At 49.6% G+C, this 72,089-nt stretch overlaps 1 protein-coding gene across 1 annotated transcript; it reads right to left on the bottom strand.

The window, feature by feature from the left end:
- Positions 1-31,073: 31,073 nt before the first annotated feature.
- On the bottom strand, positions 31,074-34,734 carry LOC125510708 (RNA-binding protein 1-like). The gene is made up of 3 exons (XM_048675960.1): positions 34,355-34,734; positions 33,116-33,921; positions 31,074-31,384 (listed from the first exon to the last, which is right to left on the bottom strand). The coding sequence occupies exons 1-3, from the start codon at positions 34,586-34,588 to the stop codon at positions 31,357-31,359; spliced, it is 1,068 nt and encodes a 355-aa protein (XP_048531917.1). The 5' UTR covers positions 34,589-34,734; the 3' UTR covers positions 31,074-31,356.
- Positions 34,735-72,089: the final 37,355 nt, after the last annotated feature.

The raw sequence follows: 72,089 nt of genomic DNA, 5'->3' as shown, positions 1-72,089 counted from the left end.
CCAAGTTTGCTAGCCAGTCTGGATGTTTTATATCTCTGATGAATCCGGCCTCCAATAGTTTGGCTAGCTCCTCTCCCATTGCATGTCTCTTGGGCTCAGAGAAACGCCGAAGGGCTTGTTTGACAGGTTTGAATCCTTTTAGGATATTTAAGCTGTGTTCGGCCAGCCTGCGTGGGATTCCTGGCATGTCTGAAGGGTGCCAGGAAAAAATGTCCCAGTTCTCCCATAGGAATTCTCGTAGTGCGGCGTCTACATCGGGGTTTAATCGTGCCCCGATGGAAGCTGTTTTATTGGGGTCCGTTGGATGGACCTGGAATTTGACTATTTCATCTGCTGGTTTAAAAGAGGTGGACTTGGATCTTCTGTCGAGTATCACATCGTCCTTGTTTACCATGGAGCGCAGCGTAGTCAGTTCCTCAGCCGCTAGGGCTTCGGACAGTGCCTCAAGGGCCAATGCGGCTGTCTTGTTTTCGACGCGGAGTGCTATGTCCGGATCACTAGCGAGAGTGATGGTTCCGTTCGGCCCGGGCCTCTTGAGCTTCATGTACCCGTAATGGGGTATTGCTTGGAAGATTGTAAACGCTTCCCGCCCCAGCAGAGCGTGGTATCCGCTACTGAACGGGGCCACTTGGAATGTGACCTCTTCGGACCTATAATTATCCGGTGTGCCGAACACCACATCTAGTGTGATTTTTCCTGCACAGCGCGCTTCCCGACTGGGGATTATTCCTCTAAAGGTTGTGCTGCTTCGCTCAATGTGGTTCCAGTCTATTTCCATTTTTTGAAGGGTTTCCTCATAAATGAGGTTCAATCTGCTGCCTCCGTCCATGAGTACCTTGGTGAGGCGAAAGCCGTCCACTATAGGACTAAGTACCAATGCAGCTGGTGCTCGAGCTGTTCGGAATTTAGGTTCATCACTGGCATTAAAAGTAATAGCCGTGTCACTCCATGGGTTTATTGTTGCTACTTGATAGACTTCGGCGAGGCTGTGGAGTGTTCTTTTTCGCATATTATTTGATGAGAAAGTCTCACTGTTAAGACTGTACTGGAGTCCCTGAGGTGGCTTTCTGCGGCCTCCGGAATTAGGAGATCTTCGCCCCTTTTGGCCACATGCCGGAGTATCCAACATGCTCTGAGGCTATGAGTTGGTGTGGCATCCTCTGTACTATGAATTTTACAGGGTCCATTAAGCCATCCCTCCAGTACGGTTCCATGCCCTGTAGAGGGTTTTGGTTTTTTGGTTTTTAACCCGGGTGTCTGATGATGATGCAAACTTTTATTTCGGACGAGGTTTCTATTCAGGGCCGGATTGTCCCAAAATTTAGTTTCGGTTTTCCGAGCACTTTCCATCGCACAGTACTTTTGTACTATGGATGCCAAGTCAGCGAAGCATGTAAGATCACGACGACCTGTGGCGTTGAGGATTCCCTTGTCCGTGCAATTATTGCAGAAGATTGAGATTGCGTCTTCCTCGCGGCAGTCCTTTATCCTGTTCATAACCAGGAGGAACCTTGCCCAGTAATGATGTACTGTTTCTTCGGGCTTTTGCCTGATTTGGGATAGATCGCTTATGTTCGGGTGGGTGGGTGGAATTAAGTCCGGAACTTCACCCAATCTAAGACTCAGAGGCCAAGGAGTTTCCGAACTCTGAAGTTTGGATTCTTGGATGTTGTCCAGTGAATCTAGCCCGTTGCCTGATTCTAAGTTCAGGTCTTGAGTTACATCCTCCCCTCCGCGGGTATCCGGCTTGGAGGGATCGGGAATCCGGACGTAGCTAGTCCTTAAGATAGATGAAGAGTCACCGCACTGTGCCTCTACCACGGCAACGTGATGGGTGATTTGGGGTGAATTAATTTCTCTTAGATCGGGTTTAAGCCCAATCTGGTCATAATCCATAGTGACCCCCAAGGCGGCGATGCGATCCAAGAGCTCATTTACGGAAGAGAGCTCCATTGGATCTAACTGCTCGACGAGTTCCGAGCTGACGTGAAGACTGCTTTTGATGACCCGAGAGGTCACCGTCGGTGCAACGGCCGAACAGGCGGTCATGAGAAAACCGCCTAGCCGGAGAGTTTGGCCGACAGCCAAGGCTCCCTTAGTAACGGCGCCATCTTTAAAGACGGGAAGAGGCATCCTTCCTGATTGCGACAGCACAGAGGAACTCTCAATGAAAGCACCAATGTCGGTGTCAAAACCGGCGGATCTCGGGTAGGGGGTCCCGAACTGTGTGTCTAGGCCGGATGGTAACAGGAGGCAAGGAACACGATGTTTTACCCAGGTTCGGGCCCTCTTGATGGAGGTAAAACCCTACGCCCTGCTTGATTAATATTGATGATATGGGTAGTACAAGAGTAGATCTACCATGAGATCAAGGAGGCTAAACCCTAGAAGCTAGCCTATGGTATGATTGTTGTATGATGAAGTTGGCCTACGGACTAAAACCCTCCGGTTTATATAGACACCGGAGAGGGTTAGGGTTACACAAAGTCGATTACAATGGTAGGAGATCTAAATATCCGCATCGCCAAGCTTGCCTTCCACGCCAAGGAAAGTCCCATCCGGACACGGGACGAAGTCTTCAATCCTGTATCTTCATAGTCCTGGAGTCCGGCTGAAGGTATAGTCCGGCTACCCGGACACCCCCTAATCTAGGACTCCCTCATCCTTGCTCTAACTTGGCCCTTGATATGGGTACAACATGCATATAATGTCCTGGATTGCATCTACTCTATTGCAATGCCTTGTGCTTAGCCTGCTGATCATGCATGTAAATATGGCATGCCTTCCTGTTTTTCAGTACCTATTCCATTCATGATAACATGTTTTCAAATTCAAGTACTATCATTCTACTCTATCGCAATGCCATCTGCTTAGTTTGGACATCATGCTTCTCAATATCTTATGCATTGTTATTCATCAGTATGTACTTCATCTGTCTACCATACCATTTTTTTACATTGAAGTGACGTTCTAGTGGTCTCTTGCAATGCCATCTTAGTTTCCCAATCATACACGCATATGTTTCCTTAGTGTTTTTCTATATGTATTCTGCTAGGATATAGTTTTATATTCAAGTAGTGTTTTTTTACACTGTTGTCCTGTCGTATCCCTAGCTCTTACATCATACTCCCTCCAGCCGGATTACATGTCGCAGAAATGGATAAAACTGGATGTATCTATAACTAAAATACGCCTAGACCCATCCATTTATTTCCGGATGGAGGGAATGCAAGTCAATATGTCGTGCCTTTCTATTCTTCAGTACCTATTCCGTCTCTGTTGTAGCATGTTTTATAATTGAAGCACCGTTCTTCTATATAAGGCATGCAAGGGGAAGACGTCTATGTTAGAATCTAAAGGGTTACAAACCAGGTCTTTGCAAAAGATCCAAACGCCAGGAGATAATAAACCAACTCTAGTTTCATAGATACTACTCCGGCACACAGAAACCCAACTCCCACTGATAATAAGCAGATTCCAGTGGCCAAAGAACTAGTCCGCTCCAGTCCAGCAAAAATATGTCAACTCCATTATAAAAAGCGTGTGTGTATCCTTGCATCATGAAATTTTATAGCATTCTGATCATATTTTGTACATGTTTCTTATACATCTCTCTTTTAGAAAATAAGGTTAAACGATAGAAGACTTCCTCCATTGGGATCGTATTCGAGGAAAATATCTTGCGGGAATTCTCTGTGCTCCAATGCTGATGTAAGTACCTGTTGTATATCACTATATTTTGACATCAGCATGTATTTTGTTAATCTGCGTGAATCCAACCTTTATCTAATCTAAAATTAGTTGTAGCAAAATGTTAAAGGCGCCAATGTTGATTTTTGTAAGGAAAACTGCCTGGTAGTTTTGCATACTGAGCTGCATGAGTGTACTATCTCATATCATGCACATTATTGAATTGTAGTGCTGCTCTGGTTGCCCATTCATTCATTTTGTCAATGTTGCTTTCGTATTACCTTACCTGGCTGATGATAGCTGAGCCATATTGTGTTAATTTGGTGTAGACTAGTTGCCCAAACATTCGTTGTGTCAATGTTGCTTTCCTATTATCTGACCTGGCCAATGATAGCAATGCTAGTGTGTTAATTTCGTGCAGGCTGCTGAAGATAAGAAGACAAACTCTGAAAACAGCAAGGCAACCCCATTGTTTCTTTCCAATAAATCTAGGCCAAGTAATATGGCAATAACTCATGATTAATCTGTTTGGTTCCCCTCCTAATTTATGTTATGATGCAGTGGTCGAGACACTCTCCACTATCAATAATACAAGCCTGCCAAAATCGCCATTTGAATCTGTTCAGTTTCCTCTGTCTCGAATGCAATGGAAAAATGTATGTTTGTGAACCAATTAATGGTTGAAGCAATGATGGAAATGGTAGAGGAATCAAAGGTCCACATTCGTGCGCAACAACAACTGATAAATGTTTTCAGAGACAGTGTAGCAAAGTAGCAAGAACTTGCCCACATGCTTATGGGCGTCATCCGCGCTGAGTTGCAGATTGTGACCTTGTAGATCGTTAGGTTCTGTTCATTTATTTGCATTGGCATCAATCTTTGATTGCTAAGTGGATGTAATTTCTTGTAATATATGCTGGATGTGCAACGTTTTTCCCTGTATGTCGTACCTTTGCTTGATCGGTTTTGGTCCTGTGCATAATTGCTTGTCGTAATGGGCTCAAATTATCTAATTGGGCCTAAAGACATGTACGAACTTTAGTGGGCCCATTAAGTTAATGGGTCGTTACCAGGCCAAAAGTTAATGGTCGGCCCTCTTACCTTCCGGGTCGTTAACAGGCTGAAATTGAAGCGGGCGATAGGTGGGCCCATTTGATTTCACGGGTCGTTAACAGGACGTTACTAAGGTCGGGCTACATATGGCCCAACTATACTGTGGAACTTTAGCAGGCCAAAAGAGACAGCGGGCTTGTACTGGACCATGAAGAGCATGGGCCGCTAAGAGGCCGAAAGTCGGGTCGTACAGTAAATGGCCCAACTGTGTTGTGGGCCTTTAGCAGGCCGAAAGAGAAACCGGGCTGGTATTGGACCATGAAGAGCATGGGCCGTTAACAGGCCAAAACTCAGGTCCGACTACAAATGGCCCAACTCATTTATGGGCCGTCAACAGGATGAAAGACACGCCAGGCCGGGAATTGGCCCAACACTTAAATGGGTCGCTAAAAAGCCGAAACTAAGGTCCGACTACAAATGGCCCAACTCATTTATGGGCCGTCAACAGGCTGAAAGACACACCGGGCCGGAAATTGGCCCAACACTTAAATGGGTCGCTAAAAGGCTGAAAGATGTACATCCTGGAAATTGGCCCATCCCTTAACGGGCTGAAAGATGTACACTTAACGGGCCGAATTGGCACATATCGTATGGGCCCTGGGCTTAAATGGAGCTGACACAAGTAGGCCTTATATGGCCCGTCCTGCTAATTTTTACCGGGGCGGCCTTTTTCACCGGAATGGGCCACTGTTGGGTTGTGCCACATGTCCACCTATCATAGGCGTCTCCTGTCCAATGAGTGGATGACATCTGTCCCAGTGGTGAGCCAACACGTGTTTCCTCCATCCAATGAGAATTTTACACGTGGAAAATCCCCATTGGTCCAGGCTGTTAACAGGTTATCGGATCCGAAACTGGGCCCGATAGCTTAACGGCGACCCATTACGGTGGATGCCATGTGTCGGTCACCCTTGACGAACGCACTTTCATGACGCGCCATTTATCGTCATGGAAGTGGGCACTTACGTGATGATAATTTTGGTAATGTCATGGAACACTTCTACGACAGCACAGGTATGACTATCTTGATTCTGTCATAAATTTTGCATGGATGTACATGCATGACAGAAAACGTGACCTACTGTGACAAACACGTATCATCACGGAAGTGTATTTTTTTGTAGTGACTCAACCTCCCCGGCCTGCCAACTCATTGATCTCACGGCCTAGCTCGATGAACTAAGGAAGAAAGGGGGCAAGGCAGTTTACCCAGGTTCGGGCCACCTTGCGGTGTAATACCCTACTCCTACTTTGTGGTGGATTAGCCTCGAGGTGGGCTGAGGATGAACTAGTACAGAGGAAGAACAACCTCTGGAGGTGCGTACTTGTGCTTCTATGAGCTGATGAGGATGGACTCGACCCTCCCCCTATGGTGGTGGCTAGGCTATACTTATAGTGGCCTTGGTCCTCTTCCCAAAATGAAGGCGGGAAGGGATCCCACAACGGCCAAATTCGAAGAGAGACAACTAGTACATCTTATCCTAACGAAAGGTGGTCTGCGCTTGCAAAGCTTCTGGTCATGACGTCGTAGTGGGCTCGGCGATGACCTCCGTCCTGCCATCCTGGCGGTCTTGGTCTTGTAGCACAGAAATGGAAACCTTTGGTTTATTCCTCGGGACTCCACACCTACGCTTGCCTCTTTAGCACCAAAGAGGAAACCTACCACACTGCGCCCGCTGGCGCCCGCCTGGCCTTGGTCGTCATGGCTTGCATCATCTGACCCTCACGAGGTGAGGGCTCGCATGGAAATCTCTGCTCCTCCGGAGCCAGCCTAAAGAGGCCACTCCTTCTGGAGGTCTTGGCATCGTCCGCCTCGCGAGGGTTCTTGTGCCACTGGTGCTGAAGATGGGCCATACCAGGCCGGAGATGGAGCCACGCCGTGGGCCGCAGGCGAGCAACTCTAGGTACCTCGATTCCCAGGACGCCGACAGCAGCCCCGGGCCCAAGGCGGGCTCGGAATTGGCTTTGAGGCGAAGCCAAAGGGGCAAGGGCGAAGCGCAGCGGGCCCCAACCGCCTGCGGACCCGGTCGACGTGTGGCGCTTGAAGGGAGGCCTCCGCTTCCCCATACTGCCTTGGCAACTATTCGACTTGACGAGTGCCTGCTGCATGCAAAAAGATCATTATTACTCGGGATCATGAAGGCCGGAGGTTGGCCTCTCTCTGGCTATAAATGGGGGGAGGGGCAGAGCCCCTGCTCATCTCCATCTTCTCGCCGCTTGCTCCCTCCGCCTTCTTCCTTTCTCGCCATCTCGTCGCATCACCCATGCCGCCGACAAGGAGGTTTTCAGCGGAGGAGAAAGGGAAGGCCCCCAAGGAAGGGCCAGGCTCGCCGCCGCCCAAGAGAGGCCGTGCGCGGCTCCGGAAGCACGTGGCGACTCCTGCAGCGGCACCTCGGGGGCGCCGGTGTGCTTCTTCGATGGCCGACGCTGCTTCTGGCAGCCGTGGCGGGGCTTCTTCCCGCGGAAGGGGCTACCGCAGACGGGGCGACCTCGGCGATGGGGAAGGGCATACCGCGATCGTCCGTCTGCCGCGGTCACGCTCTCACTCAGCCGATGCGCCCCCGGAGTTTGTTGTGTGGACGGAGAGGCCAGCGGGCATCTGGCTCCAGCTTCCACGTTCCTTTGTGAGCGCGCTACTGGCTGGAGGGCCTGGTGGCCTCTGGCTGCAGGCCTATGGCTGTTGCGGCAAGGTCTCATGGGTGGATGTCAAGGTCACCACTACTGGCGTGTTCCTAAACCGCGGGTGGCAACCGTTTGCCCCCACGCGTGCTCTGCATGGGAGGTGCGTGCTTCACTTTAGGTACGACAGCATCGCGACCCTCTACGTCAGGGTCTTAGGGGAAGGCGGCCGGCGCCTGGGGAGCTGCCCGGAGAGCGATAGCAACGACGACGACGACGGTGTCGCTGTTGGTGAGCTTGGCCTTGGCGACGGCCGTGCCGGCTCCTCCTTGGGGAGAGCACGAGCGATGGCGACAATGACGAGCCGCCGTGCCGCCGGACTCGGACCAGGGAGGGCGACGAGCCGCATCGCTGGGCATCCCGGTGAAGCAGGTGGAAGACTCCAACTAAGCTCGGGTGTCGCCAGGGCCGAGCCTCAGGAGCTGTCGTGGTCGCGCGATTGCTTTTGTTTCCTCTTTTCTCCTATATCAAAAAAACGTAGTGGGCCCTGCTGGGGCGTGTAATGAACCATGGCGCTCGCGTCATTATGCTATGCTTGTAATCTTGATACTATACCCCGATATCCGTGTTATCTGCGTTGCTACTGAGCGTGGTTAGGACGACTTAGCTGGATGTGCTCGCAGTAGGCTCCTGTCCCGCGAAGGCGTGCTCCTTGCTTCGAAGATGTCTTTCGAGGCTTCCTTCTTGAAGGTACGGGAGCCTTTGAGCCTTAGGAGACATCACACAGCTGTGGGGTCAGAAGACCTCCCGACGTGCCTCGTCTCACCTCATGCGAGCCCTCGAACGTAGGTTGGCCATGGCGAGTACGTCATGTCACGATGCCTGGAGGCATGGACTTGAAAGCACGTGCATGCCCGCGAGCTCATCCGAGGGCGCCTCGCGAGGATAAGGGCGTCGAAGGCTGAGGTAGCAGGGCTTCGGCGAGGTGTGGTGAGCCCAGGCGCACACACACCGTACCCAGCCCCCGCGCGCGAGGCTCATGAGGAAGAGCGACGGGCAACTACCGCTCCTCCTGAGACAAGGTTGGAAAGGCGAATCTGAAACGAAAAGAGAGAAAATTTCCAACCCTGACGAACGAAAGACACAAAAGCTCCAAATTTCATCCTAGAAGTTGCAAACTAGCTACAGAAAGCAAGCAAAAGAACAGCCGCGTCCGGCACCTAGCCTAGTCTTCTTGTCTTCCCACCAGTGCGGGGCATGGGGCCTCCACTAGGACATGGGTGGGATCCCCCATGAGGCCTAGGGACGGCACTCGATCAGGAGATTCTGAGGCATGTATAGCCCCAACTCATTATTACGTGAGAGTGTCAGGAGCGGAGACCTTCACAGGCGCGGGGCCTTACTTCATGGGTAGAACTTCCGGAGGTGCTGGATGTTCCAGGCGTTCTGGATGGGTATCCCGTCCTGCGTCTCCAGGCGTGCGGCGCCAGGCCTGGAAATACGGGCGATCCTGAACGGGCCCTCCCACATGGGCGAGAGCTTATGCAGCCCTTCCCTAGAGAGCACCCGCCTCAGGACGAGATCACCCACCTCGAGCATCCTGGAGCAGACGTTGCGGCAGTGATACCGCCGCAGCGCCTGCTAGTACCTTGCTGCTCGGAGTGAGGCTTGGCGGCGGCGTTCCTCCCCTAGCACAAGGTCCATCCCCCATGAGGCGTCCTGGCGTGCCTCGTCAAACGCCAAGACCCATGTGGAATGATGCCTGACCTCGTGAGGGAGAACTGCTTCAGCTCCGTAGACGAGGAAGAATGGAGTCTCACCCGTCGGCTTGGTCGCGGTGGTGCGAATGGACCACAGCACGGACTGAAGCTCGTCGAGCCAGCCCCTGTCGCAGGCCTCGAGCTTCTTCTTGAAGGTCCTTGCCTTGAGGCCTCTCAAGACCTCTGCGTTGGCACGCTCAGCCTGGCCATTGCTCCAAGGGTGTGCCACTGAGGCATAGCATATCTGTGTTCCAAGGTTAGCACAATATGTTTTGAAAAGGTTACTGGTGAACTGTGAGCCATTGTCGGTGATGATGCGATTAGGGAACCCGAAACGGCTCACGAGGCCCTTAATGAACTTGACGGACGAGCCGGCCAGGATGACGCGGACGGCCTCTACCTCGGCCCACTTGATGAACTTGTCGATGGCGACATAGAAGTAGCGGTAGCCCCCGGGCGCTCGGGGGAATGAGCCCAGGATGTCCAGCCCCCAGACCGCGAATGGCCATGAGAGCGAGATGCTCTGGAGGCCCTGAGCAGGATGGTGGATCTGCTTGGCATGGAACTGATAGGCTTCACAGGATCTTACCAGCTCGGTGGCATCGATAAGCGCTATGGGCCAGTAGAATCCACTGCACAACGCCTTGACCACGAGGGTGCGCGATGAAGAGTGATGCCCGCAGTCCCCGCTGTGTATGTCAGCCAACAGTTCTCATCCCTACTCCCTGGAGATGCATCATAGAGAAACATCGTTTGACCGTTTTCGGTAGAGCTCACCATCCTGAATGCAGTATGCAGTGGCCTGGCGGGCCACACACTCTACGTCTTCCTCCTTCTCCGGCAAGGTGCCTTGGAGTAGGTACGCCTTGAACTCCTTGGTCCAGCACCCCTCCTGAGGCTCAAGCACGAGGAGCAAGCGGTCCGCCGAGGTTAGACCGCAAACTGGGGCGCCCGAGGAGGGTGCTGGAGGAAGCTCCTCTGGAGGCGATGCTGGTCCTACAGCGGGGGAGCTGCCGATAGCTTGAAAAGCCGCTCCTCAAAGACGCCAGGCTCTTGAGGTAGACACCAAGAGACCCTCTTGGCGATGTCGTCTGCTTCCTTGTTTGTGTCGCGTGACACGTGCTGCAATTCCAGGCCCAAGAACTGTTTCTCGATTTTACGTACCTCCTCGAGGTATGCCTCCATATGCTCGTCCTTTGGTTTGTATGCTTTGTTGGAGAAGTTGACGAGTAGCTGGGAGTCGCCCCTGATAGTGAGGCGCCTTACCCCCAAAGCTGTTGCAGCCTTGAGGCCGGTGATTAGGCCTTCGTACTTTGTGATGTTGTTGGAGACCTTCTCGCCTTGCTAGAAGCAGAGCTGCATGGCGTGGTAGAGCTTGTCCTGGGTGGGCGAGATGAGCACGGCTCTAGCCCCCGCGCCCTGACGCGCGAATGCGCCATCGAAGTACATGACCCAACCATCAGGTGCTTTATTTCCGGGCGAGAGGGAACGGTCCTCGCCCACTTCTCGGTCGGGGACGTCAGTCCATTCTGCCACGAAGTCGGCGAGGGCCGCACCCTTCATGATCCTGGTGGTGCTGAATTCCAACTAGAACGTTGTAGTTCAATGTTCCATTCGGCAACCCTCCCCGCGGTGTTAGGGCTCCGGTTGTTCCAGGGGGTAAGCTGAGACAACCTTGATGGGGTGGCCTTGGAAGTAGTGGCGTAGCTTTCAGGAGGCGATGAGGAGCGTGAGCAACGGCTTCTGCGGCATGGGGTAGCGCGTCCGTGCATTGGGCAGCACCGTGTTGACGAAGTATATTGGGTGTTCGGCGAGGGTGGCGGCACTGGCGGGGTCCCGCTCCTCCCAAGGCTAGGGTCCTTGGGAGCCTTGTCATCTGTTGGGGCTACCATGGCCTTGGGGCGCCATCCTCAGGAGCCCCATCGGCCGGTGGGGCGGCCGGCCTCAGGGGTGTCGCCCTGAGGCCACGGTGCCCCGACTGGTGCGAGGTGCTGCTTCGCGAGCCCTTGGTCGAGCGCTCCTCGCGGACCGCCACCAGTGTTACGCTGGCAGAATGAGGCGTGGCGGCCAGGTAGAGCACCAAAGGTTCAAGGGGGCGCGGCGCTACCAACACTGAAGAGCTTGTGAGGTACTTCTTGAGGTCTTGGAAGGCCGCGTCAGCCTCCGGAGTCCACTGGGGCCCTTCTTTTTCATCAGCTTGATGAAGGGGAGGGCGCGCTCCCCTAGCTTGGAGATGAAGCGCTCGAGCAAGGTTACGCGGCCCGCCAGCTTCTGCATCTCCTTGAGGGTTTGCAGCGGACTCATCCTTTCTATGGCCTTGACTTTCTCTGGGTTGGCCTCGATCCCTTCGTGCGACACCAGGAAGCCCAGCAGCTTGCTTGACGGTACACCGAATACACACTTATCTGGGTTGAGCCACATGTTTACCTAGTGCAGGCTGGTGAAAGTCTCCTCTAGATCCTTGATAAGCGTTCCCGCCTCCTGAGATTTCACCACTATGTCATCGATGTATGCCTCGGCATTCCACCCAAGCTGCTGGCCCAAGGTGATGTGCATTAGCCACTGGAAGGTCGCACCGGCATTGCGCAGGCCGAACGGCATGCACGTGTAGCAGTACACCGCACACGGAGTCAGAAAAGCCGTCGTATCAACGTCCTGCACCCCCATCTTGATTTGGTGATAGCCTGCAGAGGCGTCCAGGAAGCATAATAACTCACACTCGGCAGTGGAGTCGACGATTTGGTCAATGCGCGGGAGAGGGAAGGGGTCTTGAGGACAGGCCTTGTTGAGGTTGGTGAAGTCAACACACATGCGCTCCTTCCCGCCCTTCTTGGGGACGATGACCGGGTTCGCGAGCCAATCCGGGTGCCGCACTTCTCAAATGACGTCGGCCTCCTGCAGCTTGCGGGTCTCCTGGACGATGAATAACTGCTTCTCCGAGGCTTACCTCCGCGCCTTATTCTTCACATGGCGTGCATTGGGGCACACCATCAGGTGGTGCTCGATTACCCCCCGTGGGACCCCGACCAGGTCCGCCGCTTCCCACGCAAACATGTCCTTGTTCGCGTGGGGGAAGCTGACCAACGCCACTTCTTTGTCCGAAGGGAGGCCGGCGCCTATGGTGAAGGTAGAGCCCGATCCCTCGTCTTCATCGACCGGTACCTGCTTTGTTTCGGCCTGATCTTGATAGAACAACTGCTTCTTCTTTGTTGGTGCAACCCCTGGGCCCTCCAGGGGCCCTCCTAGGTCGTCATGGCTTGCGTCAGCTGACCCTCACGAGGTGAGGGCTCGCATGGAAATCTCCGCTCCTCCGGAGCCAGCCTAAAGAGGCCACTCCTTCTGGAGGTCTTGGCGTCATCTGCCTCACGAGGCTTGGCCCCTCGCGAGGGTCTTGTGCCGCTGGTGCTGAAGATGGGCCATACCAGACTGAAGATGGAGCCACGCCGTGGGCCGCAGCCAGGCAAGTCTGGGTGCCCTGGTTCCCAGGACGCCGACATCTTCATCCTACACCTCCCATGGATTAACAAATCTTAGGTCATCCACTTGACGGAAATTTGCCACTGTCCTACAAAACTCTGCACTTGAAGGCCCAACACGAGTCTACAAGAACAAGTTGTGTAGTAGACATCAGAGATCGACATCCAACGCTAGCCGCATATATTTCAAACTCTTTTTCAACAACCGGATGAAATTCATGCAAACATGACCGGTTTTATACAAACTGGACAAATACGGTTACATTTTGGACATATTTTTTATTAAAAAGCTAAAATTATGTGCACGTACGGTCATGCGGAGCTCCACTTCCACGACACGGATACACTACACTAGTCTACGGCCGTCTGCAGCGGATCCCTTTGTCTTCCTCATGTTCGGCAGCCCGCTAATCGGACTACCAGGAGCCCCAGAGGCATACTCTCCCCCCGCATCTTACCTATGTCCGGCTACACCGCTCATCGGAGCGGCATAGAGGATGCTTCAGCCAGAGGGAAAGGGTGCTTCTGTGGAGCTCGGGCGGGTGCGCAAGATGGTATGAGATAAAGAAGAACCGGTCAGGGCACTGGCGGCGACCTCCCGTGTTCTACATGTCCTCGATGATGGCGACGACCTCCCATGTTCTACTTCTCCTCGATGATGACGACGGGCCGCCACCTAGTCGACATCCGCGCAGCCGTCTTCTTTCTCTGCGTGCATCGACAGCGGATGGCACAGTCGTAGGCAATGGATGCGCGACGCATGTGCCTTCGTGATCCTCGTTGTGCCGCCGTGGAGCAACTCGCCACTACTCATCGAGCTGGCCTGGAGCGGCGAGTTGCTGAACCACGCGTCAACTTGGGCGGCAAATGGCTCCGTTGGGCTAGGCGAGGGAGGTGGAATAGTGAGCCACCTTGCTCGTATCCGGCATGCTCGGCCATATCGGAAGAGTGGAGAAAATGGTGAAGGAGGAGATGGGGAGTGGTGCGATTCTTGCCCGGCATCTGGCCTCATTTAAATAGAGGGCGGACGGAAGGAGCTCGGCCGACATTGTCGGATTTCGGGCTCCGCAAAGCCCTTAAGATTCGAACACAGGGGCGTGACGAAGATCTCTCCCACTACACATCTACCTAGCGCCTCACTCTTCTCCTGGTGGGGGGGAATTTAATGCAAGCAAGCAAACAAGTAGAGCACACAAGAGTTTACCCAGGTTCAGGCTACCTTGCGGTGTAAAACCCTACGTCCTGCTTTAGTGGATTGGCCTCGCGAGGGCTCGAGTATGAACAAGTACAGTGGTTTCCTGAGCTCAGGAGGCAAGCTCAAGAAGGGTGAGGAGGCGGATGTTCTTGCTCCTTTGCTAGTCTAAGTCCCAATGGGTCGATCCCTCTCTGTGATGGAACCCTAGCTACTCATATAGGCGGCCAGGGTCCTCTTCCCCCGAAATGTTTAGGCGAGAAGGGAATCCCACAACGGCCATTTGAGCGGGAACACAAGGACGCTCCTATCCTGACAAAAGGTGGTCTTTGCCTGCAAAGAGGGCAGGAAGTGACGCGGTGGTGGGCTCGGCGATGACATCCTTCCTGCCGTCCTTGCGGTCTTCGGTCTTGTTGCACCAAAGGGGAAACCTTTGTCTCGCCCCTCGGGAACCTGCGCCTGTGCGGTCTCCTTTGCACCGATATGGAAACTGCGCCCGCTGGCGCGCGCTGGCGCCCGCTGGCATGGTTCGTCATGGCTTGCATCATTGCCTCCTCCTGAGGCAGCCCTTGCCTTGAGATCTCCGCCCTCCCGAAGCAGCCTAGCCGAGGCCACTCTAGGGAGAGGTCTTGGTCGCCCCTCCGGAGCAGCCTAGGTGAGGCCGCTCCCTGAGGGGGTCTTGGTCGTTCTCCTCGCGAGGGCTGGCCCCTTGCGAGGGTCTTGAGCAGATGGTCAATCAGCTGGGCCCTACCGGGACATACCAGGAACGTGACGTGGGCCGCAGACAGGCAAGTCTGGGTACCCTGGTTCCCAGTACGCCGACAGTAGCCCCCGTGCCCAAGGCGCGCGCGGAGTTGGCTTCTGGGCGAAGCCTAGGTGAGGACGAAGCGTCGCGGGCCCCAAAGACTGCGGGCCAGGCTGGCGCGTGACGGTTGGATGGGACGTGTCAACTCCACTCCCCACGCAGCCTTGGTAACCGTGTGACTTGACAACTCCTTGGCGCGGGCGACATAACCGGCGTGCCTGCGCACGAGTGGCTGGCGATTTGCCTTCTCAGTCTATAAATGGGAGACAAAACGCCACCCCCGCTCGTTTGACTGTTCCAGGCCAAAACCCCAGTTCCTCTTCCTCCGGCAAGGGTTTTTCGATGGCACCGATTCGCAGGTTTTCCGCCGCAGAGAAGGGGAAGGACCCGGTGGTGGAGCTCGAGCAGCTCCCGCCGAAGAAGAGGTGTCGCGATTCACCGAGGGCGCCTCGGAGGCCGGCGGATGCTCGCACGTGGTGTATGCGGGCGCCACCAGGGCTTCCACCTCGTACGGCTGCCCCGGCGATGGTCGTGCGCGGCGCGGGCGACGGCAACGGGGGCGGCGCAGGTGACCGCCCGGCGGGGCGAGTGGCGCCATGCCTCTAGCCGCTGCCCCATGCTGAGGATGACGTCCGTGAGTTCGACGTGTGGGTGGGAGCTCCCCCGCACACTTGGATCCTCCTCCCCCCGTGTCTGAGGGAGGTGCTTCCGGCCCGCGGATGAGTGACGGTGCAGCTTCGGCATGATGGATGCCATCTCCCCCATTCGTACGCCGACGTGTAGGTGACTTCCTCCGGCCAGGTCTACATGACCTGGGGCTGGGGCATGGTGCGCCGCGCATGCGCCCCTGCCGGGAGGCACGTTCTTCACTTCAGGCTGGATGGGCTGGCTTCACTGACCTTCAAAGTCTTCGGGGAGGATGGCCGGCGACGAGCGTGCAGCGAAGAGGAGGGGCTTGCCGACGACCATTTCTGGTGCTGTCTAGGCGCCGAGGCCAGGGAAGGAGTGTTCGTCGTTGGCTCTGCCCCCGACTCCCCTAGTAGCAGCTCCGCTTCTCCTGCGACAACCTCGAGCTCTGACGAGAGCTACGAGTCGCCGCCCTCGCCGCCGGAGGGATGCAGCGTCCTCCGACCGTCGTCGCCGCTGAAGGAGCTCGGGCGTCACTCCTCCGGGGGCGGTTTTCTTTTGCTTGGTCCCTGCGAGGCAACCATGAACGGCCCCCCGAGGGTGTGTAAATGTTTGCGATCCTTTGTTTGCTGTCGAACAAGCGTCATAAACCCGGGTTCCTCATGAGATCTTTTGTTAAAGCAAGACCTTCCTTCTCTTCCGTCCCTGCGGTAGCTTAGTTCCCCACGCCTGCGAGACCCAGTTTCTAGGCAGGCTTCGGCCGTCGCTGGTATGCCAGGTCATGATGCCGTGGTCAAGGCTAGGAGGTGAGCGGCCCAGAATCCGGTAAGAGCCCCCGAGCCCTCAGCCGAGCGGGCGATCGTGGTGGCGCCCCCTCGTCAGAAGGTGAGGTCTGGTCCCGAGGCCTTGGAGGCGGCATTCGCTGCGCTGAACCAACTCCGCTTGTCTTTCGGGATGGTGATGACCGTGCGGTGGACGCCCACTTGGGCCTGCTCTCGGGGTGGCTGCAAGCGGAGGAGTCTGTGCAGGCCACCTGGAGTCAGGCATCGGCAGCCGTCGCCGAGGGTCGGGAGGAGGCTGCCTCGGCTGCACGGGCGTGGGAGACCGCGGAAGCCCAGGCAGCGTCCTCCGAGAAGTGTCGTCAGGAGGCGGAGGGCGAGCTTAAGACCCTTCGTGAGGAGGGCGCGAAGCATGCCCTGGAGCTTGAGAGGTTGGAGAAGGAGCTCCAGGGTGAGAAGGCCGAGACATCGCGGTTGCAGGAGGAGCAACTCGCCGACCGCGCGAGCCTGGAGAAGTTGAAGACAGAGGCCGAGGAAGCCAAGGCATCCCAAGCCAAGCGCGAGGACGATCTGAAGGCCAGGGAGGACGCCCTCGCAGCCTCGGAGAAGACGGCGACGGTGGGTTGTGAGGCCCTCGCCGCCTTCGAGCTCGAGGCCCGCAGGCTGCTGCGGATCGCCTACGGGGAGGGGTTCGAAGAGCCGCTGGCCACCCCAGAGGATGGCGCCACCGGGCTCCAAGCTGCACTCATAAAGGCCCTGGGCGACATGGCATCTGCAATCGGTCAGTTAGCTGACACTGAGGGCCGGTCGCTTCTTACCTCTGCCTTGGCGCAGGTGTGCGGCCATTTCTTCCTTTGTGACCCCAGCTTCGACCTGGCCACGCTATCCCAGCCGCTGGCTATGAGCCTGGGGGCGCGGCTGCTGAGTGTGTGGCGGAGAAGGTCAAAGAGCTGGTGGAGGCATTCCTTCCGGCTGCTGCTGATGCGTCTGAAGAGGCGGAAGCTGATGCCGGCGCGTCCGGCGATGCCTGACCTGTTCCTGCTGAGGAGAATGCGAGTGCCTCGAGGAAGTGTGAGACTTATTTGAATTTGATGAACTTGAGCTTTATGGTAATAGCTAGGCTTTGAATTCTGTGATTTCCGTGCTTGCTTCCATTCATGTTTGCTTAAGTGCTCTGCGTCGGCAGGGCCCAGCCCCGCGCATACCTTGATCGCCATTGAGCCCTCCGGGTCATCGGGGCAGGCTCAAGGAATGAGGGGCTATGTGACTAGTGAGGCCCCTGGGTCGCGATGCCCAGGGGTCCCCCTTAACGCTCAAGCGACCCGTTTGTGTTCTGCGTCGGCAGGGCCCAGCCCCGCGCATACCTCGACCGTCGTTGAGCACCGGGCCCAAGGAGTGAGGGGCTACGTGACTAGTGAGGCCCCTGGGTCGCGATGCCCAGGGGTCCCCCTTGACGTACGAACGGCTCTCATGAGGGAGAACGAGCAACATACCTTTCTCACGAGCCTTCGCCTAGGATGGGGGTGCGAGAAAGTCAGGTGTTTGGGCACCTGGTAGGGTGGCGTCTGCCAGGCGTGACCTGAGCATAGCCCCCGTGCCTAGCCCCCCTCGCGATACCCTTCCAAGGAGAAGTTGTGAGCGTCGTGAGCTGAAAAGCTCCCTGAGGTTGGTGCGACCGCTGGGGGCCGCCCTCAGTTGTTTATAACTAGCGCGGAGCATAGAGCTACCACACTTGCGCGGAGTGTGGGCATAACCGCTCCTCGGTCGTATCGGCCAGTGCGGAGCTTGGTGCTTCCACTGGTTCGTGGGCACAACCGCTCCTCGGTCTTGCCAGCGCGGAGCTAAGCACTTCCACTGGATCATGGGAGGGGAGCCTCCCACCGGGAGAGACTCCCGGGCGTGTACAGCCCGTCCGGACACGTGGCTTGCACGGCGGGACAGCCAGGGTGTATATGGGCCCTCCTCAGGCCGAGCTGAACGACTCTGAGGAAGTTCTCGCGAGCTTACGCATCACTCACGAGACCCTACCCTGAGGCGGGTTGCGCCTGAGGTGGGTTGCGCCTAAGTCTTCTTCTGCAAAACGTGAAAAGAGATGGGTTGTCTAGACCTATGCCGAATGCATCTCCAGAGGGCATTGCATGAGAAGGCCGCAGCACCAATGACCCTAGGAGGTGATGTTAGCGGGACTGGCCCGTAAGATAGAGCTCGGCCGCTGGATTTATCGACGTTGCAGGGACGGACCCGAGCACAGACGCCGTGCCCAGTCTTCTCATGCTATAGTTGAAAAGATAAACAACCGGCGCGCGGTTCCGGCGGGAGCGAGGCACCTACCACGGGCCCCTACTTACCCACCAACGATTAGCCCATGCGAGAACAAGGCACCAAGGACCACGGGAGGTGACGTCACGGGAATGGCTCGCGAGACAGAGCTCATCCCTTGGGTTTAGCTACACTGCAGGGACGGACCCGAGCACAGACGTCGTGCCAGTCCTTAATCATGGGGCGGTCGCGGAGGGCTCACAAGGGCTCATGACCTTAGTGGCGGTGAGGGTGCCAACCATATAGATGATGCAAAAGGAAGCAACCAGTTCTGATTCATGCGCAAAAAGAGACAGTTGTGGGGGATAAGCCCCCAGCAGCTCGAGGATGATGCAGCCCGAGGGGCGCCCTCGACAGAATAACTGAGACATCACCTGGTACTTGCCACTGAAGAGGAGTTGGGGTAGCTAGAGACGCGAGCCATGCAGGTTGCTCCTGAGGAGAGCCGAGCTCCCAAGGCCCAGGGGCTCTGGAGGCTCTCAGCGGTCGCGGGGGTCCTGGTCCTGCTCCATCAGGACCGCTTGCCGCTGAGCCTCCTGGGCCCCCATGGCCTATTGTACGAAGTGCTGTTACGTGGCGGCCGCGTTGCGGAGGCCAGAGGGGAAGGCCCTCCTCCAGTCGACCGCCATCGGCTGGAAGAGGCCCTGGGCGGCAGCCCTGTTGAGGCTCGGGATGTCGATGCAGAGGCGAAACTGGTTGCTTGGGTCTTGAGTAGGTGGGTAAGGTTCCTTGGTAGCTTGGTCGATAGGGTCCCGAGCCCCCAGCGTTATGAGGCTCACGCTGGGCTCATGACGACGCGCGGCAGGGCGCGCCCGCAAGTGGTGCCCGGGCACCTCCCTCACGACCAGGTCAAGGGTCCCCCTAAGGGGAGCCCCCGGGCCCGTCCTGAGAGGGGCACCGGGCGCGCCTCCCTATGCAGGGGCGGAGGGCGCCTCGTCAGCAAGCGCGGAACTTGAAGTGGTGCCGTCGGGATCCCCCGAGGCCTGAGACTCGGGTAATTGCTTCTTCTTCTTAGTGGTGGTCATCACGGCGAAGACGGCTCCGTCTCCGTCTGGTAGGCGCGCTCCAGAGAACGCACTGCCTCCTTCTCGTCGCAGGCGATCGTGATGACTCCACCGCTTCCAGGCATCTTGAGGACGTTGTAGCCATGATGGGTCGCCGCCATAAACTTGGAGAGGGTCGGGTACCCTAGGATGGCGTTGTACGGGAGGTTGATGTTGGCGACGTCGAAGTCGATGAGCTCGGTGTGGTAGTTGTCGCGGTCGCTGAAGGTGACGGGGAGGCGGACCTGCCCCATCGGGAGGGTGGAGCCATCTGTGACTCCTTAAAATGGCTTGGTCGGGTGCAGCTGATCGTAGGGTACTTGAAGAGTCTCGAAGATCTGGACGGAGAGGACGTTGAGCCCTGCCCCACCGTCGATGAGGGTCTTGGTCACGCGGACGTTACTGATGGTCGGGGTGCAGAGCATCGAGAGAGTGCCCGGCGCGGCGGTGCACCTGAGCTGATCCTTGGGGTCGAAGGCGATGATCTGCTTGGCCCACCTGAGGTTGCGCGCGGCGTCGGGCCTGGGGAGCGCCGCGTTCACCTCACGAGCGAACTGCTTGAAGATGCGGTGAGAAGCCGGAGCGTGGGCTCCTCCCAGGATGCACGCGACCCCGCGTGGCTCCTGGAAGCCCTCCGCTTTGTCTCCCTGGCGGTCGTCGTCGTTCCTTCTTGGCGGTGGCGGCAGCGGAGACAGGCCCGCGTTGCCCTGAGGGCGACCCTCACGAGGCTGGTCACGCCAGGGGGCGTCATGAGGCTGCTCCTGCCAACGGTCTTCACGAGGCTGATCACGCCATCCTTGGTGCGAGTTCCTGTCGTCCCAGCGTCCTCGGCCACAGCCTCCTCCACGGCCGTAGCCACGGTTGTCGTGCTCAGGGAGATGCCCGACACGCCCGCCGCGCATCGCCCTGAGCTCTTGGCAGTCGTTGGTGTTATGGCTACGGACATCATGGAAGACGCAGTACGAACGGTTATCTCTTGGAGGGTCGTTGTAGCCGCAGCCGCGCTTCACTTCTGGTTCCACGGCCAGCACGGCTGGTCCCTTGCGCTTTGCTTCCTTGGCCTTTCTCTTCTTGTCGTCGGCCTCTGCCTCAGGCAGTTCCATGAGGGAGAGACGGCCTTCCTCTGCCCTGGCGCACTTCGCCGCGAGATTGAACATCTCGAGGGCCGTGCACAGGTCCTCATGGATGGCAAGCTCCTCCTTCATCCTGACGTCACAGACACCATCGGAGAACGCCGAGATGATGGCCTCGTCGGAGACCCTGGGGATCTTGAGGCGCACGGTGTTGAAGCGTTGCATGTACTTCTGCAGGGTCTCCCCAGGCTGCTGCCTCACGCGGCGCAGGTCTGCGATTGCTGGAACTCGGTCGCGAGTACCTTGGAAGTTGGCGATGAAGCGCTCGCGAAGCTCCTCCCAGGAGGAGATGGATCCTGGAGGAAGGTTCAGGAGCCAGGAGCGCGCGCCGTCCTTGAGGGCCATGGGGAACCAATTCGCCCTGACCTGCTCGGTGTCGTTCGCCGCCTCGATGCTGAGCTCGTAGAGCTGGAGGAACTCTGCCGGGTCGGCGGTGTTGTCGTAACACGAAGACAGATCCGACCTGAACTTGCCGGGCCAGACGAGGCGCCGTAGCTCAGGAGCTAGGGCGCGACATCCAGCCACGCTCATGATTGCTGGCGCCCCCTGCGCCTGTGGTGCTGGATCTTGGGGTGCGGGCGCCACCACCTCCTGTGGGGCGCGGTTCTGGTGCTGCTGAGCGGGGAGCACGCGCGCTTCTGCCTGGGGGCGCAGGACCACCTGGCAGCTCTCCTCGTCACGCGCTGGGGCCCTGCGGGGCTGTTCGCACCGTGGGGCCTCATGCCTGAGCCCCTGGCCGGCGCCGCGCGGTGGAGGTGGGGGCGGAGCGCCATGGTCCTCGTTCCCTGCCGTGGGCGACGGAGGGCGAGAGGAATGGGTCGGTGCAGGTGCCTCTCCGGCGGCGTTGACGAGCTCGGTGATGCGGTGGAGCCACTCGTCGTAGAGGTCGTCCGCCAGACGGTAGCGTAGGAGCTCCCGCGCCATCAGTAGCGCAGGCTGCTGGTAGACCGGCCCATGGCGGACCAGCGAGGACGACGCCGCGGCCGGCGAAGGTGACGGGGTCACCGTGCGGCCCTCGCGCCGCACGGACAACGACAGCGATGAGTCCTGCTGCTCGTGAACGGCTGGGTCCGTGGCCGAGTTGGCGACCGACGAGTTGGGGCGGAGTGGTGCACTGTTACCCACGGGCGCTGTCTGAGCGACGTTGGCGGCGCGGCGGGCGGCGCGTGCTCGGCGAGTGTCCACCATGGCGGTGAAACGAGGTCGACGGGAGAAGAGCGGAGCGACGTCGTCGGAGAAGCGAGATTTCGACACGCCCCCTACCTGGCGCGCCAAATGTCGGATTTCGGGTTCCGCAAAACCCTTAAGATTCGAACACAGGGGCGTGACGAAGATCTCTCCCACTACATGTCTACCTAGCGCCTCACTCTTCTCCTGGTGGGGTGAACGGAATGCAAGCAAGCAAACAAGTAGAGCACACAAGAGTTTACCCAGGTTCAGGCCACCTTGCGGTGTAAAACCCTGCGTCCTGCTTTACTGGATTGGCCTCGTGAGGGCTCGAGTATGAACAAGTACAGTGGTTTTCTGAGCTCAGGAGGCGAGCTCAAGAAGGGTGAGGAGGCGGATGTTCTTGCTCCTTTGCTAGTCTAAGTCCCAATGGGTCGATCCCTCTCTGTGATGGAACCCTAGCTACTTATATAGGCGGCCAGGGTCCTCTTCCCCCGAAATGTTTAGGCGGGAAGGGAATCCCACAATGGCCATTTGAGCGGGAACACAAGGACGCTCCTATCCTGATAAAAGGTGGTCTTCGCCTGCAAAGGGGGCAGGCGGTGACGCGGTGGTGGGCTCGGCGATGACATCCTTCCTGTCGTCCTTGCGGTCTTCGGTCTTGTTGCACCAAAGGGAAAACCTTTGTCTCGCCCCTCGGGAACCTGCGCCTGTGCGGTCTCCTTTGCACCGATATGGAAACTGCGCCCGCTGGCGCGCGCTGGCGCCCGCTGGCATGGTTCGTCATGGCTTGCGTCACTGGCTCCTCCTGAGGCAGCCCTTGCCTTGAGATCTCCGCCCTCCCGAAGCAGCCTAGACGAGGCCACTCTACGGAGAGGTCTTGGTCACCCCTCCGGAGCAGCCTAGGTGAGGCCGCTCCCTGAGGGGGTCTTGGTCGTTCTCCTCGCGAGGGCTGGCCCCCTCGCGAGGGTCTTGAGCAGACGGTCGATCAGCTGGGCCCTACCGGGCCGTACCAGGAACACAACATGGGCCGCAGACAGGCAAGTCTGGGTACCCTGGTTCCCAGTGCGCCGACAGACATTGCGTTTAATGTCGGCCCGCTCATGAACAGACATGTGGCCGGAGTAGGTTTCTCGGCTTCCACGCAGGTTAATGGAGGCGTATGAATGCGGCGATGAGACGTGTTCAGCCGGGTGTGCAGTGGACGGGGCCCTTGGCCAGCGCGCCGCTTCAATGGCGGAGGCAATGATAGGTACGCCCTGAGCCGCCTTCAATGCGGAGCGGAGCGCTCTACATGACATGAATGTGGGCAGCTGACATTGGGCGGGATGCGTGCGCGGAAGGGTGGAGGGGATTTTGGCGGGTCGGGGCGGTCAGAAGCGGGCTTAGGATCGGTCCGGACTTCCGCAAACCTTCCCCACTTTTGTCTTTGATTTGCGGGAGAAATCGCGTTCGAACCGCCCTGCGGACCTACATAGGTCGACATTGCATGGCTTCTACGGTCTGGACGGTTGTGGAAGGTTTGAGGTTCGTGTTGGAAATGCCCTTAGAGCACTGACCCAGACGGACGGCAATTTTGTTCGCTTTTGTCCGTTTGGGTCAGCCAGGCAGACACGGACGTCTGCTTCCGCGTTTGGGACGGCACATGCGCCCAACGCTAGCCCGGCCCATTTGGACGGCGCGAGAAAAAAAGAATGCATGCATATTTAAAATAAAAATAACATTAATTAAATATTAAAGCTGGCCATGAAGGTCGGCAAGAGTCCACACGTCCACATTTGCATTTAAGAAAATTAAAAACAAACTAAACTACGAGGCAGCGCGCTGCCCTAAGGCGTCGTCGTCCTCGGGGTCCGTGAGGTCGATGAGCGTCGGTGCTGGGCTGGCCCAGGGGAATGTCGTGTTCCAGTGGGCGTTCATGCCGACCGTAGGCTGTGCCACCGCAGCCTGGCACGCCTCCTCCTCGGCCTCGCACTCCTCCTCCTCGGCCTCACGATCGAGCATCTCAAGGTACTCACCGTGGCAGCGCTGCTCGGCCAGCCGTCGCTAGCGCCAATGTTTGAGGTACGTCGCCTTCTGCGTCGGCGTCGCCCCAACCAAGACCGGTGGCGCGCTGACCCACTCGCTCCCTACTCCCGTCCAGGAGTAGCGCTCGATGGGGGACAGCTCTGACTCCGGCTCCGGCTCGGCTTTGACAGGGGACGGCAGGGTCACTGGCGGCAGGACGCAGTCGCCCACGTGCAGAGAGGGCCATGGCGTACGCCGCCTCCTCTTCCTCGGCCGCCGCCGCCCTGTGCCGCTCGTCCTCCTCGCTCTCCCGGTAGACCGTCGCAAGGGCCGCCTGGTCCTCCTCGCGGACGACAAGCGGGGGCGGTGGCACGGTGTGGTCGACTTCGCGAACGCCACGTCGCCTCGCCTCCTCGTACTCGAAGGCGAACCAGCGAGCCCAGTTGGGCGAGTCGGTTGCGTAGGCGGGGTCGCGGCGCTGCTCCGGCGTCAGGAGCGCCCGCCGGCGCTGCACCTCCTCCGCGTGCTCCCTAACCAACCGCGACGCCGCCGGCACTGGGATCCTCTCCGGATCTAGGTGCCAGTTGTGCGGCGGGGTGACGTTGGGGTACGGGAGAGGCTCGCGGTGCTGCCAGCGCCACTCCACCTGGTGCACTGGCACGTTGACGCGCTGCCTCGGCCAACGAGCTGGCGCCAGCGGAGGCGGGAGGAACTCCGAGGGAAAAGGGATGGCGGGGGACTTGCCCTTGGCCTGGCTGCTGCCGGCGCCGGAGAAGAGCCCCATCTGGCACGGCTGGGTGGCTAGGGTTTTCCGGCGACGAAGGAGTGAGTGTGGCTAGATGGGGACGGGGGCTGGTTGGAAGCAGATGAGGACGGCCCTGCCGCACGGTCGGATTAAAGAAGGACAACCGTTGTCGCTGATGCGTGGGCCCGAGGTGATAAATTAACTTGACCAGGCAGGCCGCGGCAATTGGACGACCGTCAGATGGGGACGCGGCGGACACCAAGAAGGCGCGTGTGCCGTCTGTTTCATGTCCGCGCCGCCGCATTTGAGCGCAAATGCGTTGGCACAGACGCAAAGCGGACTTGATTTGGATTTGGGTTGACGCGTTGGGCCTCCTTTTTTATCTGTGCCGATTCAAACGGACGGAGATAGACGAAATGGGTCGCTTCATTGGAGTTGGCCTTAGAGTACATCGAGACCTTCTCGTCTGTTCAACCTGGCTACGGGACACACAGGAGAATTCAAAGGAAGCAACAAACAAAAACATAAACTTGCCTAGAATTCAGGTCATGTCGCCGCTCCGGCAAAGGAAGCTTTTGCAGGCACCGCATTACACGGCAGGAGAAGAAGAAGATAGGGATGCCGCTTTCGCTTTTACACGGAACATATCAAGAACCGGCAAGCTGATAGACAAAGAGCAGCGCCTCAAATCAATCAGGAAACGAACAGCGGTGGCACCCTCCGGCGCCCAAAATATTACGGCGTCGCGTCGCTGCCCCCTCACAACCCCAAATTTCCACTTCCATCACGCATCCATCAACGTACTCGCCTGCCTATCTTTTCTATCCATCTCATCTCATCCACATCAATTACATGCAAAGGGAAGTTGGAGGAGAGAGAGAGAGAGAGAGAGAGAGAGAGAGAGAGAGAGAGAGAAACTTTCTTTTGTTCTTTCGCCAGTCGTCTGCTCCCCTCGCCTCTTGCATGTCCATGCATGCACGCATCTATCATCAATCTATCTATCCATCCATCAGGGTGAGGCCTGGAGCGACATGGAATGACAGGAGGGGTTAGCTCACCCAGTCACACCGCTAGCTTCCGTGGGCCTTCACATGCCTACAAAGCCCTAGCTATGTTCACAGCTGCAGAGGCACTGGCTTCTACTTCTAGCAGTAGTATCTTGTCACACACACAGCTTTGCACATCAGGTAAAGTGAAGGGTGTCTTCAAAAACAGACTGAAGTAGTTGGGGAAAGGAAACTTGGTTGAAGGCCACATACTCCTATGTTTTAAGTCCAAACAAATTAGTTGGTTCAAAAGATCATACATTTTTCCAATGTGGTTCCCTTGGACTAATCATACTTTTTTCATTCTTGAACTTTTTAGTCCTGTAAATAATAAATTGTTTTGTTTTTCTTCTTTTTGTTGGATTGGGCCATCAGAACTTTCCCAACACCTCCTTTGCACTCTGTATGTCGCAGAGAATTTGACCCGAATATCTGGTGACGGGTCACGCGGACCATATCTTGCATTAAGCGAGTCGGTAGAAAGTTCCATTGAAGGTTTCTAGAGTAATTGGGCCGGCCCATTCGCGTGCGCATACTTAAAGTAAAAAACAAGCACAAGAAAGGGGAAACTTCGTCTCCGGCGAGCCACTCCGCCCAAGTACCATTCATGGTAACTAGTAGGGGCGCATCCTACTTAAGGCGATTCGACCCGGTTTTCTCTGATTATTTTTCTTTTTCTGTTTTCTTTTCTCTTCTCCGTTTTTTCATTCTGTGTTGCATTTTGTTTCTTCGGTTTTATTGTTCATTTTCTTTCTTCTTTGGTTTATTTTCTTTATTTTTCGGTTTTCTTTGTTGTTTTGGTTTTCATTCTACATTTTTTTGTATATATCAACAACATTTTTGTAATACACATCTAACATTCTTTCGATAGAAATTAACATTTATGTAATACATGGTAAACATTTTTTTCATGCACATTTTTAACATTTTCAAAATGCTTGATTAACATTTTCAATTTTTTAATACATGTTCAACATTCTTCCTGTGCACACTTTTTGTACTTTTTAAAAAAATTTATTAACATTTTTAAGTTACAATATAAACATTTTTTAATACATGATCAACATTCTCTCTCTCTCTCTCTCTCTCTATATATATATATATATATATATATATTTATATATATAAAATTTTTTAACAAATGCTTAATTAACCGTTTTCAAATAAAAAGATTAAAAAAGTTAATGCATGGTCAAGATTGTTTCTATACACATTTAACATTTTCCAAACACTTGATAGATATTTTTCAAATCATTGTTTAATTTTTTCAAATGCTGGATTAATATTTTTAAGTACATGACCAAATTCTTTCAACATTTTTTAATACATACTCAACATTTTATCTATACACATTTAACATTTCCCAAATAGTTGTTCAAGTTTTTTTTCAAATAGTCGATTAACATTTTTATATATATAACCAAAAAATTCATCATTTTTTGATACATGATCAATAATTTTTCTATACATGTTCAACATTTTACGGATGATAACATAAAATGTAAAAAAAGAGAAAAAAGTGGTTGTGGCTTCCCGCTTGCATGGGCCGGCCATCTCGCATGCCACTTCAGCGAGTCAGAAGCTAGACTCGCTGAAGGCGAATATAGGGACGCTCGTGACGGGTCGCCGGGGAGGAGCCCTGTGCGAACAATTACGTTAGAGTGCAGGGCCTCATTCATTTTGAAGGGGGTTTTACATGAAAAGCATAGAACCAAGATTCCAGAGGAAAATTTCCTGCATATGCATTTGGTTCATAGGAAACATGTACGGGGATTTTGTAGGAATACTATTTATTTCCTATGTGATTAGAGGAATCTACACATCCACCCAAAACTTATTTTGTGCGTAGCAACGAGGCAAGACAATTCCTTAGAATGGCAAGTGTCATCATATCAACTTCATGTACTATTCCTAAATCCTACGTTTTGGTTTCCTCCAAACCGAATGAAGCCTTCATCTCTCCCTTATCGTTCGCCAGCAATGGCCTGTCACCATGATTCTGTTTGGCAGGATAAACCCTCCCTTGGCCTAGAGGCCTAGTTAAAAAATATATATATTCTTAACGAAAATGTCATGAAAAATGCATTTCTTATAAAAATAATAAAATGCGAGGGTCCTTTGCAAAAACTGCCATGTACCATATACAAAATGCCATAACGTACTTTTGTGTTGCTTTAGTTAGCTTTTCTTATATAGAAAATGCCATGATCCCCCAAAAAAATTCTTATAAAAACACATAGAAAATCGAAAAAAAATGAAAAATGCCATGCTATAAGTTTATGAAAAATGCCATCCTCTAATATCAGAAATTAACCATGTATGTTATAAACTTGTCGTTGTCCTACAATTTGAGTTGCCACGTGATCACAAAAGAAAGAAAGAAAATGCCATCTCTTAATAAATGAAAATTGCATCTTAAAAAAGCAAATGCAATCTCTTAATAAGAATAAATGCCATCTCTTAATAATAAAAATGCCATCCCTTAATAAAAACGCCATCTCTTATTAATAAAAATACCATATCTTAATATATAAATGTCATCTCATAATAATAATAATAATAATAATAATAATAATAATAATAAATGTCATCTTTTAAAATAAAAATGGCATCTATTAATACTGCAAATTTAATATTTTAATATAAAAATGGCATCTCTAAATAGTAAAAATCGCATCTCTTAATATAAAAATGTCATCTCTGAACAATAAAAATTGTCGACTCTTAATTAAAAAATGCCATCTCTTAATAATAATAAATGCCATCTATTAAAAAAGCCATCTCTTAAGTAAATAAAAATGACATCTCTTAATAATAAAAAAATACCATCTCTTAAGTAAATAAGAATGCCATATATTAATCAGAAAATTACATCTCTTATAATAAATAAATAAAACCATGTGACATAGTTTGAAAATTTATAAACTGCCATTTAGAATTTTTCTAATGTAAATGCCATCAGGTGAAAAAGAGGACATAACCGAACAAATACAAAATGCCATTATGTTTTTTTTTCTTGAGTCGGTCTAATGTGCAAAAATTCATATAAAACCGCCATGTCAATGTAAAAAAATTGCCGTACCAATGAAGAAACCGCCATGTTATTACTTATTAAAATGTCAATCTCTTAATAAAAAAAACTGCCATGTGACCTATAATAAAATTGACATGGTACATACAATTAGAAAAAGAATGCAATGCTATCTATAAATGGAAAAATGCATATGGCAAGTTAAAAAATCTCCTCTAAAATAATAGGGATTTTTGTTCTTTCAAAAATATAAAAATTCAGGAGTTTCAGAATTATTTAAATGAAAATGGAATTTAGAACAGATTTAGCTTTAAAAACAGATGGCATTTTCGGTCCCAAGTGTTCACAACCCACCCACTGGACAACTGGTAAGCTCTCGGCTCCCCCACGCGGGAGGTGGCGGGTTTGAACCCCACGAGCACACAACCTTGGCCGTGTAATTATTGGAAAAAACCAGAGAAGGTTCACCAGGAGATCAACTGACAGCAAACGACTTCAGCTATCCTGTGTGTCCAGGAGCCTGTGCCAAGATCCGTGCAATGGTGAAGAGAGCGTTCGCCAGTGTTGGCCCCCCAGTGAACATTCACTGCATAGTATTTTTGATATTTTATTAAGTGATATACTTTGGTTAAATCCCGTATGATTTCCCTATGGTTCAACTAATCTTCTATGATCTTGTGAAGGCATAAAATTTTAGTCCCACGCCTTTCCTTTTCTCTTTCCGATGTTTTAGAATTCCACAAATGAAAAAGTCTCTAAATTTGAGTACTTCCTCCGGTCTTTTTTACTCTGTGTATTGGATTTTTGTCGAGTCAAACTTAATAAGTTTGACCAAATTTATACTATGAAACTACATTTCACGGTGAACCTAACAATAATTATTTGACATTGTGAATGTTAATACTTTTTTTCTATAAATTTGGTCAACGTAAAGATACTTTGACTTTAGAAAAAAATTATATGTAGACTAAATAGGACCGGAGGGAGTAACATGTTGCTAAACATGCATCACATAATTCTACACATCGAACAGGGAAGCTCGGTCTAATAGACTAGACATGACGCGTTTTCTTCTCCTTCCCGCTTCTATGACCTAGGCGACCAGGGGCGGATCCTCTTCCTTGGCGATTCTGGCGAGGGGAAGGAGCGAGGATCTCGTAGGTTCAACCCGGTGTCGGTAGGGTTAGAAATAAAGTTAGGTGTTGTCGTTGATGGATGGTGGCGAGACGATAGTGAGACAGTTGGCATGGAACAAGGTCTTCTAGCCTCGCGTCTGTTCCTGTGGTGCTTCTTTGTATCTTTGTGATGCCTGTGAGGAGTGTCCTTAGATCTGGTTCTTCGGGTCCGGTTTCGTCTAGAGGTTTGTCTAGGACTCTCGGTGATGTCCTGCAAAGTGGACAATGTGGTCGTGTATCTTTGTCCATCCACTTTAGTTCCGACCGACGAAGATGGTAGGCCATTTTACAAAACATCCCCAACATTTTTCTTCTCTAGGGTGGCGATTTCATACGCAGATCGTAGTTGCCAACATTTTCTGGACTACATCCTATAGAACTTCCCTACTGCTGCTTCTACAAGCCCCTATGTTTCAATAAATTTGCTACATTGAGACGCAGGTCCAAAGGCAGCAGCAAGGAGCTTGGCTCACGGATGCTGGAGTAAGAAAGACTTCGGCATCCTCTTTCTCTAAGAATATTTTTCTAAACAATACCTTCAGCCTTTCCGAAAGAAAAAAAACAGGGAAGCTTGAGAGAGAACGGCTGGGAAGCTTTGTAGCTCAAAGCCCAAATATTTGGTAACAAGTTTAGACATGACACTGTACTTCTTTTTTTTGAGACAATGACACTGTACTTCTTACGAGGAGGCAGGAGCGGATGCTTAGGAGGGCTTGTAGCCTGTGCCTTAAAGCCCAAATGTTTGGCAACAAGTTACAAAGCCTTTTTCTTTTTGCGGATGAAGTTGTCAAACCCTTAAACATACAAGTTTCCACGTTTCCCCTAAAAAAGTTGCTCAAAAAAAAGTTTCCACGTTTCCCCTAATAAGAAAAAACTAAGTTTCCATATGGCACTGTAGTTTTCAATTACTTCAGCTTGGATTTGCATCATGTAACTAAGTAGGCCCTAAATAAAAAACTAAGTAGGTATATATATGGATAAGAGATCTAACTACAAATTTCCTATTTAGACACAGTTCTTTGGTTTCTTTTATAAGCCACCCCCTCCCTAGCTTCTCTCATAAGCCGTTCCCTTAATTGTTTCGGGCTTCTAAGCTAGTTATTGCTAACTAGTTCAGAAGCCAGAAAAAAAGTAGGAAAAGGATTATAGGAGAAGGTAGAGGTGGGGCGACTTATTAGTGAGAAGCCGCCGAAAGAACTGCACCTTACATCCACTCCAAGAGTCCTAGTATACTGAAACATTACTTTCCCAATCCAACCTAAACTGATAGCACTCAAATATTGCCTATGCATCTGACTAAAATGTCAGATGTCACCACTCAGCGCACGAAGCTCATAAACAACTGCTAAAAAAACTGTAACAAAATAACCATGCATGAAACTTCAGCAGATAACCACGCACAGGTAACATGTGTAACCCAGACAAATTCCAAAACAGGTTCATCACCACGAAAAATGTAACGGCAGTAACATAGAGTTTAAACATGGTACAGGAGGGTCTATTGCCGGTTGCAATGTACACAAGGTCCAAAGTAGGCGCAGGATTTCCACACATGTATTGTCGCCAAAGAATTTCATCTCAAGTTCTTCACAGTTGCCGAGTTCCCAGATAACAAGTTGCTGTCCATCATTACAATGTTGTAACAGTAGCCTGGTCACTGCACATGTACATTAGATAAATATATTATTACCAACGCAAACTGATAAGATACGTAGAAGAATTAATTAAAGATTACTATTGGAGTGAAACACGGCAAACTGAATACAAATAAGGAGAGTAGATACAGCTAATTTCTGACTTCCTGGGGACAAAGACTTGGAATTTCAAAATACTCCCTCCGTTTCTGAATATAGGGTGTATAGTTTTTGGCACGGAAATTAAAGAACGCACGTGGAGGGTAAATTTCACAAGTTTTGGGCGAGATTACACTTGACTAATTGACATGAGAAAATAGAGGAGTTTGCCTAATATAAGGAAATGTAATCAAATCCCTAAAAAAATTATCCAAACAAGTTGTTCAACGCAATACACCTTATATTTTGGATGTTTTCTCAAAAATCTATACACCTTATATCAAGGAACGGAGGGAGTACTAGATATCATTGATTAAGCCAATGTATTTGCACATAAAACAGAAAATAATCAAAGCAACAAGGACTATGACAACTGATAAGTGTGTTCTGCTTTTGTCCATAATTCAGATACATGAACACAAAGGAAAATTGGTTGATAAAATAACAATCAGATTCATTGTTATGGCATCCATCCTAACAGGGCCCAACTGGCATCATCCGAAATCTACATCTACAATTGATGGTATTCATGAATGATGTTTTACTAGTCAGTGTGCATGTATAACATATGTAGCTGCAAAATAACATGCATTTCAGTAAACAGCAGCCACGATCTCATTATCAGTATATTAGTTCACCAAATGATACCTTCATTAATGGAGCACATATTCTCATTCCTTAGATGGATTTCTGTTACTGAATTAGCGTATATTTATCTCAGCCTTTGAATAAATACAAACTTATAAACAAGTAGCAATTTGGGTTTTTATTTCTAAACAAATGGCTAGCTAATATAAAAACACTTGTTGATGTTTTTTAGTGTGTTGTGCCATGAGCTCTGCTCCTACAAATTGTGTTGCAGCTAGTATGTCTCTGCATGCATTAGGAGATTAGCCGAGTCAGTATGCATTGAGTTATTATGGTCTGGAGCGTATTATGGAGAATCATTATCATAATTGCCTCAATCAAACCAAATCAAGACTATCTATACATAGAGACTAACTATTGGATCAAGCGGTTAGAGGGACAAAAGAAGACTAAACAATGCAGAAAGTATGGCAACAGGCTGTTAGATAAGATTGATGAACTAGTAAGAAAGTATTTTGGGTGAATATAAGAAATAATGGTCTAACACATTTATAGAAGTTCAGATTAGTACGATACGCACTGGCACTATAATATCAGATTGGGGGGGGGGGGGGGGGGGGGGGGTCGGGTCGGAATTAGCAATTGATAAAAAAGAAAGGATATGGGCTCGCGTGAGTAGAAAACAAAAGATATCTATTCTAGTTCTATCATCAGCTATGGGTTCATTCCATTCAGATATACCATGTATAGGTTAGAATAAATACAGGAAATATTAATTTGATATAAATAAGTCTAGTGTCTCATCAATGTTTAATGATTCCTCCTTTTGCACTTACCACTAAGGAAATAATTTGAACGAGGAGCAATTACAAAGTTATGGAATATTCAAAAACTAAAATCATTTTGTGTGTACCTTAATTTACTACCAAAAAAATATTTGGCTATAATGACGAGAAAAAGGTATTAGATAATGCAAATAACAATATGTTAAAGATTCAGATTCGTACTCAATGCCTGAAGTTTCTTGCTTGGAAATATTATTGGTACCAGGTAGATCCACTTGTTGTTGCTCCACTTGTTGTTGCTCTGTTATGTCTTCAATCATTTTGTTACCACTTCTAGAATCCACAATCTGAGCACCAAAACGATTTGTATTCATATAATTATATCCATATCCAACTGGTGTTGGATAGCCTGTATAGAGTGGACCCTGCCTTGTCAAGGGGCCTCCTCCATTCATCATGTAGCCATACTCTCCAGCTGGTGAATACATATATTGTGGTATAGGTATCATATAGTGATTATTAATAACATATTGCATTTGAGGTGGGTATACTCCAGCATAGCCAATGGGAGAATTGTTGCCATCCCATATCATTGGACCATACTGTCGCCCGTCCTGATAGTAGCTATGATCCTTAGGAATGGCAATCTTAGTTTCAACTTTTGTTCCATTCAAATCATGGAATTTACTCTCCAAGACCTTTGCCATTGCCTCCTCTGAATCAAATGTAATGAAACCAAAGCCTCGTGATTTCTGAGTAGCCCCCTCACGTATCACAACAACGTCTGTTATAGTACCGAACTTCTCAAAATAGCTCTGGAGGTGCTCTTTGGTGATGTTACCTCGTAGACCACCAACAAAAACCTTTTTTGCATCATAGCTTCTATGACCATTACCAACATATGAGTTATTACTAGAAGACTGAGTGTACCACTGGTTGTGAACTGGGCTATGATTTGAAGTGTGTTGGTAGAATGATGAATCATTTTCATACCGCATTGGCCTGATTCGAGCTCGTTTAACATCCACCTGGCAAAATAGGCAAAAAAAAACAACATAATTTAGATATATGACTAACAAACAAAAAATTATGCGGAAGACATTTGAAGTGGCGTTGTATCTAGCGATAATTATGCGGAAGACATTTGAAGTGCCGTTGTATCTTACTCTAGTGTTCATAACCAAAAGGAATTCAAGCAACTCTTGTTACAGATTATCTACAGGATAACACTCTAGACAGGAAATTAAGAAAGAAAGCAATGCCTTTCTTTAAGAATTAAAGCTGACGGTAAACAGCATTAACCAGAACAGATCTAATTTACTAAACGAATCGACGATACCCAAATAAGTTATGATTAATAAACAAGTTTTGAATGCCCTAACAACGCCTACAGCAGTCGCCACCACAGATTCAGTCGAGCGTTTCAAAAAAAAAAGAAAAAAAAAAGAGGAGGAGTCTCACCGTGCGGCCGCCGAAAACGTGGTTTGCCTTCTCCTTCTCGTGGAGCGCGGCGCGCGGGCCCTCGTCGTCGGCAAACTCGACGAACGCGAAGCCGCGGCACTGGTCCGACTCCCAGTCTCGCACGACCCGGACGCACAGCACCTCGCCGTAGCGGCTGAAGTGCTCCTTGAGTTCTTCCTGCTGCGCCGACGGCAGGAGGCCGCCGACGTAGAGCTTCCGCGTCTCCAGCGCCATCGGTCGGCGAGGAGGACGGCAATGGGATGGGGGGGCGGCGAGTCTGTTTTCGGGGCGGAGAGAAAAGCGGCGGAGGCGAGGCGCGCGTGGGCGACGCGGAAGGCTAGGGTTGTTTGTTTGGGTCCGGGGTGGGGTTCGGTTGGGCTCGCCGGGGTTTAAGAAGTTGCGGACGGGGACTGGACGGCCCAGATTGGAAGCGGAGTAGATTTGGAACTGGTTTGTTTCTTGTTGCGTGCGGACTGCGATGGGAAGGCGGACTGGACGAGGTCTCGTCTCCGGCTCGGCCTCCAACTGCAAACCGCAGCCACCACGCGTGGACTCTTGTATGTTTTTTTTCCCAGGACTCTTGTATGTTGGCTTCCACTGAACTCTGTTTGGCTGACAAATGGGACCCGCAATTTGTCTGACAGAAGGGGCATGATGTTTCTTTTTTTTCAGAGAAACGTGGTACGCGCAAGCGCTTACAAACACACACGTACAATAAGAATGCACACGAACATTTGACAATTCTTTTAATATAAAAGATCTCCGAGAGATTGAATCAGCAAATCTCGACATTAATGTCACCACCCGTAGTTGACAGTGATGTCATCTCTTAGTGAACCCCGTTGTGCTGATTTTACCATTAAGAACTTATAACCATCTAAATTATGTGTAATTCGCTGCAGTGTAAGTTAGGTACAAGCTAAGGACATCTCTAACGGTGACTCGCAAATTTCCTTCTGCATCCGTTTGTAGACATAGAGGATTAATTCGCCGACATGGACGTGGGAGGTCGCCATCCAATGTTGTCCGCATACATTTCAAACATTTTTTTAACATGGATGTGGGAGACCTCAAGCGAGCTGACCGGCAAGTCAGCCTTAATCTGCCTGGCATGGTGGTTGTCGGAGTAATGGGCCACGGGTAGGCTAACCCGAGGCCCAAAACCTTTCAAGACATCGGGGCTGACTGCGCCCCTCGAGACGACAGATGAAGAACCGCCTTCTGGAGGACGGCAGAAGGAAAGTCGGCCGCCTGCATGCGTCCGAGTCCTAGAGGCGAGGTCAAGACCGGCCGACTCCGCCTGGCGGCTTCCGAAGAAGCAGGCCACGGGGAGTCGGCCCACGGCACCAACAAAGCTCATGCCCTCATCAGGGGGATGGGACAGGGAGTGGCAATAGTAAAGCCCACTCCCTTCCCTTTTCCAAGAGATGGCTAGACCACAGTGCGTTGTACCAACAGAGATCTCTGTCTGGCGCGGCACTGTTGCCATGCCATCCCTGACATCAGCAACAGTGGTCGGAGTCTGTGCCCACGACGGCCTGACGGTACGGTCCACGGATGACGGGCCCTACCAGTCAGCGAGAGTCCGGAAGACGGCGAGGGCGCCACCAATCAGACCCGTAGGGAGCCGGCCCCCGGGAGTCGGCCTGCCCCTCCCATGGGTTCACCACGCTATCAACCGGACGAGACATGGAGTGGCTACAGTGATCACCTGCCAGACGGCGGGGCTGTAGCCACGACCCCATGACCAAGCCTGCGTCGTTAGAGGCACGGCTACAGTAATCAGCAGCCAGCAAGACTCGCAAGCGGCGGGTACGGCTTGTCGGCTCCGTACCAGACCAGTCGACGGGGCCCATCAATCGGCGGGCCCCAGCAGTCGGCAGAAGGGCCGGCAGGCGAAGAGACCGACGGCTGGGCCCTGCGCCCAGACAGTTTACCATTGTACCCCTGGGGGGTAGGCCTATATAAACCCCCCAGGGCACCCATGCAAAGGGTTCTGATCCATTAAAACTAGACCAGATCACAGAGGGGGGGAAAGACCTGACCCTGCCTTCTCCTACCTTCAGCATACAGCTCGAGGAGCGCCCTTGTATTCACTTTGCCTTAGTGATCGTGCGGAAACCCCGCAGAGCAGGACTAGGGGTGTTATCTCCTAGGAGAGCCCGAAACTGGGTAAAGTACGCCGGCGTTCGTGTCCACGCCTCATCCCGTTTCCAGGCACCGGCGACGTTCTACTCGCCCCCATCATGATAAGCCATCCATTGGCATATGTCGCACCCAACCCCCGACATTTGGCGCCCACCGTGGGGCCTAGTGCACCGTCGTCCGGAGACCTGTTCTGGACGGGAACCCTTTTCCTCCCTGGCGAGCGCAGCCAGCCCGGCACGCCAGACGGAGTCTGCGCCGACGCGCTGCATGGCGCTAAAATCGCCTGCGCGGCCAGTTGCCTCGCCGATCTTGTCGGCGAGGTCCGCCTCTCCGACGAGCCCGCATTCGACGCGGGCACAGGCGGCCCCGAGAGCCTCCTCGCGGGCCTCCTTGATCAACTCCACGTCGCCAGCGAGCTAGCTGGGGACTTGGAGTCCGTAGGCTCCACTAATCCGGTGTTGGTCGACTCCGACACCGCGTCGCTTGACACGTTCCCCACCAACATGGTGGTCTACGATGAGCCGCTCCCTTGCGCGGAGAGCGGCGGAAGCACCGTCACGAAAGTGCTTGTCATTGATCACAACGAGCACTCTGGCGGGGGTGATTATGACCCGCTCAACGCGGCGCTGCAAGACCTGGCAGCGCCCATTCCCGAAGACGCCGACGCCGAGACGCTGGAGGCGCGCCGCCTTCGGCTAGTCGAAGGCGCCAAAAAGCTGGCCAGCATGAGACGCCTATTAGAGGCCTACCAGCGCGAGATGGACCGCGTTGTGGGCGGCACGCCGGCTCCAGCTGGGCCTAGCCGCCTTGACATGGTCCAGCAGCGCGGCGTGGCCATCGCCGACCTGTTTGGCGCAAATCGCCCCGTTTACGCCACGCCTGCGGAGAACATTCGAGCCGCCCAGGCGGCGGCAGACGAGCTGGACAAGTTCGAGGGCAAAGAACGTCGCTTGATGACGGAGCGCGTCCAGCGACTCCTTGACGCGGCTGCGGAGCAGAACGAGGCCGGCTGCCGCACTAATGCGCCGCACCGACATAATGACAACCTGCCTCCCCGCCAAGACCAAGGAGCGACGTCTCGGACACTGACTGGTGGCGTCCGTGGAAGAAAAGACAAGGAGCCGGCTGCCAGCCGCAGTCCGACTCGCATCACCATAGAGCGCGACCGAGACGGCCGCCCAAGAACAGTGGAACGACGGAACGATTGTCCGCCTCCTCCCCCTCGCAGGGAAAGGCGAGTCTCCCCGCCGCCTGTTGATCACCCGACGCTCGGCGACCGCCTTGGCCGCCGAGAGGGAGTCGGAGAGAATGACGCCCGCCACCGGATCGACCGTCTCCACCGATCCCTGGCGCTTGAAGAAGATGATGAGTTGGGTCCGCCGTGTTTCGGCCCCCGCATCCGAGATGAGCCCTTCCCCAAAGGGTTCACGTTCCCCAAAGACACACCCAAATACACCGGCTCCGTAAAGCCGGAAGACTGGCTAGTCGACTACTCCATGGCCGTCAGCATAGCAAACGGCAACAAGCGTGTTGCCGTGAAGTACGTTCCGCTCATGCTCCAGGGCACGACCCGGACGTGGTTGAACAGCTTAAGGCCTCGCAGCATCAACAGTTGGGTCGACTTCACCGACGCCTTCGTTCGCAACTTCACCAGCACATACAAGCGGCCTCCCAAACCTCGCCAGCTCTCCTTGTGCGTGCAGGGCCCCAACGAGTCAACTCACGACTACCTCACGCGCTGGGCCGAGCTCCGCAACTCCTGCGAGGGCGTGCACGAGGTGCAGGCTATTGAGTACTTCACTGTAGGATGCCGAGAGGGCACCGTCCTCAAGCACAAGCTTCTCTGCGATGAGCCGGAAACCCTCGACGAGCTGCTGATCATAGCAGACAAATACGCCACGGCTGACTCCTCCATGAAGACAGAGATTCAAGTTAGTGCGTCAGGCAAGGTGGCTCCTCAGGCTCCTGATGTTGGAAATATGCCCTAGAGGCAATAATAAATTAGTTATTATTATTATATTTCATTGTTCATGATAATCGTTTATTATCCATGCTAGAATTGTATTGATAGGAAACTCAGATACATGTGTGGATACATAGACAACACCATGTCCCTAGTAAGCCTCTAGTTGACTAGCTCGTTGATCAATAGATGGTTACGGTTTCCTGACCATGGACATTGGATGTCCTTGATAACGGGATCACATCATTAGGAGAATGATGTGATGGACAAGACCCAATCCTAAGCCTAGCACAAAGATCGTGTAGTTCGTATGCTAAAGCTTTTCTAATGTCAAGTATCATTTCCTTAGACCATGAGATTGTGCAACTCCCGGATACCGTAGGAGTGCTTTGGGTGTGCCAAACGTCACAACGTAACTGGGTGGCTATAAAGGTACACTACAGGTATCTCTGAAAGTGTCTGTTGGGTTGGCACGAATCGAGACTGGGATTTGTCACTCCGTGTAAACGGAGAGGTATCTCTGGGCCCACTCGGTAGGACATCATCATAATGGGCACAATGTGACCAAGGAGTTGATCACGGGATGATGTGTTACGGAACGAGTAAAGAGACTTGCCGGTAATGAGATTGAACAAGGTATCGGGATACCGATGATCGAATCTCGGGCAAGTATCGTACCGCTAGACAAAGGGAATTGAATACGAGATTGATTGAATCCTCGACATCATGGTTCATCCGATGAGATCATCGTGGAACATGTGGGATCCAACATGGGTATCCAGATCCCTCTATTGGTTATTAGCCGGAGAGGTGTCTCGGTCATGTCTGCATGGTTCCCGAACCCGTAGGGTCTACACACTTAAGGTTCGATGACGCTAGGGTTATAGGGAAAGTATGTACGCGGTTACCGAATGTTGTTCGGAGTCCCGGATGAGATCCCGGACGTCACAAGGAGTTCCGGAATGGTCCGTAGGTAAAGATTGATATATAGGAAGTATGGTTTTGGCCACCGGAAGTGTTCCGGGCATCACCGGTAGTGTACCGGGACCACCGGAGGGGTCCGGGGGTCCACCAGGTGGGGCCACCAGCCCCGGAGGCCTACATGGGCCAATAGTGGGAAGGGACCAGCCCCTAGGTGGGCTGGGGCCCCTCCCACCAAGGCCCAAGGCGCAAGGGAGAGTGGGAGGGGGCAAACCCTAGGTCCAGATGGGCCTTAAGGCCCACCCTAGGTGCGCCCCCCTCTCTCCCCCCTTGGCCGCAACCCTAGATGGGTTTTGGGGCTGCCGCCACCCCTAGGGAGGGAACCCTAGATGGGGGCGCAGCCCCTCCCCTTCCCCTATATATACTTGAGGTATTGGGGGCTGCAACACACGCGAGATCATCTCCCTGTTGGTGCAGCCCTACCTCTCTCCCTCCTCGTCTCACGTAGTGCTTGGCGAAGCCCTGCTGGAGTCCCGCGCTCCTCCACCACCACCACGCCGTCGTGCTGCTGCTGGATGGAGTCTTCCCCAACCTCTCCTTCTCCCCTTGCTGGATCAAGGCGTAGGAGACGTCACCGGGCTGTACGTGTGTTGAACACGGAGGTGCCGTCCGTTCGGCACTAGGATCATCGGTGATTTGGATCACGACGAGTACGACTCCATCAAGCCCGTTCACTTGAACGCTTCCGCTTAGCGATCTACAAGGGTATGTAGATGCATTCTCCTTCCCCTCGTTGCTAGATTACTCCATAGATTGATCTTGGTGATGCGTAGAAAATTTTGAATTTCTGCTATGATCCCCAACAGTGGTATCGGATACAGGTTTATGCGTAGTTTCTATGCACGAGTAGAACACAAGTTGTTGTGAGCGTCGATTTTGTCAATTTACTTGCCGTTACTAGTCTTATCTTGATTCGGCGGCATCGTGGGATGAAGCGGCCCGGACCGACCTTACACGTACGCTTACGTGAGACTGGTTCCACCGACTGACATGCACTAGTTGCATAAGGTGGCTAGCGGGTGACTGTCTCTCCCACTTTAGTCGGATCGGATTCGATGAAAAGGGTCTTTATGAAGGGTAAATAGAAATTGGCATATCACGTTGTGGTTTTGGCATAGGTAAGAAACGTTCTTGCTAGAAACCTATAGCAGCCACGTAAAAACTTGCAACAACAATTAGAGGACGTCTAACTTGTTTTTGCAGCATATGCCGTGTGATGTGATATGGCCAAAAGGATGTGATGAATGATATATGTGATGTATGAGATTGATCATGTTCTTGTAATAGGAATCACGACTTGCATGTCGATGAGTATGACAACCGGCAGGAGCCATAGGAGTTGTCTTAATTTATTTATGACCTGCGTGTCAACATAAACGACATGTACTTACTTTACTTTATTGCTAAAGCGTTAGCCATAGTAGTAGAAGTAATAGATGACGAGACAACTTCAAGAAGACACGATGATGGAGATCATGATGATGGAGATCATGGTGTCATGCCGGTGACAACGATGATCATGGAGCCCCGAAGATGGAGATCAAAAGGAGCAAATGATATTGGCCATATCATGTCACTATTTGATTGCATGTGATGTTTATCATGTTTTACATCTTATTTGCTTAGAACGACGGTAGCTTAAATAAGATGATCCCTCGCAATAACTTCAAGAAAGTGTTCCCCCTAACTGTGCACCGTTGTGAAGGTTCATTGTTTCGAAGCACCACGTGATGATCGGGTGTGATAGATTCTAACGTTCGAATACAACGGGTGTTGACGAGCCTAGCATGTACAGACATGGCCTCGGAACACATGCGAAACACTTAGGTTGACTTGACGAGCCTAGCATGTACAGACATGGCCTCGGAACACGGAAGACTGAAAGGTCGAACATGAGTCGTATAGAAGATACGATCAACATGAGATGTTCACCGTTGATGACTAGTCCGTCTCACGTGATGATCGGACACGGCCTAGTCGATTCGGATCATGTATCACTTAGATGACTAGAGGGATGTCTATCTGAGTGGGAGTTCATTGAATAATTTGATTAGATGAACCTAATTGTCATGAACATAGTCTAAATTGTCTTTTCAAATATGTTGTAGATAAATAGCTCACGTTATAGCTCCCTGTTTCAATACGTTCCTAGAGAAATACCAAGTTGAAAGATATTCTAAGCAATGATGCGGACTGGGTCCGTAGTCCGAGGAGTGTCCTCACTACTACACAGAAGGCTTACGTCTTTGATGCACCGCTCGATGTGCAAACCCCTACAACGTCGTCTGTGGATGTTGTGAACACCTGACAGACACATCCTGATGACTACTTGATAGTTTAGTGCACCATACTTTATGGCTTAGAATCAGGATTCCAATGACGTTTTGAACGCCATAAGACATATGAGATGTTCCAAGAGTTGAAATTGGGATTTCAGGCTCATGCCCGTGTTGAGAGGTATGAGACCTCTGACAAGTTCTTTTGCCAACAAGATGGAGGAGAATAGCTCAGCTAGTGAGCATGTGCTCAGAATGTCTGGGTGCTACAATCACTTAAATCAGGTGGGACTTAAACTTCCAGATAAGATAGTGATTGATAGAGTTCTCTAGCCACTATCACTAAGCTACTAGATCTTCATGATGAACTATGACATGCAAGGGATGGAGTTGATCCCGAAGCTGTTCGCGATGCTTAAGACCGCAAAAGGTAGAAATCAAGAAGGAGCATCAAGTGTTGATGGTTTAACAAGACCACTGGTTTCAAGAAGGGCAAGGGCTAGAAGGGAAACTTCATGGATGGCAAACCAGTTGCCGCTTCTGTGAAGGAACCCAAGGTTGAACCCAAACCCGAGACTGAGTGCTTCTATTGTAAGGGGAATGGTCACTGGTAGTGGAATTACCCCAAATGCATGGTAGATAAGAAGGCTGGCAACTTCAACAAAGTATATATGTGTTATTAATGTGTACCTCACTAGTACTCCTGGTAGCACCTGGGGATTGGATACCGGTTCAGTTGCTATTATTGGTGACTTGAAGCAAAAGCTACGGACTAAACGGAGACTGGCTAAGGGCGAGGTGACGATGTTTGTTGGAAGTGTTTCCAAAGTTGATAAGATCACCATCGCACGCTCCATCTGCCTTCGGGATTAGTATTGAACCTAGATAAATGTTATCAGGTGTCTACGTTGAGCATGAATATGATTAGATCATGTTCATTGCAATACGGTTATTCATTTAAGTTAGGGAATAATGGTTATTCTATTTACATGAATAATACCTTTCATGGTCATGCACCCTATGTGAATGGTTCATTGAATCTCGGTCGTGGTAATACACATGTTCACGCCAAAAGATGTAGAGTTAATAATGATAGTACCACTTTCTCGTGGCACTGCCGTTTAGGTCATATTGGCGTAAGATGCATGAAGAAACTCCATGTCGATGGATGTTTGGAGTCACTTGATTTTGAATCGCTTGACACATGCGAGCCATGCCTCATGGGCAGGATGACTAAGACCCCGCTTTCAGGTACAATGAAACGGGCAAGTGACTTGTTGGAAATCATACATGCTGATGCGTGTGATCCAATGAGAATTGAAGCGTGCGGTGGATATCGCTATTTTCTCATCTTCACAGACGATTTGAGTAGATATAGGTATATTTACTTAATGAAGCACAAGTCTGAAACGTTTGAAAAGTTCAAGTGATTTCCGAGTGAAGTTAAGAATCATCATAACAAGAAGATCAAATTCCTACGATCTGATCAATGAGAATATCTGAGTTATGAGTTTGGCAAACGCTTAAGACATTGTGGAATTGTTTCACAGTTGAAGCCACCTGGAACACCACTGGGTTATGGTGCGTCCGGACGTCGTAAACCTTATGAGATATGGTGCGATCTATGATGTCTCTTATCAATCTACCGTTTTCATTTTGAGGTTATGCGTTAGAGACAGCTGCATTCACTTTAGATAGGACACCATATAAGTCCGTTGGGACGACGTCGTGTGAACATTGGTTTGGCAAGAAACCAAAGTTGTCGTTTCTTAATGTTTGGGGCTGCAATGCTTAAGGCTTCAGCCGGAGAAGCTCGAACCCAAAGCGGACAAACACATCTTCATAGGAAACCCAAAGGTGACAGTTGGGTACACCTTCTATCTCAGATCCGAGGGCAAATTGTTTGTCGCTAAGAACGGGTCCTCTCTCGAGAAGGAGTTTCTCTCGAAAGAATGAGTGGGAGGAAGATAGAACTTGATGAGGTTGTTGAACCTTTACTTCAACCAGAGAGTGACGCAACATAGAAAGATGTTTTCTGTGACGCCTATGTCTGTTGAATAGGAAGTTAATGATAGTGATCATGAAGCTTCGGATCAAGTTGCTGTCGAACCTCATAGGTCAACAAGGATATGTACTACTCCTGAGTGGTACGGTAATCCTGTCTTAGATATCATGTTGTTGGACAACAATGAACCTACGAGCTATGGAGAAGCGATGGTGGGCCCGTATTCTGACAAATGGTTAGAAGCCATGAAATCCGAGATAGGATCCATGTATCAGAACAAAGTATGGACTTTGGTGGACTTGCCCGATGATCGGCAAGCCATTGAGATAAATGGATCTTTAAGAAGAAGACGGGCGTGGACGGTAATGTTACCGTCTATGAAGCTCGACTTGTGGGAAAGAGTCTTTTCACAAGTTCAAGGAGTTGACTATGATGAGAATTTCTCACCCGTAGAGATGCTTAAGTCCGTCGGAATCATGTTAGCATTAGCTGTATTTTTCGATTATGAAATCTGACAGATGGATGTCAAAACAAGTTTTCTTACCAGTTTTCGTAAGAAAAAGTTGTATGTGATACAATAAAAGGTTTTGTTGATCCTAAGGATGCTAAAAGGTATGCTGGCTCCAGCAATCCTTCTATGGACTAGAGCAAGCATCTCGGAGTCGGAATATATGCTTTGATGGAGTGATCAAAGCTTTTAGGTTTATACAATGTTTGCTAGAAACTTGCATTTACAAGAAAGTGAGTGGGAGCACTACAACATTTCTGATAAGTATATGTGGATGACATATTGTTGATGCGAAATAATGTAGAATTTCTGGAAAGCATAAACGGCTGTTTGAAGAGTGATTTTCAAAGGAAGACCTGGATAAAGCTGCTTACGTATTGGGCATCAAGATCTATAGAGGTAGATCAAAACGCCTGATGATACTTTCAAAGAACGCACACCTTGACATGTTTTTGAAGGAGTTCAAAATAGATCAGTCAAAGAAGGGGTTCTTACCTGAGTTGTAAGGTGTGAAGTTGAGTAAGACTCGAAGATTGACCACGGCAGAAGAAAGAGGAAGGACGAAGGTCGTCCCCTATGCTTTTGTCATAGGCTCTATATGGTATGCCATGCTGAGTACCGCACCAGATGTGTGCCTTGCCACATGTCTGGCAAGAGGGTACAAAGGTGATCTAGGATTGGATCACCAGATAGCGGTCAAAATTATCCTTAGAGGAATAAGGAAATGTTTCTCGGTTATGGAGGTGATAAAGAGTTCGACGTAAAGAGTTACGTCAATGCAAGCTTAACACCTATCCGGATAGCTCTGAGTAGAGATACCGGATACGTATAATGGAGCAACAATTTGGAATAGCTCCAAGTGGAACGTGGTAGCAGCATCTACGATATGACATAAAGTTTTGCTTAATACATAGGGATCTGAACATTGCAGACCCGTTGACTACAACCTCTCTCACAAGCATAACATGATCAAACCCAGAACTCATTGAGTGTTAATCACATAGTGATGTGAACTAGATTAGTGACTCTAGTAAACTCTTTGGATGTTGGTCACATGGCGATGTAACCTATGAGTGTTAATCACATGGCGATGTGAACTAGATTATTAACTCTAGTGCAAGTGGGAGACTGTTGGAAATATGCCCTAGTGGCAATAATAAATTAGTTATTATTATTATATTTCATTGTTCATGATAATCGTTTATTATCCATGCTAGAATTGTATTGATAGGAAACTCAGATACATGTGTGGATACATAGACAACACCATGTCCCTAGTAAGCCTCTAGTTGACTAGCTCGTTGATCAATAGATGGTTACGGTTTCCTGACCATGGACATTGGATGTCGTTGATAAGGGATCACATCATTAGGAGAATGATGTGATGGACAAGACCCAATCCTAAGCCTAGCACAAAGATCGTGTAGTTCGTATGCTAAAGCTTTTCTAATGTCAAGTATCATTTCCTTAGACCATGAGATTGTGCAACTCCCGGATACCGTAGGAGTGCTTTGGGTGTGCCAAACGTCACAACGTAACTGGGTGGCTATAAAGGTACACTACAGGTATCTCCGAAAGTGTCTGTTGGGTTGGCACGAATCGAGACTGGGATTTGTCACTCCGTGTAAATGGAGAGGTATCTCTGGGCCCACTCGGTAGGACATCATCATAATGTGCACAATGTGACCAAGGAGTTGATCACGGGATGATTTGTTATGGAACGAGTAAAGAGACTTGCCGGTAATGAGATTGAACAAGGTATCGGGATACCGACGATCGAATCTCGGGCAAGTATCGTACCGCTAGACAAAGGGAATTGAATACGGGATTGATTGAATCCTCGACATTGTGGTTCATCCGATGAGATCATCGTGGAACATGTGGGAGCCAACATGGGTATCCAGATCCCGCTGTTGGTTATTGGCCGGAGAGGTGTCTCAGTCATGTCTTCATGGTTCCCGAACCCGTAGGGTCTACACACTTAAGGTTCGATGACGCTAGGGTTATAGGGAAAGTATGTACGCGGTTACCGAATGTTGTTCAGAGTCCCGGATGAGATCCCGGACGTCACGAGGAGTTCCGGAATGGTCCGGAGGTAAAGATTGATATATAGGAAGTATGGTTTTGGCCACCGGAAGTGTTCCGGGCATCACCGGTAGTGTACCGGGACCACCGGAGGGGTCCGGGGGTCCACCAGGTGGGGCCACCAGCCCCGGAGGCCTACATGGGCCAATAGTGGGAAGGGACCTGCCCCTAGGTGGGCTGGGGCGCCTCCCACCAAGGCCCAAGGCGCAAGGGAGAGTGGGAGGGGGCAAACCCTAGGTCCAGATGGGCCTTAAGGCCCACCCTAGGTGCGCCCCCTCTCTCCCCCTTGGCCGCAACCCTAGATGGGTTTTGGGGCTGCTGCCACCCCTAGGGAGGGAACCCTAGATGGGGGCGCAACCCCTCCCCTTCCCCTATATATACTTGAGGTATTGGGGGCTGCAACACGCGCGAGATCATCTCCCTGTTGGCGCAGCCCTACCTCTCTCCCTCCTCGTCTCTCGTAGTGCTTGGCGAAGCCCTGCTGGAGTCCCGCGCTCCTCCACCACCACCACGCCGTCGTGCTGCTGCTGGATGGAGTCTTCCCCAACCTCTCCTTCTCCCCTTGCTGGATCAAGGCGTAGGAGACGTCACCGGGCTATACGTGTGTTGAACACGGAGGTGCCGTCTGTTCAACACTAGGATCATCGGTGATTTGGATCACGACGAGTACGACTCCATCAACCCTGTTCACTTGAACGCTTCCGCTTAGCGATCTACAAGGGTATGTAGATGCACTCTCCTTCCCCTCATTGCTAGATTACTCCATAGATTGATCTTGGTGATGCGTAGAAAATTTTGAATTTCTGCTACGATCCCCAACACCTGAACCCCGGCCGGAGACACCAGTCGGCGTCAACGGCAGAATGACCACAAGCGCAAAGCCCCACAGCCGACTTCCACCAGTCGGCAGGTGGCGACAGTTGAAGACCAGCAGCCGGAAGGGCAGCCTCTGCCCAAACGCCAGAAGGGCAGCAAGCCCAACTGGCAGCCAGCTTTCTCATATGAGCAGACTTTGGATGGACCCTGCAAATTCCACAGTGGCGCGAAGCCGTCCAACCAAACCACTCGGAAGTGCCACTGGCTCAGCAGGATCGCCAAGGGAGACGGCCTTTTTCCTCCCCCACCTGCTGGGCAGCCGCCTCCTCCTCCGCCCCAGCAGCCGGCGGTCAGACCAGTCGGCGCGATACAAGACGAGTACCCAAAAGAGCATGGAGCCTATGTCGTGTTCACCAGCGTGGCCGATGATCGACGCAACAGGTGGCTGCAGCAGCATGAGGTGAATGTAGTAGCATCTGACACACCGGAGTTCATGCATTGGTCTGAGAAGCCCATCAGCTGGAGCAGAGCTGACCACCCGGAAGTAATGCCCAAACCCGCCTCCTACGCCTTGGTTTTGGATGCCACCTTTGCCACGGACAAGCAAGCTGCTCGCTTCTCCAGAGTCCTGATAGACGGCGGCAGCAGCATCAACATCTTGTACAAGGATACCATGGAGAAATTAGGAATCAGACAGAGGCAGCTTCAGTCCAGCCGGACAGTGTTCCATGGCATAGTTCCTGGCCTTTCCTGCTCACCAATCGGCAAGATCTTGATTGACGTCCTCTTCGGAGACAAAGATCATTTCCGCCGAGAGTCAATTTGGTTCGAAGTGGTGGACCTGGAGAGCCCGTACCATGCGCTACTTGGCCGGCCTGCCCTGGCTAGGTTCATGGCTGTCCCCCACTATGTCTACCTCAAGATGAAGATGTCGAGTTCCAAAGGGATTCTGACCATAACTGGCGACTACAAGAAGTCGTCCGCCTGCGCAGCAGAGAGCGGTCGGCTGGCCGAGTCCCTCATGATCGCAGCTGAGAAGCGGCTGCTTGACCGGGTTGTGGCGATGGCAAGCAAATAGCCAGAGATGTCGACCGATCCCAGGGAGTCGGAAGCTGAGGGCTCGTTCAAGCCGGCCAAAGAAACAAAGAAGATACCTTTGGACCCGGAGCACCCAGAGAGGTACGCTGTCGTAGGCGCCAACCTCAACAGCAAATAGGAAGGCGAGATCGTCGATTTCCTCCGTGAGAATTGGGACATCTTCGCATGGTCACCCAAAGACATGCCAGGTGTCCCGACGGATTTCGCCGAGCACAAATTGCACGTCCGATCTGATGCCAAGCCAGTCAGGCAGCGTTTGCGCCACCTGTCAGAAGAGAAGAGAAGAGTTGTTGGAGAAGAGATATCCCGGCTGCTTGTGGCCGGCTTCATCATGGAAGTGTTCTTTCCAGAATGGCTAGCCAACCCGGTCTTGGTACTGAAGAAGAACAAGCAATGGCGAATGTGTATTGACTACACTAGCCTCAACAAAGCATGCCCCAAGGACCCGTTCGCTTTGCCAAGGATCGACCAAGTGATAGACTCCACAGCCGGATGCGAGCTGTTGAGTTTTTTGGATGCATATTCGGGGTATCACCAAATCAAGTTGAACCCAGCCGATAGGCTGAAGACCGCCTTCATCACGCCATTTGGAGCCTTCTGCTACCTGACCATGACGTTCGGCTTGAGGAACGCCAGTGCCACCATCCAACGTTGCATGCAGAAGTGCCTCCTCAAGCAACTCGGCAGAAATGCTCATGTTTACGTGGATGATGTGGTAGTGAAGACGGAGAAGCGTGGAACACTGCTGGAAGATCTCAAGGAGACCTTTGAGAACTTGCACCGATTTCAGATCAAGCTCAATCCGGAGAAATGCGTCTTCGGAGTACCAGCCGGCCAGCTCCTTGGCTTCCTGGTCTCCGAACGCGGCATAGAGTGCAACCCTATGAAGATCAAGGCTATTGAGAGGATGGAGGTACCCAGCCGACTGCTGGACGTACAAAAGTTTACCGGTTGTTTGGCATCGATCAGCCGATTCATCAGTCGGCTGGGCGAGAAGGCTCTCCCCTTGTACCAACTCATGAAGAAGACCACTTTTTCGAGTGGAACCACAAGGCGGACGAAGCTTTTCTCCAACTAAAGAAGATGTTAACTACTCCACCTGTCCTGGCGGCTCCAACTCCTAAGGAACCCATGCTCCTCTACATCGCTGCCACCAGCCGAGTAGTCAGCACAGTCATCGTGGTAGAGCGCAAGGAGGAAGGCAAGGCGCTACCAGTCCAGAGACCGGTATATTATTTAAGTGAAGTACTGTCGACCTCCAAGCAAAACTACCCCCACTACCAGAAGATGTGCTATGGCGTGCACTTTGGCGTCAAGAAATTAAAGCCTTACTTCCAAGAACATCCAATCACTGTGGTCTGCATGGCTCCACTAGCCGAGATCATCGGCAGCCGGGATGCTTCGGGCCGAGTGGCCAAATGGGCCATAGATTTGGCCCCTACACCATCTACTACCAGCCTCGTACCGCCATCAAATCACAAGCGCTGGCCGACTTCCTCATCGACTGGGCCGAAACCCAGTATCTGCCGCGAGCGCCCGACTCCACCCATTGTCGAATGCATTTCGATGGCTCCAAGATGCGCACCGGCTTGGGAGCCGGTATCGTCCTCACTTCTCCCAAGGGCGACAAGCTCAAATATGTGCTGCAAATCCATTTTGCCGCCTCCAACAATGTCGCCGAATACGAGGCACTCATTCACGGGCTCCGGCTAGCCAAAGATCTCGGCATTCGCCGGATCCTGTGCTATGGTGACTCCGACTTGGTGGTCCAACAGTCGTCAGGCGATTGGGACGCCAAAGACGCAAACATGGCGAGCTACCGCTTCCTTGTGCAGCAACTCAGTGGATATTTTGAGGGGTGCGAGTTTCTCCATGTACCAAGAAACGACAACGACCAAGCAGACGCCCTGGCGCGAATCGGCTCCACCCGTCAAGCGATACCGTCCGGCGTCGCCCTCCAGCGCCTCCTCAAGACGTCTGTCAAGCCATCGCCAGAGTCAGACTCTATCTTCGTACCGGATCCTTCTGAAGTAGTCGGATCCGACTCAAGAGCCCCCGCAGACGGCGCAAGCATTCCGGCAGCCGGCGCGGGGATCTTGGCAGTCGCACCTGGCCCGGGGACTGCGGCGGTCGGCCCGGAGACTTCAGAACCCGGCCCGGGGACTGCGCCAATCCGCCCTGGGACTTCATCGACACAGCAAGCGGCTGCCGACTCCAACCTGCCACCTCCCGGCCCAGCCGCCCTCGTCCAAGTCGCAGTCTTGACAGTTGCATAAATTCCAGCACCTTCATGGGCCCAGCCCATCCTCAAATTCCTAGTGAACAAAGAGATGCCGACTAATGAGATCTTAGTTTGGCAAGTGCAACGCCGGGCGGCAGGGTACACCATAGTCAACAGAGAGCTCGTAAGGCGCAGTGTCACTGGTGTCTACCAGCGCTGCGTAGAGCCGGAGCAAGGCCAAGCAATTCTCAAGGACATCCATCAAGGCGAGTGTGGCCACCACACGGCTTCAAGAGCACTCGTCGCCAAAGCCTTCCGCCATGGTTTCTTCTTGCCGAATACTCTTGAAGACGCCAAGGCCTTGGTCAAAAAATGCAAGGGGTGCCAGAAGTTCCGCTCCAAGCCTCATCAGCCGGCTTCTGCAATCAAGACTATTCCCATTGCCTGGCCCTTTGCTGTTTGGGGCCTGGACATGGTAGGACCATTCAAGACGGCACGAGGTGGTTTGACTCACTTACTTGTCGCAGTGGACAAGTTCACCAAGTGGATAGAAGCAAAACCAATCAAGAAGTTGAATGGTCCGACTGCTGTGACCTTCATCTCCGACATCACAACTCAGTACGGCATACCGCACAGCATCATCACCGACAACGGTACAAACTTTGCCAAAGGTGCCTTGGCCCGTTTCTGCGCGACACAGGGCATACGACTGGACTTAGCATCTGTTTCCCATCCGCAGTCCATTGGCCAGGTAGAGCGAGCAAACGGCCTAATCCTGTCCGGCATCAAGCCTCGGCTGGTCGAGCCTCTGGAGCGCTTGGTAGGCTGCTGGCTTGACGAGTTGCCAGCCGTCCTCTGGAGCCTGCGCACGACTCCAAACAAGTCAACCGACTTCACACCCTTCTTCCTCGTCTACGGTGCCGAAGGCGTCATCCCAACAGATATAGAGTTCGACTCCCCTCGAATCACCATGTACACCAAAGAGGAAGCATAATAAGCACGCCAAGATAGCGTCGATCTGCTGGAAGAGGGCCGGCTGTTGGCACTCAGCCGGTCCAGCATCTACCAGCAGAGCCTACGCTGATACTACAACCGGAAGGTCAAGCCGCGATCTTTCCAAGAAGGAGACCTTGTGCTCCGGCTGATTCAACGAACAGCCGGCCAACACAAGCTCTCAGCACCTTGGGAAGGCCCTTTCATCATCAGCAAAGTGTTGGGCAACGACTCTTACTACCTGATCGATGCTTAGAAGCCCCGAGCACGCAAGAGGGACGACTCTGGCAAAGAGACGGAGCAGCCATGGAATGCAAACGTCCTCCGAAGATTTTACAGTTAATGCAGTATGTACCATGCTATCTTTTGTATTAAAGTACGAAGACCTCGGGCCCCTCGAGAAGAGCTCGGGGACTGCCCTCTTTTATCTATATGATAAGAGTTATGCCTATGAGTATGTTATTCTTTGTTATACCGCTTGGCACCGGGTTCGACTAGTTGGCCCGAGGACTTGCCGTCTTGAACTATGAAATGACTTCCTGCAGCCGGACAAGTAGTGTGTGGCACTTAAGCCGTCTCCTGTTAGAAGCCGCAGATCGCAGAACCATTGTCTGGTGAGCAGGAGTAAGGTAGAATGGGTGCCCATATGAAAAATGGCTAAGGACTCAAAGCATGTACATAGTTTAAGCCGGCTTCCAGCCTTTTACAACCAACTCTTGAGCAGTCGGCTCGCCGTTTTCTAAATTAACTTGCTAAAAACTCTAAATGGCTAAGTACTTGCCTTCCCAAAAGAAGCCAAGTACTTGATCCAGCAGCAGTCCGCAAAGCGGCTATCTGACTGACAAGACGACAACCAAGGGAAGGCGGCAAAGGAAAAAAGCCAAAGAGTAATAAGCAAGAAGAGATAGAATGCAGATAAATATTTACATAGAAAAGGCCCTCGACCGAATCCTCAAACAGAAGTTCAAGATACACCCCTTGGGTGGAATTGTGCAAAATAACAAGTTCATTGAGACTATTAAGCAGGTAAAAACAAAGATAAGATGGCAGCCTAGGAAACCGCGGACGGACTCGGAGGACCGGAGGGGTCGGCGGTGCCAGTTGCCGGGGCGGCCGGTTGGTTGGTCTCCGCTTGATCACCTCTGGTAGGAGTTGGCTCGCTTGGGCGCGACTCGTTACTAGAGGTGCGGTCGAGCTGGGGCTGGCCGTCTGCCCTGACCTCTGGCGCCTCCTCCTTGTCTCCTTCCTCCTCCTCGCCCTCTCCTTCGCCACTGGAGTCGATCACCTCCGCCGAGTCCTCGCCGCCGTCCGGGTTCAACCCGAACCACTGCGGCGGCGCCTCCTCGCCATTCTCAGCCCGCTCTGGGACGAAGACGCTGGTGTCGGTGTACTCGGCGATTGACGTGGCGCGCTTGACGAGATCGTCTTCCACGGCCGCCAGCTCCGCCTGAGCTTCCAGCCGGAACGTGGCTAGCTGGGCTAGACTCAGCCCAGGATACCACACCTTGGCGAACTCTAAGGCCCGGCGTGCTCCAGCCCGGGCCGAAGAACCCTTCCAGGCCTCAAGGCGGCCGACTGCTACCTCCAGCCAGTCGGCAGTCCGACTGGGGGTGCGCGATGCCTGCATATCCGGCCACAAGGCGGCAATCGCCTGGGCGCCGACGCATTGAAGCCGACGCAGCATCCCGTGGGCTGGCCAAAGGCGGGCCTCGATGCTCAGGATCTGCTCGCCAAGAGTTCGGGGGGCGTTGGCAGCGATCTGTGCGCCGTCCGCTGATAACCCACAAGTATAGGGGATCGCAACAATTTTTGATCAGTAAGAGTGTCGAACCCAACGAGGAGCTAAAGGTAGAACAAATATTCCCTCAAGTTCTATCGACCACCGATACAACTCTACACACGCTTGACGTTCGCTTTATCTAGAACAAGTATGAAACTAGAAGTACTTTGTAGGTGTTGTTCGATAGGTTTGCAAGATAATAAAGAGTACGTAAATAAAAAGTAGGGGCTGTTTATATAAAGAAACAATAAAGTAAATATAGCGAGTGTGGAAAATTGGTGGTAGGAGTTGCGAAATTGCCCCTAAGCAATTGACTACTTTACTAGACCGATAGCAAGTATTATGTGGGAGAGGCCACTGCTAGCATGTCATCCCTGACTTGGAATTCTATGCACTTATGATTGGAACTATTAGTAAGCATCTGCAACTACTAATGTTCATTAAGGTAAAACCCAACCATAGAATTAAGATATATTGGTCGCCCTTCAATCCCGTGTGCATCAATTTCTATGCTAGGTTGAAGCTTTTGTCACTCTTGCCCTCCAATACATAGTCCTATCAACATACAACTAACCCTAGGGTGTGATCCACGCGTGCAATCATATGATGGGCACCAAAGGACAGCAACATAACCACAAGCAAATTAAATCAATCATAGCAATTCATCAACCACCGATAGGACAACAAAAATCTACTCAGACATCATAGGATGGCAACACATCATTAGATAATAATATGAAGCATAAAGCACCATGTTCAAGTAGAGGGTACAACGGGTTGCGGGAGAGTGGACCACTGTAGACAGAGGGGGGAAGGTGATGGAGATGTTGGTGAAGATGGCGGAGGTGTTGGTAAAGATCGCGGTGATGATGATGATGGCCACGGCGGCGTTCCGGCGCCACCGGAGGAGAGGGGGAGAGGGGCCCCCTTCTTCCTCTTCTTCCTTGACCTCCTCCCTAGATGGGAGAAGGGTTTCCCCTCTGGTCCTTGGCTTCCATGGCATGGGAGGGGCGAGAGCCCCTCCGAGATTGGATCTATCTCTCTGTTTCTCTCTGGTTCTGCGTTCTGTGATCCGTAACTCCGATTGGCCTGAAACCTTCGCCGTGATTTTTTTCCGAATATTAGCTTTCTTGCGGCAAAAGAAGAGCGTCAACCGCCTTACGGTGGGCTCACGATCGTAGGGGGCGTGCCCTAGGGGGGCGCCCCTGCCTCGTGACCACCTCGGGCACTGGTTCGCGTTGATTTTCCTTCCGAATTTTCCATGTTTTCCAAAAATAAGCTCTGTCCGTTTTTATCCCGTTTGGACTCCGTTTGATATGGATATTCTGCGAAACCAAAAACATGCAACAGACAGGAACTGGACCTGGGCACTGGATCAATATGTTAGTCCCAAAAATAATATAAAAAGTTGCCAAAAAGTATATGAAAGTTGAATAATATTGGCATGGAACAATCAAAAATTATAGATACGACGGAGACGTATCAGCATCCCCAAGCTTAATTCCTGCTCGTCCTTGAGTAGGTAAATGATAAAAAAGATAATTTTTGATGTGGAATGCTACCTAGCATAATCTTGATCATATGTCTAATCATGGCATGAATATTAAGACACGAGTGATTCAAAGCAATAATCTATCTTTTGACATAAAGATAATAATACTTCAAGCATACCAACCAAGAAATTATGTCTTATTGAAATGACATAGCCAAAGAAAGCTCATCCCTACAAAATCATATAGTCTGGCTATGCTCCATGTTCACCACACAAAATATTCACATCATGCACAACCCCGATGACAAGCCAAGCAATTGCTTCATACTTTTGACATTCTCAAACCTTTTCAACTTTCACGCAATACATGAGCGTGAGCCATGGACATAGCACTATAGGTGGAATAGAATATGATGATGGGGGTTATGTGGAGAAGACAAAAAAGGAGAAAGTCTCACATCAACTAGGCGTATCAACGGGCTATGGAGATGCCCATTAATAGATATCAATGTGAGGAGTAGGGATTGCCATGCAACGGATGCACTAGATCTATAAGTATATGAAAGCTCAACTGAAACTAAGTGGGTGTGCATCCAACTTGCTTGCTCATGAAGACCTAGGGCATTTGAGGAAGCCCATCGTTGGAATATACAAGCCAAGTTCTATAATGAAAATTCCCACTAGTATATGAAAGTGATAACTCAAGAGACTCTCTATATGAAGAACATGGTGCTACTTTGAAGCACAAGTGTGGTAAAAGGATAGTAACATTGCCCCTTCTCTCTTTTTCTCTCATTTTTTTGTTTTTTTGGTGGGCTTCTTTGGCCTCTTTTTTTATTTGGGCTTCTTTGGCCTCTTTTATTTTTTGTAAAGTCTGGAGTCTCATCCCGACTTATGGGGGAATCATAGTCTCCATCATCCTTTTCTCACTGGGGTAGTGCTCTAATAATGATGATCATCACACTTTTATTTACTTACAACTCAATGCCTAGAACAAAGTATGACTCTATATGAGTGCCTCCGGCGGTGTACCGGGATGTGCAATGATCTAGCATAGCAATGACATAAAAAACGGACAAGCCATGAAAACATCATGCTAGCTATCTTAGGATCATGGAAAGCAATATGACAATGAATGCTCAGGTCATGTATATGATGTTGATGGAAGTTGCATGGCAATATATCTCGGAATGGCTATGGAAATGCCATAATAGGTAGGTATGGTGGCTGTTTTGAGGAAGGTATATGGTGGGTTTATGGTACCGGCGAAAGTTGCGTGGTACTAGAGAGGCTAGCAATGGTGGAGGGGTGAGAGTGCGTATAATCCATGGACTCAACATTAGTCATAAAGAACTCACATACTTATTGCAAAAATCTATTAGTCATCGAAACAAAGTACTACGCGCATGCTCCTAGGGGGATAGATTGGTAGGAAAAGACCATCGCTCGTCCCCGACCGCCACTCATAAGGAAGATAATCAATAAACACCTCATGCTCCGACTTCGTTACATAACGGTTCACCATACGTGCATGCTACGGGACTTGCAAACCTCAACACAAGTATTTCTCAATTTCACAATTACTCGACTAGCATGACTCTAATATCACCACCTTTATATCGCAAAACTATTGCAAGGAATCAAACATATCATATTGAGTGATCTACAAGTTTTATGTAGGATTTTATGACTAACCATGTGAATGACCAGTTCCTGTCATCTCTCTAAATAGATATAAGTGAAGCAAGAGAGTTTAATTCTTTCTACAAAAGATATGCCCACGCTCTAACAAATATAAGTGAAGCAAAAGAGCATTCTACAAATGGCGGTTGTCTAAGTGAAGAGAAACAAGCAATCCAAACTTCAAATGATATAAGTGAAGCACATGAAGCATTCTATAAAGCCATACTCAAAAGATATAAGTGAAGTGCAAAGAGCATTCTATAAATCAACCAAGGACTATCTCATACCAACATGGTGCATAAAATAAAAATGAAAACTAAATGCAAAAGACGCTCCAAGATTGCACATATCGCATGAACGAAACGAATCCGAAAACATACCGATACTTGTTGAAGAAAGAGGGGATGCCTTCCGGGGCATCCCCAAGCTTAGACGCTTGAGTATCCTTGAATATTTACTTGGGGTGCCTCGGGCATCCCCAAGCTTGAGCTCTTGCCTCTATTCCTTCTTCTCACATCGAGACCTTCTCGATCATCGAACACTTCATCCACACAAAACTTCAACAGAAAACTCGGAAAGATCCGTTAGTATAATAAAGAAAATCACTACTCTAAGTACTGTGGCAAACCAATTCATATTTTGTTTTTGCATTGTGTCTACTGTAATATAACTTTTTCATGGCGTAATCCACAAATATAATTCGATCGTTTCATCAAAACAAGCAAGCTATGCATCAAAAACAGAATATGTCTAAAACAGAACAGTCTGTAATAATCTGAACATTCACCATACTTCTGATACTTGAAAAATTCTACCAAAATTAGGAAACATAAAAAATTTGTATAGGAAGACAGTGCAAAAAGAATCAGAACAATTTGAAGTTCCAGCTAAAAATTTAAAATCGCGCACTACAACTAAAGTTTCTGTCCTGCACCTTACAAACCATCAAGCAAATGTAAACATCCTAAAGGCAAACCTTGGCACATTATTTTTATAATACAATGGAATTGTACAAGGGATAATTTGTTTTATTGAAAAGTTTCTGTGATCAAGATTCACAAAGTTTCCGTTAGCATGAACAAAGTTCAAGGCTAGCTCCCACTTCAACAATGCTTGTCTTTCTCACTTTCGCTTTCCTTTTTGAAAAAGTTTTGGGTTCCCCTCTTTATTTTTGTTGTTTTTAAACTATATGAAAGCACTCAACATAAATAAATGACTCTCTAAAACTTACGGGTTGTCTCCCTGGCAGCGCTTTCTTTAAAGCCATTAAGCTAGGCATATAGTGCTCAAGTAGTGAATCCACCCGGATCCCAAGGTATATCAAAGCCAATTTTAATTAACAATGATTTGTAATTTAGTGGTGAACACAAAGCAACATATATCAAGCAATGACGAAGTCTAACTCTCTTCCTATGCATCGGCATGTCATAAAAGAACAATTCATGCACACCTAGTAAAGGCCAATGCATAGTATAAACAGTTTCTTGCAATTTTATCATGTTGGAAGCATAGAGAGGTGGAGATATTGTTCCTCTCTCATAATAATTGCAAGTAGGAGCAGCAAGCACATGCATATTATATTTATCGAAATCATCATGTGCAACAGTAAAAGGCAACCCATCAATATAATCCTTAATAAGTGCAAACTTCTCCGATATAGTATAATCGGGAGAATTCAAAAAGATAATAGGACTATCATGCATGGGTGCAATAGCAACAATTTCATGTTTAACATAAGGAACTATAGCAAGTTCATCTCCATAAGCATAATTCATATTGGCATCTTGGCCACAAGCATCATCAAAAAGGGATATTTCAAAAGAATCAAAGGGATCATAACATTCATCATAGCAATCATCCTTCGGTAAGCACGAAGGGGAATTAAATAATGTATGAGTTGAAGAGTTACTCTCATTAGAAGGTGGACACGGGTGATCAATCCGCTCTTCCTCCTTTTGTTCTTCGCTCTCCTCATCATCTTTTTCATCCAATGAGCTCACAGTTTCATCAATTTCTTCTTCCATAGACTCCTGCAAAATATTAGTCTCTTCTTGGACAGCGGAGTATTCCTCAATATATTGTTTAACATAGGTATTAGAAGCATAATTATCATAGCAATATTTAAGTATAGCAAAATTTTCAGATTTGTGAAAAGTAGCATCATACTTTTCAATCAAAGAAGCAATTTCAGAAGCACCCTTAAAAGCAACAAATTCTTCAATTTGTTGAACATCATAGTAATTATAAACACCCTTAGCATACGAAGATACGATTCCATTATTACTAAACTCACATTGATAGGGAAGGTGTTTCTTAGGGTTTTCAGAACAACAAGTAAAATCATATATTTCACATAAATTCCAAGCATAGCATTGCAAACGTTGAATTTGACCCCATAATAGTTTCCCTTTTTCAGATATACGGTGTCGCACATAATAAGCATGCTCATCTAAAGATTTGCCCTCAACTAAGCTAGTTGGGGTTTCAGCACGAGCACATAGGGATCGAAGATGATCCAAGTAATAAGCTTCAGTAGTGTGATAGATTTTGATTGGTTCTTCAACCATTGGTTCAGTAGGTACAACTAATTTTTTTTGGTATTTTGCGTTTCCTACCCATAACTAAAGATAGAAAACAACTAAGAACAGCAAATAAAAATTACTTAGTGATAAAGCAAACAAGCACACACGAGAATATTCACCCCACGCTATTGCACCCCGGCAACGGCGCCAGAAAAAGGTCTTAATAACCCACAAGTATAGGGGATCGCAACAGTTTTCGATAAGTAAGAGTGTCGAACCCAACGAGGAGCTAAAGGTAGAACAAATATTCCCTCAAGTTCTATCGACCACCGATACAACTCTACGCACGCTTGACGTTCACTTTACCTAGAACAAGTATGAAACTAGAAGTACTTTGTAGGTGTTGTTCGATAGGTTTGCAAGATAATAAAGAGTACGTAAATAAAAAGTAGGGGCTGTTTAGATAAAGAAACAATAAAGTAAATATAGCAAGTGTGGAAAAGTGGGGGTAGGAGTTGCAAAATTGCCCCTAAGCAATTGACTACTTTACTAGACCGATAGCAAGTATTATGTGGGAGAGGCCACTGCTAGCATGTCATCCCTGACTTGGAATTCTATGCACTTATGATTGGAACTATTAGCAAGCATCCGCAACTACTAATGTTCATTAAGGTAAAACCCAACCATAGCATTAAGATATATTGGCCCCCCTTCAATCCCGTATGCATCAATTTCTATGCTAGGTTGAAGCTTCTGTCACTCTTGCCCTCCAATACATAGTCCTATCAACATACAACTAACCCTAGGGTGTGATCCACACACGCAATCATATGATGGGCACCAAAGGACAACAACATAACCACAAGCAAATTAAATCAATCATAGCAACTCATCAACCACCGATAGGACAACGAAAATCTACTCAGACATCATAGGATGGCAACACATGATTAGATAATAATATGAAGCATAAAGCACCATGTTCAAGTAGAGGGTACAACGGGTTGCGGGAGAGTGGACCGCTGTAGATAGAGGGGGGAAGGTGATGGAGATGTTGGTGAAGATGGCAGAGGTGTTGGTGAAGATGGCAGAGGTGTTGGTGAAGATCGCGGTGATGATGATGATGATGATGGCCACGGCGGCGTTCCGGCGCCACCGGAGGAGAGGGGGAGAGGGGCCCCCTTCTTCCTCTTCTTCCTTGACCTCCCCCCTAGATGGGAGAAGGGTTTCCCCTCTGGTCCTTGGCCTCCATGGCATGGGAGGGGCGAGAGCCCCTCCGAGATTGGATCTATCTCTTTGTTTCTCTTTGGTTCTGCGTTCTGTTCTGGCTCTGTTTCACCGTTTCGTATATATATGGAGATCCGTAACTCCGATTGGCCTGAAACCTTCGCCGTGATTTTTTCCCGAATATTAGCTTTCTTGCGGCAAAAGAAGAGCATCAACCGCCTTACGGTGGGCTCACGAGGGTAGGGGCGCGCCCTAGGGGGGGCGCCCCCTGCCTCGTGACCACCTCGGGCACTGGTTCGCGTTGATTTTCCTTCCGAATTTTCCATATTTTCCAAAAATAAGCTCCGTCCATTTTTATCCCGTTTGGACTCTGTTTGATATGGATATTCTGCGAAACCAAAAACATGCAACAGACAGGAACTGGCACTGGGCACTGGATCAATATGTTAGTCCCAAAAATAATATAAAAAGTTGCAAAGAAGTATATGAAAGTTGAATAATATTGGCATGGAACAATCAAAGATTATAGATACGACGGAGACGTATCATCCGCCCTCCGCCCTTCACGATCAGCCTCGATGGCTTGATTGGCGGCGTCCGAATGGCCGGGGAAGAAGTCTGCCAAGGAAGAAGAACAAGGTTAAATATTAGAGGCCGACTCAACTAGCAGTCGGCAACTGAGAAAAGGAAAATGAGGGGAAGCTCACCGTCGACGAGATCTTCGATCGCGTGGAAGCCGGAGACCAGCGTCGTCTCCGTGTCGGTCCAGGAGGAGCGCTCGGACGCGAATTCGGCAAGGAGGGCGGTCTCCTTGTCCTCCGCCTCCTTCTGGGCCTTCTGGAGCAGCTCCTTCTGCTCCTCCAGCTGCGTAGCTAGCCGGTCGCGCTCCTCCGTCAGCCGGCCGCACTCCTCCTCCTTGACACGCAGCGCGGCGTTGGCCTCGCCCAGCTGCTGCTGCAGGGCGGCGTTGGCCTCTAAAGAAGAAGAAGGAGGGGTGTCAGTCGTCAACAAGGAAGAAAGTCGGCACGGATCTCGGGGACTACAGCCCGCAGGTGCGCCAGCGTGCCCCCGTGAAGAAAAGAATCATCAACCAAAGAAAAAAGGTCGCCGGGGAGATCCGGCCCGACTGCTCAGCAGTCGCCCCGAATCTCGGGGACTACAGCCCGCGGGTGCGCCAGCGCGCCCCGCAGAGAAGGAAGAGGACTCACCCCGGTTTTCCGACAAGTCGGCGGTCCGCTTGGCCAGCTCCTCAACATTGGCGTTGAAGGTGGTCACGCGAAGATTGTGGTAATCCTGCATCAAAATTTCAGATGAAGTGTTGGTACTTGGAACTCACCGATTAGAGTTCCGAGCCGCCTGCTCAGCAGCCGGCCCAAAACTCGGGGACTACACCCAGTGGGTGCGCTGGCGCGCCCCCACAAAGAAAAACAAGAAACAAAAACAAAAAGGAAGGACGCATACTCGGATGGCTGTTCGCGACGCCAGATACGCCTTGGTGCATTCCTTGATGGCGTCGCCCTCGGCTCGGAGCTTGGCTTGGACGTCCAAGAGCGCCCAGTTCAACGGGCCCGTCCCGCCTCCCCGCACCCACCCAGTGGGCGCGGCGCTCGTCACCTCGGTGTCCGGGATCGTGGAGCTCATGGTGATAACCCACAAGTATAGGGGATCGCAACAGCTTTCGAGGGTAGAGTATTCAACCCAAATTTATTGATTCGACACAAGGGGAGCCAAAGAATATTCTCAAGTATTAGCAGCTGAGTTGTCAATTCAACCACACCTGGAAACTTAGTATCTGCAGCAAAGTGTTTAGTAGCAAAGTAATATGATAGTGGCGGTAGCAGCAACAAAAGTAAAGATAGCAAAAGTAGTGTTTTTGGTATTTTGTAGTAATTGTAACAGTAGCAGTGGGAAAGTAAATAAACGTAAACCAGTATATGGAAAACTCGTAGGCACCGGATCAGTGATGGATAATTATGCCGGATGCGGTTCATCATGTAACAGTCATAACATAGGGTGACACAGAACTAGCTCCAATTCATCAATGTAATGTAGGCATGTATTCCGTATATAGTCATACATGCTTATGGAAAAGAACTTGCATGACATCTTTTGTCCTACCCTCCCGTGGCAGCGGGGTCCTATTGGAAACTAAGGGATATTAAGGCCTCCTTTTAATAGAGAACCGGAACAAAGCATTAGCACATAGTGAATACATGAACTCCTCAAACTATGGTCATCACCGGGAGTGGTCCCGATTATTGTCACTTCGGGGTTGCCGGATCATAACACATAGTAGGTGACTATAGACTTGCAAGATAGGATCAAGAACTCACATATATTCATGAAAACATAATAGGTTCAGATCTGAAATCATGGCACTCAGGCCCTAGTGACAAGCATTAAGCATAGCAAAGTCATAGCAACATCAATCTCAGAACATAATGGATACTAGGGATCAAACCCTAACAAAACTAACTCGATTACATGATAAATCTCATCCAACCCATCACCGTCCAGCAAGCCTACGATGGAATTACTCACGCACGGCGGTGAGCATCATTAAGTTGGTGATGGAGGATGGTTGATGATGACGACGACGACAAATCCCCCTCCCCGGAGCCCCGAACGGACTCCAGATCAGCCTTCTCGAGAGGTTTTAGGGCTTGGCGGCGGCTTCGTATCGTAAAACGCGATGATTTCTTCTCTCTTATTTTTTCTCTTCGAAAGCAAATATATAGAGTTGGAGTTGGCGTCGGAGGGTTTCCAGGGGGCCCACGAGGTAGGGGGGCACGCCCTAGGGGGGGGCACCCTCGTGAGAAGGGTGTGGCCCCCCTGGTATTCATCTTTGGCGAGGATTTTTTATTGTTTTTTCTAAGATGTTCCGTGGAGTTTCAGGTCATTCCGAGAATATTTGTTTTCTGCACATAAAACAACACCATGGCAATTCTGCTGAAAACAGCGTCAGTCCGGGTTAGTTCCATTCAAATAATACAAGTTAGAGTCCAAAACAAGGGCAAAAGTGTTTGGAAAAGTAGATACGACGGAGACGTATCAACTCCCCCAAGCTTAAACCCTTGCTTGTCCTCAAGCAATTCAGTTGACAAACTGAAAGAAAGAAAGAAAAACTTTTACAAACTCTGTTTGCTCTTGTTGTTGTAACTATGTCAAGCCAGCATTCAATTTTCAGCATAGATTTAACTAGCCACATTTGCAATAATTCTCAGGTCTCACAATTACTCATATCAATAGCATAATCAACTAGCAACTCATAATAATAAATCTCAGATGACAACACTTTCTCAAAACAATCATAATATGATATAACAAGATGGTATCTCGCTAGCCCTTTCTGAGACCGCAAAACATAAATGCAGAGCACCTTTAAAGATCAAGGACTGACTAGACATTGTAATTCATGGTAAAAGAGATCCAATCATAGTCATACCCAATATAAATTAATAGTGATGAATGCAAATGACGGCTGTGCTCTCCAGCTAGTGCTTTTTAATAAGAGGGTGATGACTCAACATAAAAGTAAATGGATAGGCCCTTCGCAGAGGGAAGCAGGGATTTGTAGAGGTGCCAGAGCTCGGTTTTGAAATAGAGATAAATTGTATTTTGAGCGGTATACTTTCATTGTCAACGTAACAACTAAGAGATGGTGATATCTTCCATGCTAAACACATTATAGGCGGTTCCCAAACAGAATGGTAAAGTTTATACTCCCCCTCCACCAACAAGCATCAATCCATGGCTTGCTCCAAACAACGAGTGCCTCCAACATACATCAGGTCCCAGGGGGAGTTTTGTTTGCAATTAATTTTGATTTAGTTTGCATAAAGCATGGGACTGGGCATCCCAGTGACCAGCCATTTTCTCGTGAGTGAGGAGCGGAGTCCACTCCTCTTGAGAATAACCCGCCTAACACGGAAGATAAGGACAGCCTTTGTTGATACATGAGCTATTCGAGCATACAAAACAGAATGTTTATTTGAAGGTTTAGAGTTTGGCACATACAAATTTACTTGGAACGGCAGGTAGATACCGCATATAGGAAGGTATGGTGGACTCATCTGGAATAACTTTGGGGTTTAAGGAATTGGATGCACAAGCAGTATTCCCGCTTAGTACAAGTGAAGGCTAGCAAAAGACTGGGAAGCGACCAACTAGAGAGCGACAACAACCATGTACATGCATTAAAATTAATAAACATTGGATGCAAGCATGAGTAGGATATAATCCACCATGAACATAAATATCGTGAAGGCTATGTTGATTTTGTTTCAACTACATGCGTGAACATGTGCCAAGTCAAGTCACTTAAATCATTCAAAAGAGGATACCACCCCATCATACCACATCATAATCATCTCAATAGCATGTTGGCATACAAGGTAAATCATTATAACTCATAGCTAATCAAGCATGGCACAAGCAACTATGATCTCTAATTGTCATTGCAAACATGTTTATTCGTAATAAGCTGAATCAAGAATGAGGGACTCATCATATTTACAAAAACAAAAGAGGTCGAGTTCAAACCAGCTTTTCTCATCTCAGTCAGTCCATCATATATCATCATAATTGCCTTTCACTTGCACGACCGCACGGTGTGAATAATAATAAGAGTGCACGTGCATTGGACTAAGCTGGAATCTGTGAGCATTCAATAAACAGGAGAAGACAAGGCAATATGGGCTCTTGGTTAAATCAACAATAATGCATATAAGAGCCACTTCAAAAATTTAATTATGGTCTTCTCCTACTGACCCCCAAAGAAAAGAAAAGAAATAAAACTATTTACACAGGAAAGCTCCCAACGAGCAAAAGAAGAACGGGAAATATTTTTTTTGTTTTTCTTAAGGTTTAACAAAGATACAAGAAGAAAGCAGGAAAAAGAAAATAGACTAGCATGGATATTACAGTGAAAAAGTATGAGCACCGACATCTAGCAGTGAGTGTGTGTGAACATAAATGTAATGTCGGTGAGAAATACGTACTCCCCCAAGCTTAGGCTTTTGGCCTAAGTTGGTCTATGGCCACGGCTGGCCTGGCGGATATCCATAATAATAGTTGTTGGGGTCGTACTGTGATGAGGAAGAAGACTCTGACTGCCACTGGCTGACAATCATCTTTGGATCCCAAGAATAAACAGATTGTCGTGGAGGCTCATCTTGTGGTTCCTGTTCCGGGGCTGGTGCAGGATTCTTGTAAGCTTGGACGGCAGCCCACGTAACGAGGTAGGGTCCTACAAAATTAGATAAAGAAGGAGCAGGCAGGATAATAGTCTCAGGATGATGTTTGTTAAAGAACAATTGATATTTAAGCTCTCCTGCCCTATTCTTAACAATAAATCACGTGCCACCATACTTTTATGATCTAGATAAACACGGGGTAGCACCTTTTCTTCCTTCTCAGCATGCCTAATAGGTATGTTAAAATGTGCAGCTAGGTGTGTGGCATAGACGCCTCCAAAGATGGGACCCTTAGTACGGTTCATACTTAACCGTCTAGCAATAATACCGCCCATACTAAAAGTGTTATCACTGTATAAACCGTGGTGCAGAATAATTATACCAGGGATACTAAGGTTTCCACTGTTTCCGCGTCCAATTAAACAACAACTAGCAAATAATGCAAAGTAACGTAAAACAGGAAAATGTATGCTAGTGATTCGTGCATCGAAAACCTTTCTAGTTTCTCCTACACTGATCGTATCAATAAACCCAGCCACATCATCATGATGTGGTTCTTCTGTCTTGCCCTCAAAAGGGATTAAGCAAATCCGACAGAAATCATAAAGTGACATCTCCTTATGCTCATCGTATAAATGAAACTCCACCGTAGGTGGCGAGTTCCTAGAATGAAAATGAAAGTTTTGCACAAAAGTATTTGTGAGTAAGAGATACTGATCGCATTGGTCGTGGAGGAAAGCGGTGAGGCCTGCATTGTGAGCCAATTCATGAAAATCTTCATAGATACCGGCTGCTCTCAAGAAATCTTCAGAAGGCCATCCACATGCCCGAATCTCCGTGGTGCGCAGCAAATTATACTTAGGCTTCGGTGCCTTTTCCTTCGAGCTTTGGCTCGACGAGCCCCTCAAAAATCTCCTCATTATTTTTCTGAAACAATCTGAAATTTTTAGTAACTTCAAACAAAAATGAACCAACTTCAATAATATTGATAGCAACTACTCCTACAAGTGCCTAGAGCCTATATCAAGCATTAGAACTACTTAGAACCATATAAATTTGACATGCAAGCTCAAGAACATGGTTACCTATGCAGCACAAATTTGCAAAGAATAAAGCACTAGAACAAAAACTAATTGGACCAAAGGAGGAGTCACATACCAAGGAACAATCTCCCCAAGCAGTTTTGCGAGAGGTGCTTTGAGCAAGGAGATCGAAAATCGCAGCAAAAGTGGCTGGAACTCGTGCTTGAGTTGGTTTTTCGGGTTTGTGCTGGGATAAGTGGAGGAGGGCCACCATGGGCCCACGAGGCAGGGGGCGCACCCACCACCCTCGTGGCCAGGTGGCAGCTCCTCCCGCGGTAATTTTTGCACAGTAAATCCTCAAATATTCCCGAAAAAATCATATTAAATTGGCATGGCATTCTGAGGACTTTTATTTTCGGGATATTTTTATATTGCACGGATAAGTCAGGAAACAGACTGAAAATACTATTTTTACTTTATTTAATATAAATAACAGAAAGTAAAAGTGGGGTACAGAAGGTTGTGCTTCTAGTTTCATCCATCTCATGCTCATCAAAAAGAATCCACTAACAAGGTTGATCAAGTCTTGTTAACAAACTCATTCCGATAATCATGAAACCGGAGAAATTTCGAATAACACTAAGTTACCTCAACGGGGATATGCACATCCCCAATAATAAGAATATCATATTTCTTCTTGACAGTAGGAAGAGGAAATTCAAAACCTCCAAATATAATCGATGGATTTTTTTCCAATAGAGTTGATACTATGAACTTGAGGTTGTTTCCTCGGAAAGTGTACCGTATGCTCATTACCATTAACATGAAAAGTGACATTGCCTTTGTCGCAATCAATAACAGCCCCTGCAGTATTAAGAAAAGGTCTTCCAAGAATAATAGACATACTATCATCCTCGGGAATATCAAGTATAACAAAGTCTGTTAAAATAGTAACGTTTGCAACCACAACAGGCACATCCTCACAAATACCGACAGGTATAGCAGTTGATTTATCAGCCATTTGCAAAGATATTTCAGTAGGTGTCAGCTTATTTAAGTCAAGTCTACGATATAAAGAGAGAGGCATAACACTAACACCGGCTCCAAGATCACATAAAGCAGTTTTAATATAATTTCTTTTAATGGAGCAAGGTATAGTAGGTACTCCGGGGTCTCCAAGTTTCTTTGGTATTCCACCCTTAAAAGTATAATTAGCAAGCATGGTGGAAATTTCAGCTTCTGGTATCTTTCTTTTATTAGTAATGATATCCTTCATATATTTAGCATAAGGATTTGTTTTGAGCACATCAGTTAATCGCATACGCAAGAAGATAAGCCTAATCATTTCAGCAAAGCGCTCAAAATCCTCATCATCCTTTTTCTTGGATGGTTTCGGAGGAAAAGGCATGGGTTTCTGAACCCAAGGTTCCCTTTCTTTACCATGTTTCCTAGCAACAAAGTCTCTTTTATCATAAAGTTGATTCTTTGATTGTGGGTTATCAAGATCAACAGCAGGTTCAATTTCTACATCTTTATCATTACTAGGTTGAGCATCATCATGAACATCATCATTAATATTTTTACTAGGTTCATGTTCATTACCAGATTGTGTTTCAGCATCAGACATAGAAATATCATTTGGATTATCAGGTGGTTCAGCAATAGGTTCACTAGAAGTTTGCACAGTTCTATCATTTTTCTTCTTCTTCTTTTTAGAAGAACTAGGAACATGAATATTATTTCTTTGAGAATCTTGATCAATTCTCTTAGGGTGGCCTTCAGGATACAAAGGTTCCTGAGTCATTCTACCAGTTCTAGTAGCCACTCTAACAGCATAATCATTTTTCTTACTTTTCATTTCATCAAGCACTTCTTTTTGATCCTTAAGTACTTGTTCTACTTTAGAAGCATGTTTGCTAACAAGTTTAAGTTCACCTTTAATATTAGCCATATAATCACCCAAGCGTCTAATCATATAAGCATTTTCTTTGAATTGTCTACCAAAATAAGCATTGAAGTCGTCTTGCTTAAACATAAAGTTATCAAACTCATCCAAGCACTGACTAGCAATTTTAGTAGGAGGAACTTCAGTTTTATCATATCTATAGAGAGAATTTACCTTTACTACCTGTGCCGGGATATCGGGATCAGGAGGTTCTTCAGTAAATAAAGAATTGAGATCATATGTTTCTTCAACAGGCGGTATATTAAGACCATGTATTTCTTCAATAGGAGGTAAATTCTTAACGTCTTCAGCTTTAATACCTTTTTCTTTCATAGATTTCTTTGCCTCTTGCATATCTTCGGGACTGAGAAATAGAACACCTCTCTTCTTCGGAGTTGGTTTAGGAATAGGCTCAGTAATTGGAGCAGGAGATGGCTCAGGAGCTGGCTCAGGAGGTGCCCAATTATTTTCATTTGTCAACATATTATTCAATAGAATTTCAGCTTCATCCGGTGTTCTTTCCCTGAAAAGAGAACCAGCACAACTATCCAGGTAATCTCTGGAAGCATCGGTTAGTCCATTATAAAAGATACCAAGTATTTCAGGTTTCTTAAGAGGATGATCAGGCAAATCATTAAGTAACTTGAGAAGCCTCCCCCAAGCTTGTGGGAGACTCTCTTCTTTAATTTGCACGAAGTTGTATATTTCCCTCAAAGAAGCTTGTTTCTTATGAGCAGGGAAATATTTAGCAGAGAAGTAATAAATCATATCCTGGGGACTACGCACACAACCAGGATCAAGAGAATTAAACCATGTCTTAGCATCACCCTTTAATGAGAACGGAAATACTTTGAGTATATAAAAGTAACGCGATCTCTAATCATTAGTGAACAGGGCAGCTATATCATTTAACTTAGTAAGATGTGCCACGACAGTTTCAGATTCATAGCCATAAAACAGATCAGATTCAACCAAAGTAATTATATCAGGATCAACAGAGAATTCATAATCCTTATCAGGAACACATATAGGTGAAGTAGAAAAAGCAGGGTCGGGCCTCATTTTATCTCTAAGTGATTCTTTGTTCCATTTAACTAATAGCCTCTTAAGCTCATATCTATCCTTGCAAGCTAAAATAGCGGCAGAAGATTCCATATCAAAAAGATAGCCCTCGGGAATAACAGGCATATTTTCATCATCACCATCATCATCGTATTTAGATTCAATAATTTCTTTTTCTCTAGCCCTAGCAATTTGTTCATCAAGAAATTCACCAAGGGGCACAGTAGTATCAGGCATAGAAGCGGTTTCATCATAAGTATCATGCATAGCAGGAGTGGCATCATCAATAACATGCGACATATCAGAACGAATAGCAGAAGCAAGTGTAGGTGTCGCTAGCTTACTCATAACAGAAGGTGAATCAAGTGCAGAGCTAGATGGCAGTTCCTTACCTCCCCTCGTAGTTGAGGGATAGATCTTGGTTTTTGGATCTCTCAAGTTCTTCATAGTGTCCAGCAGATATAAATCCCAACTGACTCAAAGAATAGAGCTATGCTCCCCGGCAACGGCGCCAAAAATTAGTCTTGATAACCCACAAGTATAGGGGATCGCAACAGCTTTCAAGGGTAGAGTATTCAACCCAAATTTATTGATTCGACACAAGGGGAGCCAAAGAATATTCTCAAGTATTAGCAGCTGAGTTGTCAATTCAACCACACCTGGAAACTTAGTATCTGCAGTAAAGTGTTTAGTAGCAAAGTAATATGATAGTGGCGGTAGCGACAACAAAAGTAAAGACAGCAAAAGTAGTGTTTTTGGTATTTTGTAGTAATTGGAACAGTAGCAGCGGGAAAGTAAATAAACGTAAACCAGTATATGGAAAACTCGTAGGCATCGGATCAATGATGGATAATTATGCCGGATGCGGTTCATCATGTAACAGACATAACATAGGGTGACACAAAACTAGCTCCAATTCATCAATGTAATGTAGGCATGTATTCCGTATATAGTCATATGTGCTTATGGAAAAGAACTTGCATGACATCTTTTGTCCTACCCTCCCGTGGCAGCGGGGTCCTATTGGAAACTAAGGGATATTAAGGCCTCCTTTTAATAGAGAACCGAAACAAAGCATTAGCACATAGTGAATACATGCACTCCTCAAACTATGGTCATCACCGGGAGTGGTCCCGATTATTGTCACTTCGGGGTTGCCGGATCATAACACATAGTAGGTGACTATAGACTTGCAAGATAGGATCAAGAACTCACATATATTCATGAAAACATAATAGGTTCAGATCTGAAATCATGGCACTCGGGCCCTAGTGACAAGCATTAAGCATAGCAAAGTCATAGCAACATCAATCTCAGAACATAATGGATACTAGGGATCAAACCCTAACAAAACTAACTCGATTACATGATAAATCTCATCCAACCCATCACCGTCCAGCAAGCCTACGATGGAATTACTCACGCACGGCGGTGAGCATCATGAAATTAGTGATGGAGGATGGTTGATGATGACGACGGCGACGAATCCCCCTCTCTGGAGCCCCGAACGGACTCCAGATTAGCCCTCCCGAGAGGTTTTAGGGCTTGGCGGCGGCTCCGTATCGTAAAACGCGATGATTTCTTCTCTCTTATTTTTTTCTCTCCGAAAGCAAATATATAGAGTTGGAGTTGGCGTCGGAGGGTTTCCAGGGGCCCACGAGGTAGGGGGGCGCGCCCTAGGGGGGCCACCCTCGTGAGAAGGGTGTGGGCCCCTGGTCTTCATCTTTGGCGAGGATTTTTTATTGTTTTTTCTAAGATGTTCCGTGGAGTTTCAGGTCGTTCCGAGAATATTTGTTTTCTGCACATAAAACAACACCATGGCAATTCTGCTGAAAACAGCGTCAGTCCGGGTTAGTTCCATTCAAATCATACAAGTTAGAGTCCAAAACAAGGGCAAAAGTGTTTGGAAAAGTAGATACGACGGAGACGTATCACATGGCGCCGGTCTCCAGAGGGCGCGGCGCCGAGGCCGCCTTCGCGAGACGGCGGCGCGTCAGTGTGCCGACCTCGAGAGCCAGGCCCGTTGCCACCACGCCTTCAGTTGGCGGCACCAGCGGGTCCGCCGGCTGCCCGCCTGGCGCGCTTCCAGAGGGCGGCGGTGGCGGCACAATTATGTCCGGCATGGCGGTGTCGTCAGCGTCCCTCTCCATGACCGGGTTCTCATCGCCGACTTCCCGAGTCTACGCCATGAACTCCGGTGGTGGCGGCGCATAGTTCAGGGGGACGACAAACACCGTCGACTGGTGGCGTGCGGCTTGTTCAGCGCGCTTCTTCTCCGCGTCGGCGGCCTCGGCTTCCGCCAGCTTCTTCAGGGCGGCGGCCTCCGCCTTGTCGGCTTCCGCCTTCTTTAGGCGGGCGGCTTCCCGCTCCTCGCGCGCCTCCCGCGCGTTCCGCTTCGTCGCCTCCCAGAGGTCGGCGGCCGGATCAATCCGCCGGGTGGTGGAGGAGGTCTCCGCCGACTTTAGACGGAGCCGGCGGCCGACTTCTCAAGAGAGAGTGGGGCCCTAAAGTCGAGAAAAATAAAGCAAAGGAATTTCAGACAGAGTCAACGAAGAAATGTGAAGGTGCAAAGGGAGGTAGTACTTACGCCGAAATCAGCTGCGGCGTCTTCACCACCTTGCGAAAGCGGTTGGCCTTTGCGGCCGCTTCTTCCCGCTTGGTCACCGCAGCTGAGCCCTTGGGCTTCTTCGGCCGGCTACCGAAAAGGCTCGTC

Source organism: Triticum urartu, chromosome 5 (genome assembly GCF_003073215.2).
Source record: "Triticum urartu cultivar G1812 chromosome 5, Tu2.1, whole genome shotgun sequence".
Taxonomy (NCBI): Eukaryota; Viridiplantae; Streptophyta; class Magnoliopsida; order Poales; family Poaceae; genus Triticum; species Triticum urartu.
Note: the sequence above shows the minus strand (reverse complement) of the source record. Positions and strands in the feature narration are given on the sequence as shown.

Bases quoted from the DNA above. Each gene is read 5' to 3' on its own strand.
- LOC125510708 (XM_048675960.1), bottom strand. From the start codon at position 34,588: ATGGCGCTGGAGACGCGGAAGCTCTACGTCGGCGGCCTCCTGCCGTCG. The intron at 33,922-34,354 runs GTGAGACTCCTC...CTATTTTGCCAG, and splicing joins ACGTTTTCGGCGGCCGCACG to GTGGATGTTAAACGAGCTCG. The intron at 31,385-33,115 runs GTACGAATCTGA...GTACATGTGCAG, and splicing joins CAAGAAACTTCAGGCATTGA to TGACCAGGCTACTGTTACAA.